Here is a 60,948-nt window from a genome sequence, read left to right on the forward strand (position 1 = left end):
GCCCACCACCTCTCCTCCAGGTCATTTTGTGCTTTCCTGCACTCTGACATTGTATGCCTCCACGCATTCGTCTGTGCTTTGTCAGTGTGGGAGGACAGCATGAGCTCAGAGAACATTTTATCACGAGTGCGTTTTTTTTGCCTTCTAATCTTCACTAGCCTCTGGGAAGGAGAAGATCTTGTGATCCTTGAAACACATACAGCTGGTGGAGAAAAAAAAAAGAGACAGTGGTATTTAAAAAGACACATTTTATAGAACAATGGGTACTCTCTTTCAGGGTAAACCTTGCTGTTAACATTACATACACAGCACATGTGCTTTCGTTCCAAAGTCGCATTTTGCCTCCCCCCACCACGTGGCTAGCCCTTCACCCCTCCCCATGGCTAACAGTGGGGAACATTTCTGTTCAGCCATAGGCAAACATCCCAGCAGGAACGGGCACCTCTGAATGTCTCCTTAAGAAAAGTACCCTATTTCAACCAGGTGACCATGAATAATATCACTCTCCTGAGGATAACACAGAGAGATAAAGAACGGATGTTGTTTGAATGCCAGCAAACATACACTGCAATGCTTTGTTCTACAATGATTCCCGAGTATGTGATACTGGTCTGGTGTGGTAAAGTGTCCTACCATGGTGGACGGAATAAGGCTGCCCTCCCCAGAAACCTTTTGCAAAGGCTTTGGGAGTACATCCAGGAGAGCCGCAAATGCCAGGGCAAATTAATCATTGAACATGCTTGCTTTTAAACCATGTATAGTATTTTAAAAGGTACACTCACCAGAGGTCCCTTCTCCGCCTGGCGGGTCTGGGAGGCAGCCTTGGGTGGGTTCGTGGGGTACTGGCTCCAGGTCCAGGGTGAGAAACAGTTCCTGGCTATTGGGAAAAACGGTTTCTCCGCTTGCTTGCTGTGAGCCATCTACAACTTCATCATCATCATCTTCCGTGTCCCCAAAATCTGATTCCGTGTTGCCTCCAACTCCATTGAAGGAGTCAAACAACACGGCTGGGGTAGTGGTGGCTGAACCCCATAAAATGGCATGCAGCTCATCATAGAAGCAGCATGTTTTGGGCTCTGACCTGGAGTGGTCGTTCGCCTGTCTGGTTTTATAGTAGGCTTGCCTCAGCTCCTTAAGTTTCACGCAGCACTGCTTCAGGTCCCTGTTATGGCCTCTGTCCTTCATGCCCTGGGAGATTTTAACAAAGGTTTTGGCATTTTGAAAACTGGAACGGAGTTCTGATAGCACGGATTCCTCTCCCCATACAGCGATCAGATCCCGTACCTCCCAGTTCGGTCCATGCTGGAGCTCTTCTGCGATTCTGGGATTCCATCATGGTCACCTCTGCTGATGAGCTCTGCATGGTCACCTGCAGCTTGCCACGCTGGCCAAACAGGAAATTTAAATTCAAAAGTTGGCGGGCCTTTTCCTATCTACCTGGCCAGTGCATCTGAGTTGAGAGTGCTGTCCAGAGCGGTCACAATGGAGTACTCTGGGATAGCTCCCGGAGGCCAATACCGTCTAATTGTGTCCACAATAACCCAAATCTGACCCAGCAAGGCCAATTTCAGCGCTAATCCCCTTGTCGGGGGTGGAGTAAGGAAATTGATTTTAAGAGCCCTTTAAGTCGAAAAAAAGGGCTTCGTCGTGTGGACAGGTGCAGGGTTAAATCGATTTAACGCTGCTAAATTCGACCTCAACTCCTAGTGTAGACCAGGGCTAAGAATGTAACTCATTTGTGTATCTATGATTACCTGCTTTTACCTTGTAAATAACTCTCATTTCATTTTCCTACTTAATAAATCTGTACATACTTTATTATAGGATTGGCTACAAGAATTGTCTTTGGTGTAAGATCTAAGGTACAATTGACCTGGGATAAGTGACCGGTTTTTTGGGACTCAGAGTAACCTGAATGTTGCTGTGATTCTTGGTGTAAGGGACCATCCATAACAAAGGCAGGGTGGCAAGACAGATCGGAGAACGCAAGGGGACCGTCTGTGATTCCATGTTAAGGCTGTTACAACACCTGAGGAATTTACACTTGACACTTGGTTAGTGAAATCTAAGTATAGAGCTCATAGCCAGTTTGGTGTTTGTGCCCTGCTTCTTGGCAGTCTGCCCTGAGACTGGTACTCACGCTCGAGTCACTGCCAGCAGCTTTACAATATGCTTAGAAGAAAACATAAAGCACCTACTGAAATGCCCAATGCTTTACCACATGGGAGTGAGTGAATTTCTTCCTGACCTCATCTGCTAATCCCCTTATGCTCTGCAGCATGAGGGCTGAGATTTCTTGTCATTTTGGTCTCTGTAACTCCAGAGGCTAATGTCAGTCACATAACTGTCTCATCCATCTCTGAATCCTGACAAGCATTTTGCTTCAGTTGGATGGTCCGTATTGTTTTAACACCGAGGCTAAAGAGTCCAGAATGCAAGCGTGCAATTACAAAGGTGAGATCACGAAGCAGGCAGTTTTGCTAAGCTCTGTGGTGTTAGGAAGGTCACAGAACCTCTCTCAAGGACTCAGATGACTTCCTGAGTTCAGCTCAGCAACTGGACGAGTTGTGTTACAGCTACGATGGGGCAGGAAATGAATGATGGTGATTTATAATTCCCGCTTCTCCCCCCTGTTTCCCTTGGACTCACCTGTGGAAATCTGGCATATGACTTGTTGTCCCAAAGACATGTGTAATCTGCTCCGAAGCGATGGCGTACTTGAAAAGGGAACCGAGATCAGGAAAGAAATACCACAGATAAAACAAAAGAATCTGGAAAAATGTCACAAGCTCATCTGCAACAGACCAAAAAAGCCATGAAACTCAGGGCTAACTGCAGCCCCTTCCTTTGCCCCCATGTACTGTACCTCACCTGACAGTGACAGAATCCAGACCATGAGCACTGGGTTATTTACCCTCAGACGCAGAGTAGTTTAGCTATTTTCCTTAATTCTTCATCGGCAGCAAATATTAGGAAGCTTCCTGTTATCATATTCCCCCTGTATTTGGCGCTGGTGTGACTGCTCTGGAATACACTGTCCAGTTCTGGTGTTCACATTTCAGGAAGGATGTTGATACAGTGAAGAGGTTCAGAGAAGGTTAAGGAGTGACTAGATCACAGTCTATAAGTACCTACAAGGGTAACACAAGTTTGATAAAAGAAAAGGAGGACTTGTGGCACCTTAGAGACTAACCAATTTATTTGAGCATAAGCTTTCGTGGGCTACAGCTCACTTCATCAGATGCATAGAATGGAACATAGAGTAAGAAGATATATATACATACAGATAAGTTGGAAGTTGCCATACAAACTGTAAAGGAGTACTTGTGGCACCTTAGAGACTAACCAATTTATTTGAGCATGAGCTTTCGTAAGCTACAGCTCACTTCATCGGATGCATACCGTGGAAACTGCAGCAGACTTTATTTATACACAGAGAATATGAAAAAATACCTCCTCCCACCCCACTGTCCTGCTGGTAATAGCTTATCTAAAGTGATCATCAGGTGGGCCATTTCCAGCACAAATCCAGGTTTTCTCACCCTCCACCCCCCCACACAAATTCACTCTCCTGCTGGTGATAGCCCATCCAAAGTGACAACTCTTTACACAATGTGCATGATAATAAAGTTGGGCCATTTCCTGCACAAATCCAGGTTCTCTCACCCCCTCACCACCCTCCCAAAAACCACACACACAAACTCACTCTCCTGCTGGTAATAGCTCATCCAAAGTGACCATTCTCCCTACAATGTGCATAATTAAGGTGGGCCATTTCCAGCACAAATCCAGGTTTTCTCACATCCCCCCCACCCCCATACACACACAAACTCACTCTCCTGCTGGTAATAGCTCATCCAAACTGACCAGTTTGATAATAGAGGGCTCTTTAATCTAGCAGACAGAGGTCTAACAAGGCTGGAAATTGAAGCTAGACAAATTCAGACTAGAAATAAGGCACCAATGGTAATTAACGACTGGAACAATTTACCAAGGGTCATGGTGGATTCTCCATCACTGGCAATTTTTAAGCCAAGATGGCTATTGTTCAAATGAGAATGAATTCAGGGAAGTCCTATGGCCTGTGTGACCCAGGAGGTCAGAGCAGATGACCAAAACACTCCCTTCCGGCCGGAGAAGCTATGCAAGTGAATTACCGATGGGTAGTGCTGTCTCAGCTCCTATCAAGCTGGTGAAATCTTCTCACCATCACTAGTAAAACATCCTTCTCTAGGGCCTCTGCGCAGCCTGGTGCCAGCTGGGGCAGAATGCTCTTTGCTGCCCTTCTTCTCTCAAAGACAAAGAAGCAGGACCTCGGACCTTTATTTCCTGGCTGGGTAATTCAGGGCCTGGGGAATGAGATTTTGCCCCATGGTCAGGGGTTCAGATCCAGCCGAGGTCAGCAGGGCTATTCAGTGGCACCTACAGGCCCATCACAAACCTACTGCCACAACGGGCACTAGTTAGCTCTCTTGCTGGCAGGCTCAGTGGGGAGACTGAGGCTTAAAGTGAATGGACCCTGAGCTAGTCTCTCAGCCTTAGACGGAGCTCCGATGGCAGGCTGGCGTGGGACAGCTGGCTTAGCCACTGCTCACACCGTGTGGTATCTAAGTTTCGCTCCCTGCACTTCACCAGCAATGAGGAAAGCTGTTGATGGTCTTTGCTTTTCTTCTGCTCTGCTGGAGATCATTAAATCATCTGATGTAACAGCTCAGAAAGGCACCCAGATACACCGAAAGCAAATGAACATGAAATAAGCCTCGGCATGTCAGCACACCCAGCCCACGCTCCATAAACTAGGATTATTCATCCTGCATTTGCCCCTGAAACACAATAATCACGAGCATTTCACAGCTGCAAACTCTTCTCACTCCTCCTGAACCCGCTAACACTGTGCAACATTGCAGGAATGCATTTCTCTGCCTTGCTTTTCAGCCTTAAGTGGATTTGGGTTTTAGCCTCCTGTGCAGACTCTGTGTGTGGACACAACTTGCACTTGTGCATGGGGGTTTGCACTGGGGCAACTCATCGTGGCTTGGAATCATGCTGAGCTGATGTAAATTGTATCTACACTGGAGGGTTGCTGCAGTGCAGCTATCCTAGAAGCTAAAATCCCACTGAAGACACAGCTGCTATCCCGTGGGAGCTCTCTCCGGTTGCATGCAGCTGAGGTTCTCTTCTATTCAGGGCCTTGTTCTGTGGCCATGGCTGTGGTGGCTGGAGCTTCCCGGACTTTAGAAAAAGAACCTCAGCCATTGCACAGTCCGCTCGCCTCTATTTCGTTTAGAGCACATCCTGTTCCAGCAAAAGACGAGACTGTTGCAGAGGGTAATTCAGGTGCTTGGCTCTATGAATGAAGCAATTTCCCCCAAAGCAGGGGACATTGAGCATGTGCAGCCTCTGGGCAGAAATGACTGTGTTCTAACCGTCTGCGCGGTTTGTCTTGATCTGATAAGGAGCTGCTTGTATTGCCTAATGCAAGGTATAGTTTAGCATAATATTTAGCTATGCAGGCTCGACAAGTGTTCTGCCTAAATTATATAACCATTAAAGACATGGGGCTGGCATATTAGTAAACAAGCTTCTCTCATGCATGTAGTAAGTATTATTTGTATTACAGCAGTGCAGTGAGCTCCCGATCAAGGAGCGAGATCCGGTTGTGCTAGGAGCTGTACCAACAAATTGAGACTGTTCCTGCACCAGGGAGCTTGCAATCCAGGAAACAAAGACTTCCCAGAGTTCTCCCAGGGCCTGGCTGCCTTTCTCCTCCAGATGACTAAAATTAATGCACATGACATGAAATGCTCATGACATGACAACACATGCCCCCCTTGTGACTGGTTCGGTCACAGAGATCCCCTTGGGAATGTCACATGATGTGCTGAAATTACCTCTGAGCCCGTTTGCCCTGCAGCTTGGGACTTCCAGTACCCTGCCTTGTTGAGCCAGACATGCTAGCCTGCTGCAACACAGACCCAGGGTCTGATCCACACCCCCAAAGCTGCAGACTTAACTGAAAACAGCTCAGCAGGTTACCTGTCTCCAGCATCCAATGGGATCCAAACCCCAAATAAATCCATTTTACTCTGTATAAAGCTTATACAGGGTAAATTTGTAAATTGTCTGCCCGCTATAACATTGATAGAGAGATATGCACAGCTGTTTTCTCCCCCAGGTATTAATCACTTACTCTGGGTTTATTAATAAACAAAAGTGATTTTATTAAGTATAAAAGGTAGGATTTAAGTGGTTTCAAGTAAGAACAGACAGAACAAAGTAAGTCACAAAGCAAAATAAAACAAAACATGCAAGTCTAAGCCTAATACATTAAGAAACTGATTACAGGTAAATCTCACCATCAGAGATGTTGCAATAAGCTTCTTTCACAGACTAGACTCCTTCTAGTCTGGGCCCAATCCTTTCCCCGGTACAGTCCTTGTTAGTTCAGCAGACATCTCAGGTGGTAAGCAGGGGTTTTCTCATGACTGGGACCCTCTTTATCCTGCTAAACCCCGTTGTATAGCTTTGGTACAAGGTGGGAATCTTTTGTCTGTGCTTGTCCCCACCCCCACTTCATCATGGAAAAGTACAAGGATTAAGATGGATTCCAGTATCATGCGACATGGTCACATGTCAATGTAAGACCCCAGCCTCCATTCTTTCTGGGTTGGCCCATACATACACAGGAAGGCATGCAGGTAAATAAACTATTTACAACCAATTGTCCTACTCAGTGGGAGCCATCAAGATTCTAAACCACCGTTAATGGCCCACACTTTGCATATGTACAATAGGACCTCAGAGTTATACTTCATATTTCTAGCTTCAGAGACAAGATACATGAATGATACATGCATACAAATAGGAGGAATATATTCAGTAGGTTATAACTTTTGTTATGATACCTTACAAGAGACCTTTTGCATAAAGCATATTCCAGTTACATCATATTCACACTCGTCAGCATATTTCCATAAAACATATGGAGTGCAACGTCACATGCCTGCTTCTTTATTATTTCTGAGAAATGAATAATATGCAATACCCGCTGCTCTTTGGGAAGCTATAGAAATACCGGGAGCATGCACAAATCAGTGCAAACGAAGACACTAGATGAAGGATAGTCAAAATAAGGACGCAACTGCTGCCCATAAAACATAAGCTCTCGGAGAAATGGTTAAGGTGCCGATTTGGGAGACCTGCACTCCAGCTGTGCTGCGTGCACACAGGGATACAACAGGGAGTCTGTGACACTTGATCTAGGCCACAAATGAAGTGAGTTTGGAGGGCTCTGTCTAGTCCAAGGTGGGCATCTGACCTCATCACTCCTTCACTTGGCAGTTCAGCACAATTGGCAGGAGCAAGGCATGGCTGGGATAGAGGGACTGTTGCCGGGCAGAATAACTGGAAGAGCAGCACTGTGAAATCAACTTGGCCGTGACCAATGCCATTTATCTCTCATTTCCAGGAAAGTTCAGAGCCCTCCTCCCCTGGCTCTCACACCCCTCCACTAGCGCAAAAGACTTGCCCTTGAGATGCCACTCTATAGGCATTGCACAGCACATAAGAGGATACTTTACATGTGACTCGCTGCAGAGCTACTTGGAACATGACTGAATTATCTGTGCTACTCCTCCAAAAGGAAGGCATTGCTTACTCCACTCCTGTGCTGGTAAGCCTGAGTCTGCAGTGTTGTGCAAAAGTTTGCCGGGAAACTCAGCCCTCAGACTTGCCAACTGTCCTGCTCTGACTGCCCCCCAGTTTAAAATGCTCCTAAATTATTACAGTTCTTCAAGTTCCTGCTAAAGTCTTCCCTACCCCAGGGGGTGGGGAGGTGCCCTGGTTTCAACCATCAGTGGAACTGCACTGGGGCAAACCCCATAGGGCAGACAGGCTAAGCTGTGATTTGCACTGATGCAGGTTACCCTGCTTTCTAGTTCACTCTAGGCGTTTGCACTGACGCTGCATCAGTGGCTGGCCACCAATGGCTAACATGGGGGCAACATTCACCCCCGTGGAGCAGACAAAGCTGAAGGACAGTAATGTTACATGGCCATGAGTTTGCATCCTGCAAACATTTACCTCTGTGAGTAACTTTATTATTGGGAGCAGCCACACTGAAGTCAATGGAAGTGAGCAGTCAGGAGATCTATCTGGGTGCATAAAGCTACTCTCATGAGTAAGGATTTGCTGGGTCGGGGTCTTCGGTAGATTTTCCTTTCATCTTCCCTCCTAGTATCCTAATGACACAAACAGAACTGTACATTAATCCTCCGTGTTAAGAACTTATGTTAACTAGAAAGGGGGAGTATGTGACATCCTTATTGTGGGCCTCACCCTGAGATATAAATTGATCTGGCCTAGAAGTGAGCACCTCAACTCCCATGTGTGTCCCTGGGAAATCGAGAGCACTCAGCATTAGGAAGGAGCCGGCCATAAAGGTATATTAGCTTGCACAAGGGATATGTCGACACTGCAATTAGACACCCACGGCGGGCGGGGATGAGGCGAAGGGGCAGTTTATTTGTGGTGTTGGACAGCAGCCTGAGCTCTGGGCCCCTACCACCTTGCAGAGTCCTAAAGCCGGGGCTCCAGCCCGAACATCTGCAATTAAACAGCCCCTTAGCCTGAGCCCCGCAAGCCCAAGTCAGCTGGCACGGGCCGGCCGCAGGTTTTTAGTTGCAACACAGACTTCCCCAACATTTTCATTCTAGTGGCTGCTGCTAAAGGGTTCTGACACCAGAGCCCATAACAGAAAGGATCAATATGGTGCCAGCTGGGAGCGGGCTTGAGAGCGACTGGTGGCATAAATAAGGGACACGTGCCAGGCCACCGTGAGCCTCCTGCTTTTCCGAGTGCTTGCTCAGCCTGCCTGTGCTAATCCCAGCATAATTAAAGTCCCTTTTTCTCTTTCAGATGTAGCAGCAAGCGATTAATCCCACCGAGGGAAATCTCCAGGCTACAAAAGGCTCTCAGGCAGCTGCCCTGAATTACCCCAGCTGTGATTTCAAAGGAGGAACGCCACCAAGGAGAAGACATCTGTGCAATCAAACACCATGAAACCAGGGATTGCCTTAACCTAGTAACACTCAGGCAGATTAATGCTGACATTTGAGGCTGGTGTCTGCAAGTGACAGCAATCTCTCAGGTGCAGCAACCACCAACTGTCTCTCGAAGGACCTCCTGGCAGCTGGCAATGCCACACACATAGCGCTGAGACATTTGTTGTTAATCTCCAAAGCCAACATGCTCCCTTATCACACAGGGTGGCCCCCTCCAAGTTTACTCTGCAAGCCACGTTAACTATTGATGTAGCTGGAGATATATGTGCACGGGTTACATTGATGCAGGAATGGAAAACGTGGGCCAGAGTGTGGCTCCTTGGGGTTGCACACATGTACCCTCAAACCCAATATAGTGCACACTGGGCCAGACTGTCCCTTCATCTCCTCCCAGCCTTTATTCTTTCCCGTGGACACAAACTGTCCCGAAAATGGCAGGGAAGAGATAGGGCCAGTATCCCATCCCCCTGCCCTTGGCACTGGCTCTTTGAGCTAACTGGCAGGGAAGAGGATGCTCACTGCACCATTGCAGGGGTGGCAGGACATGGCATACACTCTATCCTGTGTTCCTTGGTGCTTAGGGAAGGATTGTGTCTCCGCACTACCCCTTCTGCACTATTCAGAGCTGTAGCTCATCAAGCCCTATGTGAGCGGCTGAGCACACACAGTCCCTGTTGATGCCAGGGGAGCCGGGCATGCCCATGAGCTCTCCATCCACGCCTTTAGAGGTACTGTACTAAAGAAGAGCATTGCATACAACATAGATAACCCCCGAAAATCAAATACAACAGAACTCAGACTGCCCCACTGGGTTTCCCATCTGAACTACTCGAATCAGATCAGCTTCACAGGATTGCAGTCGACAACCAGAAACCAGCCTGGCTTTGGTCAGACCCGTCCCAGAGATTCATGGGAAATGCTGCAAACCTCAGCAAGATGTTCTGGGAATTTGGCCTGTGGCTTGAAAAACAATGAAAAACAAAAGCAGGGGAATTTCATGTGATCTAGGCTTTCACAAGAACAAAGAACATAAGAACGGCTACACTGGGTCAGACCAAAGGTCCATCGAGCTCAGTATCCTGTCCTCTGACAGTGGCCAATGCCAGGTGCCCCAGAGGGAATGAACAGGACAGGTAATCACCAAGTGATCCGTCCCCTGTCACCCATTCCCAGCTTCTGGCAAACAGAGGCTAGGGACACAATCCCTGCCCATCCTGGCTATTAGCCATTGATGGATCTATCTGCCATGAATTATCTAGTTCAGGGGTGGCCAACCTGTGGTTCCGGAGCCCCATGTGGCTCTTCAGAAGTTAACATGCGGCTCCTTGTCTAGGCACCGACTCTGGGGCTGGAGCTACAGGCGCCAACTTTCCAATGGGCCGGGGGTGCTCATTGCTCAACCCCTGGCTCTGCCACATGCCCTGCCCCCACTCCACCCCTTCCCACCCCCTCCCCTGAGCCTGCCATGCCCTCGCTCCTCCCCGCACCCGCCCAGAGCCTCCTGCACGCCATGGAACAGCTGATCAGGAGGTGCGGGGAGGGAGCGGGAGGCTCTGGTCGGTGGGGCTGCCAGTGGGCGGGAGCGGGGTGGGAGGAGCTACGGGGGGGCGGGGGCTGCTGACGTATTACTGTGTCTCTTTGGCAATGTACATTGGTAAATTCTGGCTCCTTCTCAGGCTTAGGTTGGCCACCCCAATCTAGTTCTTTTTTGAACCCTGCTTTAATCTTGGCCTTCACAACATCCTCTGGCAAGGAGTTCCACAGGTTGACTGGGCATTGTGTGAAGAAATGCTTCCTTTTGTTTATTTTAAACCTGCTGCCTATTAATTTAATTTGGTGAACCCTACTTCTTGTATTATGAGAAGGAGTAAATAACACTTCCTTATTTACTTTCTCCTCACCAGTCATGATTTTATAGATCTCTATCATATCCCTCCACCTTAGTCATCTTTTTTCCAAGCTGAAAAGTCCCAGTCTTATTAATCCCTCCTCACATGGAAGCTGTTCCATACCCCTAATCATTTTTGTTGCCCTTTTCCAAACCTTTTCCAATTCCAATATACCTTCTTTGAGGTGGGGTGACCACATCTGCACACAGTATTCAAGATGTGGGCATACCATGGATTTATATAGATCCAATATGATATCCTCTGTCTTATTATCTATCCCTTTCTTAATGATTCCCAGCATTCTGTTTGCTTTTATGACGGCTGCTGCACACTGAGGGGATGTTTTCAGAGAACTATCCACAATGACGCCAAGATCTCTTTCTTGAGTGGTAACAGCTAATTCAGACCCCATCATTTTATATGTACAGTTAGGATTATGTTTTCCAATGTGCATTACTTTGCACAAAGACAGTTCCTCACACCTATGCATATAACAGTGATAAGTCCAAACTGGAAACTTGTAATCAAATTAAAAGCTTGAGATCTGGGTCCAAACTTTGTAGTTTGGGCCTGACCTAGAAATCCAGCTTTGAACTGCACAGCTCCAGTCTTTCCGTGCTCTTTCTGCTGCCAGCTTGGCAGGCCTTTTCTCCTTTTCATTCCACAAGCCTATGTTCACTCCTCAGCGACTCCTCCACCCAAGAGCTTGGTATGGCTTCAGTAGTGCTTCAAATCAACCAGAAAAGGCACTAAATACTGTGTTCACACAGTGAACTAGTCAAGCTTTTACTTGCTCCAGGTAGGAAGAAAAATTCCTACCAGAGTAATAAATAAATTGCTAATTACAGAACTGTTCAGACAGGCACCTTCTCTTTTGGGATGGTCTGACTGCAATTACCAGAGCAGAATTCCCAGCTGAACGTGCGTCTCACTGCAACTGCAAGGAACTTGTTAGCCATAACTTTCCCATGAGAGATTGTTTTCCTATAGCTTAATTTCCTTTTAAGTGAATGTACATGCCCTGTGAGCTTTTCAAGAGCTAAACACTTGCAGAGGCTTTAACAGAATTGGCTGCTTCAACCGAAGACGATTTTTCAGTGCTGATGAAAATTGTGGCACTTAGAGCCCCGGAAACTGAAGTTCTTTGATTAACCACAGCCTGGGATGCAAATATGCATGCTTCCTCATCCTGTCCCCTTCTGATATCTTTCATTACTGACCCAGAGGGACCATCTCTAGGGGAGAGAGCAGACTCTAGCCTATATGGCTCCTCTTAGTCCTTAGCTGAGACTGTCAATTGGTGGCAGGGATGTGAATGCCTGCAATAGGGACTGGATTGAGACCACACATTCATTTCATACAAGGTATTAAACTGTCACCATAGTATGGTCAACTTTCAGCCCCTGCAAACCCTAGCCAGATTTGATCCGGAGAACCAGAGACAAAAAACTTGCTTGTCTCTAAGTATCAATACCCCAAGTCGTCTAGGCCCCATCCTTGCTGGAGAAGTGTGTCCAAGACTGAAACCCTTTTGTTAAGCAATGACACTAGCTCTTCATCCCCGTAGGTAGGTCTTTCACGTAGGGCCTGCCAAATGTGTTTTGTCCCAGTTGCAGACCCACTCCGACATCCTCGGTTGGGAAGCTGGGCATGAGCTTCGATCCCAGCATGTTGAACTCACTTTGCTGACTTCACAAAATAGTCTGAGAGGTTTGTAAAGTCCTTCAAGGTTTACCCAACCCCCCTCACCCCCCCACTCCTCCAGGAGTTAGACAGGACACTGTGACCTGTGAGATAAAAGCAGGAAGGCATTGCTGTGCTCTGTTTTTATCAGAACAAATACAAGCACAGCACATAACTGCCGTGCACACAATCAGATAATGGGAGGGTCCTGCTAGTCTGCCCTGGAGCCAGCAAGACAAAGGCAAGAGGCTAACAAGTGTGTGCGTGGCAATCTAATCTCCTTCTCCTGCAGGCCCACGCACTGCAAGGCCACTAGTTAATTAGTTCCATTAGCAGAATGGAAGAAGATCAATGCACACAAATGAGTTGGTCTAATGGTGCCAATTTGCCTCTTGAGTGTATACACACAGGGCTCTATCACACTAAAGTGAAGTGAGGGTGGTAGCAGTATATCCGGGAGATCAAGAACGTCCGTCTGTGGGGGAGGAAGAATGGCCTTGCAGTTCAGTCACTGGACTGGGAGTAAGGAAACCTGAGCTCAGTATCCAGCTCCATCATAGACTTCTATTGTAACCTTGGAAAAGTCACTTAATCACTGTGTGCCTGGGGTCCTGCTATGTCAAATCGGGATAACCATACAGCTTTACTGTGCATCTATTCCACACCCGGCCTAGCACAGTGAGACCCTGATCCTGGTTGGGGCCTGTAGGCAGAGTTAAGGTTAAACACACAAGACACCCAGACCTTTTCAACTATGGAAGTCATAGAATCATAGAATCATAGAATATCAGGGTTGGAAGGGACCTCAGGAGGTCATCTAGTCCAACCCCCTGCTCAAAAGCAGGACCCATCCCCAATTAAATCATCCCAGCCAGGGCTTTGTCAAGCCTGACCTTAAAAACCTCTAAGGAAGGAGATTCCACCACCTCCCTAGGCAACGCATTCCAGTGTTTCACCACCCTCCTAGTGAAAAAGTTCTTCCTAATATCCAACCTAAACCTCCCCCACTGCAATTTGAGACCATTACTCCTTGTCCTGTCCTCTTCCACCACTGAGAATAGTCTAGAACCATCCTCTCTGGAACCACCTCTCAGGTAGTTGAAAGCAGCTATCAAATCCCCCCTCAGTCTTCTCTTCCGCAGACTAAACAATCCCAGTTCCCTCAGCCTCTCCTCATAAGTCATGTGTTCCAGACCCCTAATCATTTTTGTTGCCCTTCGCTGGACTCTCTCCAATTTATCCACATCCTTCTTGTAGTGTGGGGCCCAAAACTGGACACAGTACTCCAGATGAGGCCTCACCAATGTCGAATAGAGGGGGACGATCACGTCCCTCGATCTGCTCGCTATGCTCCTACTTATACATCCCAAAATGCCATTGGCCTTCTTGGCAACAAGGGCACACTGATGACTCATATCCAGCTTCTCGTCCACTGTCACCCCTAGGTCCTTTTCCGCAGAACTGCTGCCTAGCCATTCGGTCCCTAGTCTGTAGCTGTGCATTGGGTTCCTCCGTCCTAAGTGCAGGACCCTGCACTTATCCTTATTGAACCTCATCAGATTTCTTTTGGCCCAATCCTCCAATTTGTCTAGGTCCCTCTGTATCCTATCCCTGCCCTCCAGCGTATCTACCACTCCTCCCAGTTTAGTATCATCCGCAAATTTGCTGAGAGTGCAATCCACACCATCCTCCAGATCATTTATGAAGATATTGAACAAAAACGGCCCCAGGACTGACCCCTGGGGCACTCCACTTGACACCGGCTGCCAACTAGACATGGAGCCATTGATCACTACCCATTGAGCCCGACAATCTAGCCAACTTTCTACCCACCTTATAGTGCATTCATCCAGCCCGTACTTCTTTAACTTGCTGACAAGAATACTGTGGGAGACAGTGTCAAAAGTCCAGTTAAAGTAGCCAACCTACCTCAACTCTACCGCAGTAGACCTCTGCTCTTGCGTGACTGTGCTGAGAATGCGCACCACAGAACCTGGGCTCTGTATTGTGTTTCCTACACGTACATAGAAACATAGAATTGTAGAACTGGAAGGGACCTCGAGAGGTCATCTAGTCCAGTCCCCTGCACTCATGGCAGGACTAAATATTATCTAGACCATCCCTGATGGGTGTTTGTCTAACCTGCTCTTAAAAATCCCCAATGATGGAGATTCCACAACCTCCCCGGGCAACTTATTCCAGTGCTTAACCACCCTGACAGTTAGGAAGTGTTTCCTAATGTCCAACCTAAACCTCCCTTGCTGCAATTTAAGCCCATTGCTTCTTGTCCTATCCTCAGAGGTTAAGAAGAACAATTTTTCTCCCTCCTCCTTGTAACAACCTTTTATGTACTTGAAAACTGTTCTCATGTCCCCTCTCAGTCTTCTCTTCTCCAGACTAAACAAAGCCAATTTTTTCAATCTTCCCTCAGAGGTCATGTTTTCTAGACCTTTAATCATTTTTGTTGCTCTTCTCTGGACTTTCTCCAATTTGTCCACATCTTTTCTGAAATGTGGTGCCCAGAACTGGACACAATACTCCAGCTGAGCCTAATCAGCGCGTAGGAGAGTGGAAGAATTACTTCTTGTGTCTTTCTTACAACACTCCTGCTAATACATCCCTGAATGATGTTTGCTTTTTTGCAGCAGTGTTACGCTGTTGACTCATATTTAGCTTGTGATCCACTATGACCCCCAGATCCCTTTCCACAGTACTCCTTCCTAGGCAGTCATTTCCCATTTTGTATATGTGCAACTGATTGTTCCTTCCTAAGTGGAGTACTTTGCATTTGTCCTTATTAAATTTCATCCTATTTAATTCAGTCCATTTCTCCAGTTTGTCCAGATCATTTTGAATGTTATTCCTGTCCTCCAGAGCACCTCCAATCCCTCCCAGCTTGGTATTGTCTGCAAACTTTATAAGTGTAGTCTCTATGCCGTTATCTAAATCATTGATGAAGATATTGAACAGAACTGGACCCAGAACCAATCCCTGCAGGACGCCACTTGTTATGCCTTTCCAGCCTGACTGTGAACCACTGATAACGACTCTCTGGGAACATAGCTTGTCTCTGACACCAAGCATCAACTTTTCCTTTAAAACACTCGAATTTCATGAGCGCAGCATGTGAGGTTTGCATATGGAGACGTGGCAACTTTGGAAAATTGGTAGCCGCACAGAACTGCAGGTCCCAGTCCTGTGAGGTGCTGAACTCCTCCTGTGAGACGCTGCAGGGGGCTCAGTTCCCCGTGCCCTGAGAGGAGTAACAATCTCTCACAACTAGTTCAACAAGAAATTCTTTACTTTCTGCTGCATGTTCTTATCATTTCATTTTTCTAGGCTAACACCCAATACATGCCATATAATTCGGGATCTTCCCAGCCAAGGACAATTTCTGAGCAGAAGGTCAATCCATCTAACACAAACAGGCCTTGACAAGGTCCCTGATAGGGGCTGATACAGGACAGAGAAATGCAAAGCTCAACGGTGTTTTAAAAAGACTGTTACTAGCTGTGGCCAGTTCTTCAGAATGTGTAAGCATTCACTCCCCTTCCTGCTTCCACGCCTCTAGGCTCTTCAGAGCTCCAAGGAGCTCCCCGGTTTGACTTGCTACGCTTCCATTGCCCTTAAATCACCATTTTGTGCCAGCCAAAGGGGGCTCAACACAGCTTACGGTACCCCATTAATTTATTTATTCTGTGACCCACTTGGTGAGACAAAAGCTCCTCCCATAGACTAGCTTCTCCTCCAATATCGCCCAAGGCTCATTCTGCAGCTCACAAGGGAAGAGTCCATAGACCATGATCTGAGAACCACAGCTCTAGAGTGCGTCAGCATCCTCATTGGATTATCCAGGGGGTTCACCACAGGCTAGGAGATTTGTCCAGGGATGACTCATTTCTCAAATGTGGTTGCTGTGACTACCCAGGGTTGTGAGGAACCTCGCTACCACCTGCCCTTAATGTGGGGCAGCCTTTCTGGGCCTGCTGAGGGTCAGATCCACCAGCAGCCTCTGGCAACACAAGCGCTGCCTTCCAGGCTGCAGGCCTCACTGTCTTGGTACAGGCGATAGCCATACACCAACCCTGAGTCCTCCGAACTTCCCTCTGGAGTGGCCAGCCTCCGATCCACTGGACACTCAGAGAATTCCCAGCCCCTCTGTTCCCAAAGGAACAGGACAGCCCAGCTTACCAGTTACACCTTAGAAGACGGCTCCGCTTAACTCACAGCACGGAGATTTGTTGATAGAGAAAGCAAGTGTACGTTTATTTAACAAAGAACCGAGTTTCAAATGCTGGCAAGCAGAAATATTGGAAACAAAGAGTTCCAAATAAAATAAAAATGTCACATGCATACTAGAGCCTAAACTTAACTAATAAGGCACAGCTGTATCATCAAGAGCAAAAGCTCACCCAAGACCTTCTAGCATAGAGCAGCAAGCTTGGCTGGGATCTTCTGTTCCTGAAACAAGCATGCTGCCGTCTTGCTTTCTCAGTGGAAAGATGCTGAGTATTTCTGTTTCTACAGTTATAGCTCAAAAATCCATCATCTCCACTTGCACACAGAACCCTGCTTCCACCCAACTCCCCCACTGCTTGTGTTTTTCTGTCTAGGATCTCCCGTGAAGACACTGATCATAAGAATATAAGAATGGCCTTGAGGGGTCAGACGAATGGTCCATCTAGCCCATATCCTGTCATCCGACAGTGTCTGGGGCCAGATGCTTCAGAGGGAGTGAACAGAAAAGGGAAATTATCGAGTGATCCATCCAGTCCCAGCTTCTGGCAGTCAGAGATTTAGGAACATCCAGAGCATGGGGCTTGTCCCTGATCATCTTAACTAACAGCCATCAATGGACCTATCCTCTGTGAACTTATCTAACTCTTTTTTTAACCCAGTTATATTTCTGGCCTTCACAACGTCCTCTGGCAATGAGTTCCACAGGTTGACTGTGTGTTATGTAAAGTACTTCCTTATGTTTGTTTTAAACCCGAGGCCTATTAATTTCATTGGGTGACCCCTGGCTCTTGCATTACATGAAGGGGTAAATAACACTTTTCTATTCACTTTCTCCACACCATTCATTGCACTCACTTGATTAGCATTTTGCTCAGACTGTAAGTGGGTGCCCATTGTGAACCATACAACACTCAATTTACATGTGAACAGACAGACAGACAAACATGTCTTGCCTGAAAGAAACCTGTTTCTCACCTTTGCTGGTCACCAGCCCCAAGTCACAGACCTTAAGAGCATAATGATCAGTATCTCTATATGACTCCTTACATATTATCCATATATATGTGTCGCAATGATTACAGGGGTCAGTTTGATGCAGGCTTTCATTGGAGAACTTTCATGACACTCTTTGAGTGAACTAGTATATAGATACCAGTGCCAGGGGACCCCTGTAACCCTTATGAATGCCTGTGCCCTCTGCCTGTTGGCATCACGAGGTCCCTGCATCACAGCTGCCCAACAAGAAAACATGGTTTTCCCAATGTATTTGCAGCTCCAGTGAGTTATTTTTTAAAATTCAGGTTGTGTTGTGTATGTTGGGTCTTCAGGACAAACCTCAGACCTCGAAAGCTCTGTTATAAATCCAAACCTCATAATTTTGGCCTGGGTTCTAAGTTTGACAAATGAGTTATTAATTATTATTATTATTTGTATTTCATTAGGGCTTAGAGGCACCAGTCAAGATCAAGGTCTCGGGTTAGGTTTCATACAAACATATAAAGAGGCCCTGCCCTGAATCAAAATAGACAAGACGGACAAAGGAATGGTTATTATCCCCTTTAACAGATGAGGAACTTGGGCACTAAGCAATCAGAAGATTTGTCTGAAGTCACACACAAAGCCTGTGCAGGAACCGAACCCTGATTTCCCCAGTCCCAGTCCAGTGTCTAAACAACAAGTCCAGCTTTCTTCAGGATCCTTCTACACTTTTAACAGCACAATTGCATCTCATTATTATTATTATTATTATTATTTATTTGTATTACTGTGGACACCTAGGAGCCCCAGTGCTAAGCGCTGCAAAAACACAGAATGAAGGGCTGGTCTATACTGAAAAATCCGCCCCTCTAAGAGACATAGCTATGCCAACCTAGCCCCCATGTAGACAGCGCTAGGTTGACGGAGGAATTCTTCTGTTGACGTAACTCCCAGCTCTCCAGGAGGCAGATTAAGGACAGTGACGGGAGAACCCCTCCTACCACTGTAGTGAGTGTGTCTATTGAAGCACTCTAAGTGTAGACATACCCCAAAAGACAGTCCCTGCTCAGAAGAGCTGACTTCTAATCCACATCTGTTTGTTCTGTAAACTAATTATCATTGCTAATGCAACACGGGCCTAAATCTCAAAATGGAGCCTGTTCAAGCCCTGAATGTGTGAGTGTAAATGTGTAATTGCATGCAAAAGTCACCATTTTCTCATATAACGACCCATTTTGCATATGCATATCTACGTTTGTGCATGCTAATTTGGGATTAATAAATGCGGTTGTCCTGACTTTTACACATTGCCTTATTTTTGTCATTGACAAATAATTCCAACAAAACTGGAGGCTGAGTTAAGCCTTCTTTAACAGGCACATGTGTACGTTTTATGGGTGTGCTTTTGATGGCCAGCTTAGAAAAATTAGCTCAAGACTGCCATGTCAAGCTTCAGATCTGTTTAATTCCTTCTTTATCAATGCAGGAATGAATTCCTTTCTATAAAACTTAATCCTCTTTACAATCACGTGTTACAACACCAGACTTTCAAGTTCCCCTTTGATAAGCCCTGTTTTGCACTGGAGAGAATTTAAAAAATGAATTGAGGTCTTAGTACCGCCAGTTTGTTTTCTTAATGAGGGGGGAAAAAACTTAGAAATGTAAAAAATAAAATGTTGAGATATTAACAAACGTTCTGGTGCTGTGCGAGACCATTTAGTATTAAGTCCTGATTTAGGTGACTAATACTGGATAGAGTAAACACACTTTTTTCACACGAGATTGTAAAACCAAACCAGGAAATTAAGCAAATTATTTTAACTCGGATAGACTGGTTCTTACAACCAGGCTTCCAAAATGTTGCAGAACTTGTGTTTGATTCCTACTGCAAGAAATAAAACAAAGGACGCCAGCTGCAAACTCTCTGGACATACAGAAACTGGCAACAGTAGGTGGAATACTGCAATGCTTATACAAAACCGTCTAGCTCACCTATGAATTTCATATAACAGGTAACGTTTCCACTGAAGCAGAAAAAAAAAAATCCTTTCTAGTGAACTAAAGTATGTTTTTATGAGTGGGGCGCTGGGAATATTTCCACTCAGTGCCAAGAGTTAAGAATTCCAAACAAAATGCTGATTACAAAGTTATATTTGAATGTCGGGAAATTTCAACCAAATGTGCAAAGATGCTGATTGAAACTCTTGTGACCATGTTCAAAATACATTGCTTCAGTGGCTCTGAGGAATTAAAGGGTTCAACTGCCAATCGGTTGCAGCTCTGTAATTCCTAAATCAATAAATTAGACACATTACAATTTAGTCAATGTCTTTTCCTTTCCTTTTTTCCTCATTGTTTCGAGCAGTAAAGTGCTGCTGGCTCAGAAAATTACTCAAGCAAGAAAAGAAAGGCATCTCGGCTGCAAACTGTGGAACTAGCATGCTAACAAATATCATGCTCTAAATAGAACTGACTCTGTGAAGGACAAAAGGTTTGATATTTAACACTGAGTCCTGTATTTACATACTTGTCAACGGACGGGAAAAAATGGGTACATGGCTTTGTATGCTCACATTTGTACTGATGTATAATACAGCGTAATCCCCTCAACTCTTCCAAACCCAGCAGTTGGGCTTGATCAGTACTTAGATGGCTGATTTCCAAGGAAGCCCCAGTTACTGATCCTGTATGTGATGCAGCTCCCTGTGAATCAATTCTGAACCAAAACTCCATTGTGGCGCTCTGGGTATTGTGTCTCTCTTCAAGTGAGATGTACAGCAACACTCTGACTGTGAAAGGTTGCAAGGAATGTTATAGAGGGTGTTTGCCCCAGTGCCCTGATTAAACTCCAACTCAGGTAATTACAGTCCACCTCTCTAAATTATCCTTGAAATTTCAACTGGAAATGATGTTCATTACTCCCTGACTCTACTGTGGGGTAATCTGACTGTGTGCGTTTATGAAGCTAGACTTCAGTGGTAGATCAAGCAACCCATGTAGATCAGCTTGCTATGTAAGTAAATCATTTTGAAACAAAAAGTGCTATACTCATATAAAATACTAGGTGTTTTAGTATTCCCTCTTCCAAAACTGCATCGCATTGGCAGGAAAAAACCTCCTTTACCAATGTCAACAGCAGAATGATTACCTGGAGGGAGAGCATGCAGAAAGAAACAGGAAAGCCACTGTCAGTGAAGTGAGAGAGTGAGTGTGTGTGTGAAGGGAAGGGAGAGGACAGAAGTGGAAAGCTTCAGCTTTGATAAGTGCAATGAAATGCAGTGTCACTGCATTAGGGATGATATGCTCCAGCTCTCCTATTTTTTTTCCCTTTTCCATCTTTTCCTGTTCTTTGCAATCACCGCACTGGAAATACTGGCATACACCCATCTATCCCAGGCTAATTCAAGTACTGACTACAGCAAGGCAGGTCAAATGGTTAAAGCACAGGCCTGCGAATTTTGGCTGTGCCACAGACTTGGTGCAAGTCACTTAGACCACTCTGTGCCTCAGTTTCTCCATTTGTAAAATGGGGCTAGTACTACTTCCCTACCCCACACATGATGAGGAGTTGCGTGATTTACTACTGATGTTTGTCAAGTGCACTGGAATGGGAGATACTAAACTGATGGACAAAGTGTTACAACAAAGCTATTATCCTGTATCTAAGTGCAACTGAGTGCACTATAAAAGACCTCATTTGGGTTCTGAAAAGGGACTGCAAAAAGAGCAGCTTTTGTCACTGTAGATACTGTATCTGCTCCTTCTGTGCTTTCCAAATCTCATCTGCTTAGTGTGCTTTTAAATGTCATTATTATGGCCAGCCCCGCAGGGCTAGTATAGTTGAGAAGTGGGACCTGGATTCTAGTCTGCCTCAGGCACCAGGAAAATCAAGTGCAGCTATATTTTGATTCCAGGATCCTTCTTGTAGAGGATGATGTGCAAGCCAGAGAGAATGCAGCTTGCTTTTCAGAGCCTGGCACGCAGCATAATCGTGTTTTGACTTGCAGACCTGAACAAGCTTTTGTTTCATTTATTTAAATCATTTATAAAGTGCCCAAAGTCAAAACAGCCCCTTGGTAAATAAAATTAGACACTAGTGAAAAGAATGGAAATTGAGCTGGACAACCTAGTCATAGACACCCCAGCTTCCACCCTCGACCTCCCACCTACTCAGAAAAATACATGGAAGAGGAGACATTAGCCAGTCATTAATAAATGTACCCAAGCAAGAAGGGTTTACCATGGATGCTGATTGCCACACAAGAACCTGTATGGGTGTCTTCCGTGGAAAATTCTACAGGCACGGCTCTGTCTTCTCCCTCTATGATTCTAAGAGGGCCCCACTCCCTGCCTGATCCAAACCTTGGAGTGGTGAGCAAAGTCAACACAGCCTATCTCAGCCCTGTGAGCACCACAGTCCTCGGTTATAAGGCAGCGAGTAACCACAAAGCCTGACAAGACATAGTCACTTCTCTGGTTCTAATTCAACCCGGGTTGTAGGAGCCAAGAACTTGGGGGTCCATGGAGCCTCTTACTACTGGGAAGTGAGGGGGAAGAAATGGAAAAGTGACTGTGTCGCTTCACCCAGTTAAGCCTAGCTCAGAGGTTGGCAGTGGCAAGAGGCAGTGAACAAAGGAGGGAGCGGAATCAGTTTAGCAAATCTCAACGGGATAGTTTGTCATCCAGCTTCTTGAAAATGCAGCCAATGTAAATGATGATCAGAAGTAATCTGCCTTTCCTGGCTTCCTGGTTAATCCCATTTGGGACTCTGCAACCATTCTCTTCCCTGTTCTCTGTACAGCCCATTTAAGGCTGTACAATGGACATGCCCAACAAGTAAACACACCTAAGGCCAAGGTCACTTGTAGCCACAGTGTATTCAGGTTATTACAAGTCTTTAACCAGTGCAGCTTTATCACCCTCTTCTTTTAGAGAATAAAAGGAAATGATCGGCGATGGGAAAGAACAGGGGATTTTCTTGTTTCTATGCTGTTTGTTATTCAAAGGGACAATTTAAAATCTACAACACTGCTTGGAGACGGCAGTGTTCTAGACACACACAGACATTAATGCCGGAAGCACAACACCCATCATGAGTGACTCTTCCAATGTTATGCATCCCAAGCATATTAAACCAGTACAACCCTACAGTGCCAAACCGGTAATTGTGAGCCGGCATAAAGGTAAAACGATAGCCTTGAGCCTCATTATGTATTACTGTTGTTGTTAAAGTAGCCCCCAAAGGTGCCAATCAGAAGCAGGGCCCCCTTAGTTAGTGTTAGGTGCTGTACAAACACACAGGAAGATACAGTCCCTGCCTCAAAGAGCTTACAGTCACAGGCCCCAATCCTTAACCCACACTTGCTTAAACTGAAGCACATGAGCACTCCCCTAATAATAACCTATCAGGGGAAGTATTCACATGAATCCCAGTGGCATTGCACTGCCACGCAGACAGAGCCAGTGCACAGGCAGACGGTCCATTGAGTTCCAGCTGGATCATGAGGATTTAGTGGGGTGCAGGGCTGATGGGGGCAGGCGTTTTCTTACCTAGCTAGGAGCGCTCATCAGCATGTGTTCTGAGCCCTTATCTCTTGGTCTCAATCTCCTTCCGTTCCTTTAGGGGGCCATGTAGGAACTACAACAGTATGGAGAGCACTTGCGTGACCAGTGCACACCTCTGTCACACTTCTGAATGCCCCAAGCGTCCCAGATGGAGCCCTGAAGACCTGGATCGACAGCCACGGGTTGGATATCAGGGTTACAGCATAATTCCCCATAACAAATATCTGATTATGGAATTCACTATTAGTATATTACTGCTTCCTTATAGGAGATGGGGTCTCAGCTTGGGGGGCACCACCACCCTGCCCTTCCTGCCATGCACCTAGAGGAGAGGAAAGTGATCAGGAAGAGTCAGCATGGATTCACCAAGGGCAAGTCATGCCTGACTAATCTAATTGCCTTCTATGACGAAATAACTGGCTCTGTGGATGAGGGAAAAGCAGTGGACATGTTATTCCTTGACTTTAGCAAAGCTTTTGACACGGTCTTCCCACAGTATTCTTCCCAGCAAGTTAAAGACGTATGGGACGGATGAATGGACTATAAGGTGGATAGAAAAGCTGGCTAGATCATTGGGCTCAACGGGTAGTGATCAATGGCTCCATGTCTAGCTGGCAGGAGTATCAAGCAGAGTGCCCCAGGGGTCGGTCCTGGGGCCAGTTTTGGTCAACATCTTTATTAATGATCTGGATGATGGGATGGATTGCACCCTCAGCAAGTTTGCAGATGACACTAAGCTGGGGGAGAGGTAGATACGCTGGAGGGTAGGATAGGATACAGAGAGACCTAGACAAATGAGGATTGGGTCAAAAGAAATCTGATGAGGTTCAATAAGGACAAGTGCAGAGTCCTGCACTTGGGACGGAAGAATCCCATGCACCGCTACAGACTAGGGTTCAAATGGCTAGGCAGCAGTTCTGCAGAAAAGGACCTAGGGGTTACAGTGGACGAGAAGCTGGGTATGAGTCAACAGTGTTCCCTTGTTGCCAAGAAGGCCAATGGCATTTTGGGCTGTATAAGTAGGGACATTGCCAGCAGATCACGGGACGTGATCGTTCCCCTCTATTTGGCATTGGTGAGACCACACCTGGTGTACTGTATCCAGTTTTGGTCCCCCCACTACAGAAGGGATGTGGAAAAATTGGAGAGTCCAGCGGAAGGCAACAAAAATGATTAGGGAACTGGAACACATGACTTATGAGGAGAGGCTGAGGGAACTGGGATTGTTTAGTCTGCGGAAGAGAAGAATGAGGGGGGATTTGATAGCTGCTTTCAACTACCTGAAAGCGGGTTCCAAAGAGGATGGATCTAGACTGTTCTCACTGGTAGCAGATGACAGAACAAGGAATAATGGTCTCAAATTGCAGTGGGGGAGGTTTAGGTTGGATATTAGGAAAAACTTTTTCACTGGGAGGATGGTGAAGCACTGGAATGGGTTACCTAGGGAGGTGGTAGAAACTCCTTCCTTTGAGGTTTTTAAGGTCAGGCTTGACAAAGCCCTGGCTGGGATAATTCAGTTGGGGATTGGTCCTGCTTTGAGCAGGGGGTTGGACTAGATGATCTCCTGAGGTCCCTTCCAACCCTGATATTCTAGGATTCTATGATTCCCACATTGCTAAATGGGAAAGAGGTCCTGGCTAGATGAGGAGTTCCAAGAGGGTCTCAAAAAAGGGGGTGTTGGTATGGAAGAGGTTGAGAATCACAGTTACAGGATAAGTTTCAGAGTGGTAGCCATGTTAGTCTGTATCCTCGTTGTTTTTGCAGTTACAGGATAAGTATCTGTGGATTGCTATGAAGCTGCACATGACTAGCTGAGTAATTAACAACAATTTTGAGAACAGAATGATAACTGATGGCAAAGATATCCCCACAGCAATGCCAACACACCCCTGCAAACTGCATTAGCACACGGTAGTAGAAAGACTATAATTAGGAGTATTTCTGGGTGTAAGAATTCCCTCACAGCTTAAAACTGGCAGATAACACTTACATGCACACTGAGCTACACAAGCCAACAAAACAATGCAAAACTACACTGTACAATCTGTACGTTTTTAAAAGCAGTCGAGAATTATAGTGTCATTTACACTGCATGCATCATTGATGTCAGGCCTCCCTGTTCTTCGATGCATTTCTCCTGTGTCTTGCATTTGCCTCTGTGAGTATCTTTAACTACTACATTTTACGATTTAAATCTTGCCTTTGAGCTGCATTTTGAAGCAGAACTGCCTACTGAGAAAGATAACTAACAACAAAAATTCACTCACATTCCTCCTTTTCTGCCCACGCGTCCCCCCACTGAAGCCCTTAGGCCCTCACCCAACTCCCACTCAAGTCAATGACTCCCATGGGAGCTGCACCAGGTCCTCAGTGAACAAAAAGGGCTTAAGAAGTACAGTGCACAGGTGTTGTTCTGCTCCTTCGCACCAGTGTAAATTCTGCACCCAAAGAACTTCATCAAGCATTTGAATGCAGCTTAGCTGATCAGATATTAAATTGTAGCTCTCCACACATAGTAATCCTACCTGTATGCAAACTGAAGCAACTTCAAACTAGATTTTCACACTGCATTTGGATAGTAAAGCATTGGGATGTGACTGAATGGGCAAACTGAACCCAATGTATTTTCTTCACTTCCATTTCATCTCCCTTTGCTAGTTCAAATGTGTCTTTTATCATTGGACATCTGCATACGCCAGTATTATTTCTTTAACAGCCCATCTATCCTCAGCATGAAGTAAGCATTTACTATTAAAAACACACATGGTGAGGAAGGTGAGGGCTTGGGGGATTTCTGAAGTCCTACACAAAAATAATCTTAATTTGTTCACCCTTTAGACACCAATGTCTCTCTTTTTCACTTCTGATTCATTGACCTTTTGCTTGTCTGAGTCATACAGAAGATAATCAGCATAAAATATATGACCTGAAGCTGCCGTTTCAAAGCAGTTTCCTACAGTTTGTCAAATACTGCAGTAACATCCAGTTCTCCTCTGGGTTTCTTAGAAATGAAACAGAAAAGCCATTCAACTACATGGCTGGCTGCCTTTCAGAGACAAGCCCCACTGCCTTGCTTGTGGTTTCAAGTACTTTTTTCTCCAGTTTGTGGGTACTGTATTCCTGACAAGCCCAGAAGCACCACTCGTAGAAAACAGAAGGAACTATGGCTCAGATTTTTAGAACTGCTTGCACAAAAATACATGCACAATTGCACACCTAATTTGCATACACACACTGTAATTGTGCATGCAAATCCGGTATGTGCATGCACAAAGAGCAATTAGATCCATAACTAGATATATGCGTTCACAAATACCCAGTTTGCAGAGACCAAGGATGGTTCTTGAGGTTAAGGCGTTGTACTGGGACTGAAGAACTCGGGATTCAGTTCTTGCCTCTGCCACAGACTTCCTTTGTGCTCACAGGTAAATAACATAATGTCTCTTTACCTCAGCTCCTCATCTGTAAAACTGAGATAATACTTTCTTTTCCCCACCCCTTTGCCTGTTTAGACTGTAAGCTCTTTAGAGAGGGGCTATCTCTTCTGATGTATATGTAAAGCACCTAGCACATTGGGGTCCTGATCTCAATTGGAGTCTCCCAGCACCATTGTAATGCACCTAAAATAATAACTACAAGTGTCATCGTGGTAATTTTGAATGTAAATAAGGCTCATCAATTGCCAACATATTTTTGCTCATTCTGTTCTGAAAATCTAGCCCTTCATATGTGTTACCCATAAAATACTTTTGAAAATCACTTGCTAATATCAGAAGTGAAAGAGTTCTGTATTTGTTTCACACTACACAACTAAAGGTGTTTCTTACCCTCTTCTTACCCTCTGTTTCTCAAAATGATGAGAACGGGTGGAGTTTCTTGGGTTTGAAAACGAAATGGACATTTTGTCATCAGTGCAGAATGATGTACCCAAAGGTTAAACCTATGCTCACAAATGCCTGATCTTAGATCATTTGGCTTAGTCAGTTTAGTGATAGTTTTCACAGTCACTGCTGCAAGTCTGTGACCAACACCTCCCCACCACCACCCTGTTTGTAAAAAAAATTAGAGTCGCCTTTTACTAAGTGCTAACTTCAAGTACACAAGGAGCAAAATTCTATCCATTTCAGAATTCCCCCCGACTCCACACCTCTGCAAGCAGCTTGAAATCACATTTTCCCAGTGAAATACAAGAAAAATGACTTACATCATCCGACCTTTGGTTGGTCAGTGATCCTGAGAGCAGGATGCTAATACCTAGCAATTTTGCAGAATTAATTAACCCTTTGGAGCTTTCATGTGTATCTTCCCCATAGCCACAAATACACCGCAGATTGTTTACAATGCACCATGATATGTAGAGCAAAGACTACTCGGTGGGAAAGCAATGATATAAACTTTTATGAACCGTCAGAGTGGCCCATGGAAGCAGAGAGCAGATCCTCACCCTGTGCGCCATCTCACAACGCCACTAGCTCAGCTTTGGCCCAGACCCTACAGGACTCATACCACCTCTTTGCCATCCAGCTCTGCTCATGGGCCAAGGGGGAGCAATGACTCTTCCCCTCCTCCGCCCATCTCCAGCACCTGTGTACTCACCCATGCTATAGCCCCTATAGTACACTGCTCCGGTGACACTTGGGGACATTAAACCTGCCCTAAAAGGACACCTTAAAGTCTTAAGGGTCCCTTAGCATCAGAACGCAAGAAGTCCCCAGATATCCAATTCAGCCCACGTAATGTAGAGACCAGTCTTCTGCCTTTGTCTGAGCTTTTTTCCCTGTACTCAAGACCACACAATTGTGCACATAGTGCATGCTATATACCAGGGGTAGGCAACCTATGGCACGCGTGCCAAAGATGGCATGCGAGCTGATTTTCAGTGGCACTCGCACTGCCCGGGTCTTGGCCACCAGTCCCGAGGGCTCTGCTGCTGGCCTGGGGTACTATCTGCCAGCCCCCTTCCAGCTGGGGTTCCATCTGCCGGCCCCGCTCAGCCCGCTGCCAGCCCCGGGTCATGGCCACCGGTCCCGGGGGCTCCACTGCTGGCCTGGGGTACCGGCCGCCGGCTCCCTGCCAGCCGGGGTTCCATCTGCCGGCCCCGCTCAGCCCGCTGCCAGCCCCGGGTCATGGCCACCGGTCCCGGGGGCTCCACTGCTGGCCTGGGGTACCGGCCGCCGGCTCCCTGCCAGCCGGGGTTCCATCTGCTGGCCCCGCTCAGCCCGCTGGTGGCCCCAACTCCCAGCCACCGGTCCGGGGGGCTCCGTGGCTGGCCTAGGGTACTATCTGCCAGCCCTCTGCCAGCCGGGGTTCTGTCTGCCAGCCCCGCTCAACCCACATGCCAGCCCTGGGTCCCGGCCACTGGTCCCAGGGGCTCCACTGCTGGCCTGGGGTACCGGCTGCCAGCCCCGGGTCATGGCCACTGGTCCCGGGGGCTCTGCGGATGGCCAGGGGTACCGGCCGCCGGCTCCCTGACAGCCGGGGTTCTGGCCGCCGGCCCCGCTCAGCCCACTGCTCGCCCCAAGTCATGTCCACCGATCCCAGGGGCTCTGCTGCTGGCTGGGGTACTGGCCGCCGGCCCATTGCTAGCCAAGGTTCCATCCACCGGCTCTGCTCAGCCCGCTGCCAGACCCAGGTCATGGCCACCAGTCCCAGGGGCTCTGCTGCTGTCGTGGGGTACCGGCTGCCGGCCCCCTGCTAGCCAGGGTTCCGTCCACCAGCCCTGCTCAACCCGCTGCCAGCCCCGAGTCATGGCCACCGGTCCTGGGGGTTCCATCTGCCAGCCCCGCTCAGCCCGCTGCTGGCCCCAGGTCCCGGCCACCAGTCCCAGAGGCTCCGCTACTGGCCTGGGTTACTGGCCGCCAGCTCACTGTCAGCTGGGGTTCTGTCCACCGGCCCCCTCAGCCCGGCCACCAGCCCTGGGTCCTGGCCACCAGTCCGGGGGACTCTGCTGCTGGCCTGGGGTACCAGCCGCTGGCTCCCTGCCAGCCGAGGTTCCGGCCACTTGTCCCGCTCAGCCCGCTGCCGGCCCCGGGTCCTTGGCCACCAGTCTGGGGGGCTCTCCTGCTGGCCTGGGGTCCCGGCTGCCGGCCCAGGGCTCTGCAGCCGCCCCAGTTGTGGCCCTCTGGCCCCAGCCTAGGGCAGTGAGGGGTGCAGACAGGGCCAAGAGGGGGTGCAGCTCAGCATGGATCACATGGATTCTTATTACTGGCACACAAAACCTTTGATTAGAATGAATAAATGAAGACTCAGCACACCATTTCTGAAAGGTTGCCAACCCCTGCTATATAAACTGCTCTCTAGCCCCATAGATGGGATAAAAAAATAAGAAGAAAAGTTGGAAAACTATCATTTGTAAAGACCACTAGGTCCACTGCTTCCTTATGCACTTAACACCAGCCCATTCTTCTGCTCCCAAGAACCTAATCCTTTAAATTCTGTCTGTGTAAGCACCATCTCTTCCCACAAACAGGCAATCCAAGGCACCACACATTTTTCTCATAGCCTTGACAGTTTGGCCAATATGGTATTTATGTCCACATGTAAAAAGGCCAAGGAACCCATTATTTCCCCCTACTAAAGAGTATTTCTTTTGAATCATGTAACCGCTGTGCCCAAAACCGGGTTTCACACTTTTCTATACAGTGTTTTCATTGATCGTTTGCTCATATTTTTCCAATTAAATTAGCAGTTATGCTTGTGTTTCACATTGCTCTGTTCTATTTCTGTTCTTTTTGGACCACACTTTGGTGACTCAGAAGTTCGAGAGATAAAGCACACTGACCAGATGGTATATGCAGGCCCACAGGTTTCCATAAATGTCAGAAAAAGGGGGAAAGATGAAAACTAGGAAAGCAACAGGTCCAGACTGTGGAAAAAGGAGGATGACATGGGTAGATTTTGCAGTCATGGTTCAAAGAACACTGACCTCTACCTTGGCAGTTGTCTGCATTGTAGATTTTAATGTCTTCAGTCTAAACTGTATTCTCTTGATGTTGTTTTAACTAATCCAGGTTGTATCACTATAATCTAATAATGAATCTTACTGTGAGATGGAGATTTTCAGTATCCAGCAGCCAAACCACCGTGGCTATGAAGCAAGTTCAAATCTGGTCACTCTTTGAGGCAGTAGTAACAAATCCATGCTGCAGCATGGTGCTAAGGAGGTCGGTGCTGCTGGAGATGGCATCATTTAGACGAGATGTAGAAACCGATGCGCAGATCACACCTGGTCACAAAATGGCTCCTTTGGGAAAGAATAGAGATGCTAATTCTGGTGCCCTGCTCAAAATTGCCAAGTCAGGCATCTAAATTCTTCCTCCCTAAATTTCCCTTTTGAGTGGAAGGGATGTCTGCTCAGAAACCGTTTCTGGCCTTCTTGCATCCTTCCACAGGGTGGGAGATCAAAGAGCCATAGCCTGGTGGGGGCAAGGCATGGGGTCATTTGCTTGCAACGCCCCCTTCACCTGAACCCTTCCATGGGGCTAGGGGGAACAGCAACAGGCTGTAAATCAGCAGAATCTTCCATTCCATCCCTAGAGTCCTCCATGGAGTTGGGGAGAGAGCAGTCCCAGCCATGAACAGGGGCTTTAGTCCAGGGCAGAGAGAAGAGGTAGGAGAGACACTTGCCCTTTGGACTGCTTCCCAGTGGCATCTGTGCAGTGCAGAGGGCTGGCTGCTCTTGTGCATACCCACTGAAATGCCTTGTCTGGCCACTGGTGCTTGTGTGGGTCTCTGACAGGAGTGGGGGACGAAAAACAACCCACCCAAAACAAAGCAAACATGGTAACAACAAAAAAGAGCAGGCGTTCAGAATTTAACAAAAATACTCAGATGTGATTTTTGCTGCAATGAGCAAAATGTGATGCTGGCAGCATCCCTTCACATGGTTATTATCCTTGTAAAAAACCTGCTGCACTTTGTTGAGCTTTGAGGGGTATGTTTCATTCCTTACTGATATTCACCTCCATCCCACGCAGACCTCCCATTATTTCCCTTTTTTTATGATTGCAAAATCATTTAATCAGCAATGCCGAGCTGGGAAACAGAGTTCAGGGAAAGTGCTGTGCCCAGCAAGTCTAAAACCTGCACCCAGATCAGGAAAATGTGCCAAGCGGGCCCCAGTGACCCGGGGAGAGGCAAGCACAACCCAAATTGTTGCCAACTCTCACCATTTTATCATGAATCCGACAATGTATTTCCCTTAAAGCCCCACTCCTGGAAGCAAAGGGTTACGGGGAAATTGCAGCTTTCATTAAAAAAAAAAGTACGTTTCAAACCCTCACAGTGGCGGTAAAATGCTGAAAATGTGACCTGAGGGTGTCTTAAAGGCTCAAAAACCAGCAGGCAAAAAATAATAATATCTAGCTCCAATACAGGGCTCTTCACTCCGAAATCTCAAAGCAAACCCAAACAGGAGCCTCATTTCTTTTTTTTAATCTCATAATTTTTTTTTTTTTTAAATCTCATAAATTTAAAGCAAATCACATGATTTTGCAGGGGCTGACACATAATTGCAGTACACTGAGGCTGGCAGTGCGGGATTTCATATAGGTTGATTGATGCCGGGATTGATGGCATGGGTGTGTCAAGGGATTCAGTGCGCTGGGCAGTGAGGCTGGCACCGGCATGTCAGGAGATTTGGTTCATCAGGCGGTGATGTTGGCACAGGTGTGTCGGAGGCATTCGATGCGTCATATTGATATTGGCACAGGCGAGCAAGAAGCAGCGTTGCCACCTGGCTGGGTTTTTGACTGGCCCAGCCAGTTTTTGTGCTGCCGTGTTGGTTTAATGTGCCATTTAGTTTCATTTTCCACTTGCCACACGTGAGGTAGCTCTGCCGTTCACACTCCCGTGGGCTGAGTATGGAAAGAAAAATGATAAAATAACAGAAAAACGTACCGGGGGGGGGGCAGGGGTCGAGTGTTTTTAAATGACTCTGTAAAATCTTCATATTAATTAGCGTGGGGTGGCACATGGACCCTTTGCTGGTGGGGAAGGGAGAGACCAGTAAGCTGAGGGCACGTTGGTGTGGGCACACACACAGCGACACACCGCGCCACGGCGCTGTTACACGGGGGGCAAGGCGCTGGGCCACGGTACTGGCAGATGCAGTGGGGTGCCGTGCCGGGGCATTGGCAGATGCAGCGAGGCGCCAACCCATTGTATTGGCACATGAGAGGCAAACTGCCGGGCCTGGCGTTGGCACACGCGGTGAGGTGCAGGGCCGTGACATTAGCACCCGGGAGGCGAAGCGCCTGGCCATACCACTGGCACATGGGAGACACGGGGCCAGGGCGTTGGCACACAGGGGGTACTGGCCTGTGACGTTGGCACACACATGGGAGGTTCTGGGCGATGGCTCAAGCACAGCAAGGTGCCATGCTGTGGCATTGGCACACAGGAGATGAAGTGCCTGGCGCACAGGAGGCACCGGGCCATGGCCATGGCACACGGGAGTCACTGGGACATGGCGATGGCAGAGGGGAGATGCCGGGCCCTGGGGGTGGCACACACAGGAAGCCCTGGGCCCTGGGGGTGGCACACACAGGAGGCCATGGGCCCTGGGGGTGGCACACACAGGAGGCCACGGGCCCTGGGGGTGGCACACACAGGAGGCCCCGGGCCCTGGGGGTGGCACACACAGGAGGCCCCGGGCCCTGGGGGTGGCACACACAGGAGGCCCCGGGCCCTGGGGGTGGCAGAGGGGAGGCCCCGTGCCCTGGGGGTGGCAGAGGGGAGGCCCCGGGCCCTGGGGGTGGCAGAGGGGAGGCCCCGGGCCCTGGGGGTGGCACACACAGGAGGCCCCGGGCCCTGGGGGTGGCACACACAGGAGGCCCCGGGCCCTGGGGGTGGCACACACAGGAGGCCCCGGGCCCTGGGGGTGGCAGAGGGGAGGCCCCGGGCCCCGGGGGTGGCAGAGGGGAGGCCCCGGGCCCTGGGGGTGGCACACACAGGAAGCCCCGGGCCCTGGGGGTGGCAGAGGGGAGGCCCCGGGCCCCGGGGGTGGCAGAGGGGAGGCCCCGGGCCCCGGGGGTGGCAGAAGGGAGGCCCCGGGCCGTGGCACACCCAGTGTCTCACTCCGTGTCTCCCCCGCCAGCGCCCCCCGCCCCCCATCTCGGAGAGGGGCAAAGCCCCCCCGCTCCGGGCGCGACAGGCGGGGGCGGCGGGTTGCAGGGGGGTGGGGAAGAGGCGTGTCCACGTCACTCATCCCCCCCCCCCCCACACGCCGCGTTCCTCCGCCCCTCTCCGCGCGGCTGATTGGCCGGCGGCCGGTTAAAACGGGGCACCGCTTCCCTCCCTTCCTTGCGGGTGGCTGGAGACGGCGGCTGCAGCGGTAGCTGGTGAGTGGCCGACCGGGCCGTTGGCGCGGGCGGGAGAGCCGAGGCCGGCCCCTCCGGGCGCGCCTAGTCACAAGCGGCCCCTCCCCTTCCCCCTGCCTACGTGCGGCGCGAGCCCGGCTGCCGCTGAGCTGTGGCGGGTGAGCGCGGGGCGGCCGGGGCTGGGCGCGCGGGAGAGCGGGGCTCGGCAGTGGGCGCGCGCGGGGCTGCCCGGCCGTTGGTGGCGGGGCGGGGGAGGCAGTTCCTGACGCGGCGCGTGGGCTCCGCGGGCTGGGGCGGGGCGCCTGCCCGCCTGCCTGCCGCGCCGCGCACATGGCCCGCGGGGCCGCGGTGACCTTGAGCGCAGCCGGGGCCGCCGTTTGCGGGCGCGGCGCCCGGCGTCCCTGCCGCGCTCCTGGCCGGGCAGTTCCCCCTCCCCCCCCACCTCACGAGGCGGCCTAGGCCGCGAGCTCCCCGCAGGGCGGGGGGGGGGGGGTCACCCTGGGCCTGCCGCAGCCCGTCACCAGGTGTCTGGCCCCGGCCCCTCCTTGAAACGGGGCGCGTCCCGCGGCCTGGCCCCGGCGCCTGCGAGGCTGCCGCCCGCGGCTCCGTGGGCCGGAGGCGGCCCGAGCCCCGTGTCTAGTGTCCACGCGGCCTGGCGCTGCGCCGGCTGGAAGACGGGCCGGGCGTGGTCTCGTGGAGCGTGGCAAAATGGCTCCTGTCACAGCCGGCATCTCTCTCTCGCGTCCTGAGGTCGACAAGAGAGAGGCGTTTTGCCATCTCGTGGCAGGGTGGTGGTGACGGGTAGGGTGGTGGTATTATTATTTCACCCCCTCCTTTTGTACGTCTGCAGCTCTCCTTTTGGACTGTCAAGGGAAGTCAGGGCTGGTGAGGAGCCTCCTTAGCCTGTGGCCTCTAGGCTGTACTAGTGGCACCTTGGAGACTAACCAATTTATTGGAGCATGAGCTTTCCTGAGCTACAGCTCATGCTCAGATTGGTTAGTCTCTCAGGTGCCACTAGTCCTCCTTTTTCTTTTTGCAAATACAGACTAACAGGGCTGCTCCTCTGAAACCTGTAGGCTATACTAGCATTTCTGTATATTGCAGTAAGGACAGCTGGAGGCAGTACTAGTCCAGGCAGGCTATAGCTGTCTAACCTTGTCAGAGCAGGTCTAGGTCACCCTGGCATTTGACTGACCAAAGTACTTCCACTGTTGCTGCACTAATGTGGTGGCGGCATTGTGTCACGGCACAAGATATTTGCTGTGCTTCTTCCCTAGAAGTTGTGGAGTCATTCACTTGAAAGGTGGGGTACCTTCAACAGTTATCTAGGCGGCGGCAGCAGCAGAGCACTGCCTATAGGGTGGGATATCATGTTTGTAGGAAAACTTCACTACTGACTTGGCTCAGTTATCTTAACTTGGCTTCATAGTTCATGTAGCACTTATAGGCCAGTACATAGGGACCTATGTTTGCCATGGGTTTTTCCACTTGACGGAGGGAAGTGGCTAAGGGTAATGTCCAGTTCTGGACTTGAAGCCAACTGTGGTTTCTTGGGTGTCTAGCAAAAACCTGGATGTACACCCCCTGGATTATCTGTTCATATTTCAGTGGCTTTTAGGAGCTCCATTTATAGACCAGTGCCTATTGTGCTAAATGCAACAGTTTGTATGCTCTTGGGGTAGAGACCATCAGTATAAAGCATTACAGCAGGTAATATAGACCAAAAAGAGTACAAGGAGATGGTGAATGACAGATGGTCCTATTGGGAAATCCAGGACCAGATGCTTGTAGCATCATAGCTAAGGAGGGATTTAAAGGATAGTGAGGTAGCTTTCTTGTGGGGAGCTTCTCCCAAGAGGGAGGGGGCAGCATGGGAGAAAGCATGAAGGTGTTTGAAAATATAAGCAAGTGAAGAAGGCTGGCATCGCTGGCCAATCAGAGGCAGGAATGAATCACTTAATAGTGAATCATAGAACTGGAAGGCACCTCAAGAGGTCATCTAGACCAGTCCCCTGCACTCAAGACAGGACTAAGTATTATCTAGACCATCCCTGACAGGTGTTTGTCCAACCTGCTCTTAAAAATCCCCAATGATGGAGATTCCACAACCTCACTAGGAAATCTATTCCAGTGCTTAACCACCCTGACAGTTAGGAACTTTTTTCCTAATGTCCAACCTAAACTGCCCTTGCTGAATTTTAAGCCCTTCTTGTCTCTATCCTCAGAGGTTAAGAAGAATTTTCTCCCTACTCCTTGTAACAAGTTTTCAAACACATAAAAGGTTATGTCCCCTCTCTTTTCTCCAGACAAAACAAACCCAGTTTTTTTCAATCTTTCCTCAAAGGTCATGTTTTCTAGACCTTTAATCACTTTTGTTGCTCTTCTCTGGACTTTCTCCAATTGTCCATATCTTTCCTGAAATGTGGTATCCAGAACTGTACACAACTCCTCCACACTGATTAGGCCTCTACTGGAGTGGAGCGGAAGAATTACTTTGGTCTTGCTAGCAATACTCCTGCTAATAACATCCCAAATGTGTAGTGGTTTTGTTTTGCAACAGGGTTACACTGACTCATATTTAGGTTGTGATCCACTATGACCCCCAGATCCCTTTCTGCAGTACTCCTTCCTAAACAGTCCTTTCACATTTTGTATATGTGCAACTGATTGTTCCTTCCTAAGTGGAGTACTTTGCCCTTGTCCTTATTGGATTTAATCCTATTTACTTCAGACCATTTCTCCAGAGACTGAGTACAGTAAGAATAGGATGTGAAGGATTTGAGAACAAAACTAAGCAGTTATGTTTGTGATGGAGAAGGAGGAGCCAGTAGAGGGTTACAGAAGGGGGTGAGATGCTCAGAATGATTGAGGAAATCCTTGCAGCTGGTGTCTTGAATGGGGTAAGACTGCAGGTGTCAAAGCCAGAGAAGTGGATGTTGTAGTAATCCAGACTCTCATCGTACCATCTCTTGATAAGAGATCTAGCTGTGAATGGATAGGCAATCTGCAGAAAGAATTCACAAGATTTAGATGTTCTGGATGTGGGATTGGTATAGGCTAATCAGATTTTTGGCCAGCGTGCCTCATCTCAAAATGGAGTTAAGATGCTTCAGTTCCACAGAAGGGTATTAGTGCTGATTGAGTGTACCCTTAATGCACAGCTCATGTTACATTGATGCACAGTCTACATGAATTTACAACCCATTCTGATGGAAGAGCTGCTCCTGTCAGTGTAGTTCAGCTCCACAACAGGCAGTAGATGTGTCCATGGTAGCAGCTCTCCTGTTGACATAGCACTGTCTAAACCAGGAGTTAAGTTGGTGCAACTATGATGTTCAGGGGTGTGAAAAGTTCCCATGAAGTTACATCAACTTATGTCTGTAGTGTAGACCTGGCCTGAAGCATGAACAGTCTTTTGTGGATTATTGTTGTGCACTGGCATTGCTGGAGTTAACTTGTGATTCTTGAACAGGATGCAAATATATCTGGCTAAAGGGAACAGGTTCTATAGGCCACCACATGGTCACTTAGTGAGTTGTCACTTATGCATCCTAGGGTTCTTTAAGATCTAAGATGAGACATCTGGGGAAGAAACATCAAGTAATACTTCCTATTTTCTATAACTTATTAACTAAGCTAAATTATTCTCATTCAAATTAAACGAATGAATTTGAGTCAACTTATCAAATAAAACTCCTTGTCAGCTTGGGAAGGCAGTATGTTTCTGTCAGCCCCCAATAATGAGGGTATTAAAACTTGTACTAAATGATAGCAAAACTCTTACTAAAAACTGTGCTTGCTCAGTCAAGCACTCAGGAAAGGCCAAAATTTGCCCATGCAGCCTTAATTTGGCTCCTTGTATAAATGCACTATAATCACATGCTGTTTTTTACAGCACACCTGCCTCATTCTGTGAATGAGTAGTTTAGAAGTATTCTCACTTAACTTATGGCCTAAAGTGACATTTAATCTGCTATCCAAACCTGGCAGCAGATACTAGATTAACCTCCTCATGGTTGTAGGTATGGTGCTCTCACTATAGTATCTGAGTGATTCACAAAACAAACTCAGAATATCCCTTTGAGTTTAGGTGCTGGTGTTCCCAATTCAGTTGGGGAGCTGAAGTGCAGAGTTTATGGCCAAATTATCAGAAGGTTTGACTAACTTTAGATGCCCAATTTGAGACACCTAGGTCCTGAACTTGCACTATATTTAGGGCTATAAAAACAGCATGTGACTTCAGGTGCTTTTGCAGATGTGCTGAATTAATGGTCACCTGTGAAGTCTGGTTTTAAATGACTTGCCCAGCATCGCATAGAAACACTGGCATATGCAGAGATGAATGCCATCCTGGAGAACTGGATTCTAACTAGCTTACCCATAAGACCATACTTCTGCTCTCCTACTTTCAACAAATGAAGTAGGGTACTATAGACAACCACCTCATTCACTTCACAGCCTTGATTCCCAGGGCACTATCTATCATACACTGAGTGATACAGGGGTCATCTAGAAAATTAGAATTGATACAGTCTTTAATTACATGATGTGTGCACAAGGGGAGTCAAATTAAGGTTACAGAGGCAACCTTAATTCTCTCACTTCCTAACTCAAGTGCTGACTCCTCATCCTTAATGTTCTTTCAGTTTAGCATTTAACCCCTAATCTCTAACAATAAAATCCAAAAATTGCATCATGTGGAACCACTGACACTCCACCCCAGTTGTAACATCAGCAGGGTCAGCGCAGTCCTTTTATGCTAGCTGAGTGACTGCTATGGTGGCAGGCTACTATCCTCTAGGGACAAGTCACTGGAGGGATCATGCTTTGCCAGTGTGCTTCATGTTATCTTCTGACAGCAGAAGAATGACTCTTGGATTTAATTCCAGTTTCTGTAGAGACGTTCTAATGGTTATGGGGGACACACCCACCTCCCTTCCCGTTCTTCTCCACTGTTAAAACAGCCTGTGCCTGATGCTGTCTGGCCTGGAGATTTCAGGCCAAATGTTTAGTTTGGCAAAGTTACAAGCAACTGAAAATGGGGTCTTATAATAGAAAATGCTTAGGAACATCTGCACCTGCAATTCCCATTGAGAGGCTGATAGAGGAAGAGTCAAATAACTTCCATGCCTAAAATTTATTTAGGCTACAGCTCTATCAGGTAAATGATTAAGGATAAAATTTCTGTCAGTCACAGGTTCCATGACTTTCAGAGGCCTCTGACATTTTCTGCTTGAACTGTTAGCTCCATGCCTTAGGGTGGCAGAGGGTCCCCCTTTATTTTCATATTCAGACAAGTAACAGGCTTCTGCAAACTTTTTTGTTGTCCATGACCTGTCTGAATTTACCAAAAATAACTAGGACACAACTTAACCTTAGTGATAAGTCTTACCTTGCACTCCCTTCCAGAGGGCATCATGAGATGTTCAGTACAATGCAGGACAACACAATTTGCTTATTACATTCAATTAGCAAAAAATGCCAGGGTTGTGAAACACTTCCAGCGCATAAGATGTGCATGTGTAATCTTTGGAACAGGTTTATTTAACCTTAAGTTTAGTTAGTTGGTTCTAGATCAATGATTCTCCACTTGGGGTACACATAACCCTAGCAGAGGTCTTCTGGGGGGTTGGTGGGTACATCATTCACCTAGATATTTGCCTAGTTTACAACAGGCTACATAAAAAGTGCTAGCTAAGTCAACAAACTCTAAAATATTAGACAAAACAAGTTTTGGGGGTTTTTGTCCCCCCAGTAATAGTGTACTGAGACATGTATTTTTGTCTGACTTTTTTTGTAAGCAAGTGGTTTTCAAGTGAGGTGAAACTTGGGGTATGCAAGATGAATCAGACTCCTGAAAGGGGTACAATCTGGAGTGGCTGAGAACTATTCTAGGTGTTGGAAAAACTATTTTTTGGTGCCATTCTGGGAGCCCACATGCTCACTGCCAGGCACTGGACTTCAAAAGAAGTGTAGGGATGCTTCCTTAGTATGCTTCCACCAATAAAATGTAGTGGGGATGGACTTGATATCTAGATCAGATGGTGGCTATGACTATTGTCAATCACTAGGAATCCAATACAAAAACATTGGTATTTCCCCTGCCATGGTAATCCCTTCACTAAAGTGTTTAAATATTGGATTTGCTTTTCTAACAGTTCCAAAACAAAAGGTGATTTAAGACTAACTACTCGTCCTGGCCTTGGCTATAAGGATTACTTGTTGGATGGGAGCTTGTGAATATATTCTAGTTTTTGTTTAGCAATTACAAAGGTTACACTTAAAACACATAGCTTCTTAGCTATAAGGTCTAGTTAATAAAATAGATGACTGAAACTTTAGCTTGTTTCTTGAACTTGAGGTCTGGGGACTTTAAGAGACTGAACTTGGGAGTTTCCCATTAGAGCTAGCTGAGGTAATCACTGTTTCCTCCCTTCTTCCCCCACACCAAGTCTTCAAATGGGGAGGGGATGTAGTTTGGTTAGGGCACGGCATCACTGTTAATACTGACCTTAGCACCACTCCAGCACACAAACCAGAACAAATATTGCACATTTAGCTTCACCTGGATTATCTTGCAACTCATGGTATTTGGCAAAACTGAATAACTACATTGGTGGTAGTTAAGATGAAGGCCCAGAAATACTTCATATAGAAAGAAGCTACTTCTACATAATCACTTACAAACTTTTTGCCATAGCTCTAAAGTGGTATAACACAGTATTGCATCTGGCAGATTTAAGTAATGCTGGTGAGTCTGATGTGCATGATGTGTACATGCCTTTTGAAATTTTAGGTTTCAGTCAAGGAGTTGGAGGGAGCTAGTTCAAGAAACTATGGATCATGCTCGATCAGCAATCTCCAACTTGGTAAGATTTCCTGTCTAGTAATGTTGTTGTAGTCTGAACACTGCTTATGGTGGAAGTTAAGATAGGAGCAAGTAAACACTTGCAGGAATAAAATATTACATGTCAATCTTTAGATACTGAGTTTCTTCCTATCTTAGCTGATCTTAGGCCATGGCTTTTTTCAAGAGTGAAGTTTCAGGTTGAGCACCCAAAAGCCCGTAGTCAAAGTGACCTAAATCTGAAATCAGAAGGTAATTGTTCTTCCTTCTTCCCCCCACCCCATGGTGTCGAGTTGGGCATATGAAGTCACTGGTCACTCTAACTAGAATATATTGGTGGTGGGAATGGAGGAACCACCATCAGCTAGAAATTGCCAAAATGATATGATTTTTTTTAAACCTAGTTTCACCAGGAAAGCTAAAAATGGCCAAGATGTAAGACAGAGGGAAACTGACTTCTGTGTAGAATTCATACAGACTAAGGGCTTGTCTATACTGCCAAGTTGTTGACCCAACTTTTCTTTCGTGGGTTAAAGCCCCACCCCTGAAAGATAAGCTTTGCCACTGCAAGTGGCAGTGGGAATGCAGCTTTGTTGGCAGGAGCACTCTCCTGAAGTCTAATGATTTTTTTTAAGCAAAAGGACTCTAGATAATTGCCTTTGCATTCACCTAGAGGGAGCAGTAAGTTGAATTTTGTGGGTCTTATTTTTTCCTGCTGTTAGTAGAGACTGGTAGGGGGCAGTGTGGTGTGAAACAGAGCTCTGATAAGGGGGGTGATGGTGGGAGAGGAGTTACTTAAGCACCAGTGTGGACACAAGAACAAATGGATATAAACTAGCCATCTGATTTAGGTTTGAAATTGGGCAACTGTCTCATCTTCAGAGGAGTGAAGTTCTGGAACAGCCTTCCCAGGGGAGCAGTGGGGGCAAAAAACCTAACTGGCTTCAAGACAACTTGATAAGCTTATGGAGGGGATGCTATGAAGAGACAGGCCACATGCCATTGTAGGCAATCCATGACTGCCAGTAGCAAAAATCCCCAACAGCTAGAGACTGGACACTAGATGAAATGGGCTCTGAGTTACTGTAGAGAATCCTTTCCCAGGTGTCTGCCTGGTGGGCCTTGCCCACTAGCTCAGGGTTTAACTGATCACCCTATGGGGCTAGGAAGGAATTTCCCCAGGTCAGATTGGCAGAGACCCTGGGGGGGTTTGGCCTCCTTCTGCAGCCTGAGGCATGGTTCACTTGCAGGTTTAAACTAGTGTGAATGTTGGAGTCTCTAACTTTAAGTCTTTAAACCATGATTTGAGGACTTCAGCAACTCAGCCAGAAGTTAGGAGTCTATTACAGGGGTGGGTGAGGTTCATTGGCCTTGCAACATCCAGGAGATCAGACTACAGTCAGAAGGGACCATCATGATCTAAAGTCTAAGTCAAAACATGAGTTCTTAGTCCTGTGCTTGCTCTAGAGCAGGTGTGGGTGTCAACACCTAAAACAGAGCTGCCTTAGAGGTTTTACTTATCAGCACTTTATCAAAGTCCTGAACTCCCTTTTTCATTAAAAACTTTAAAAGATGGCTGACATTCTTGAACACTACCTTTAACTAGTAGGTTTAGGTTGACTGCAGAGTTAAATGTGAAGATCCCAATTTTGTGGGTTTACAGCAAACATCCAATCTGGTGACTCTAGACAGATCTAATCACTAACTAGTTAAACCATTGGCTTTTAGAGTGGGTCCTACATAAATAAGATCTTCTACATGTATTCTGGAATGAACACAAATCCCAGATTGTAACAAGCAATATAGTAGGCTTTTTGTGTAGTATCAAGTCATATTTCTCACTCATCTGTCGTCTTTCCAATTTAGTTTGGAGGTGGGCCGCTGTCATACACCCGTTTCAGTCTGGCTCGTCAAATGGATGGAGACAGTAGTCATGTGGAAATGAAACTGGCTGAAGAGGAGGAAGTTGGAGAAAATGGAATGACTGACCATGTTCATAGCCGTGTAGCAAAACCCAGGAATAGTAGGAGAAACCTCTGGTGCAAGGTTGCTGCAGGAGGCCTCCTCTTCTTAATTGGTAAGATGAAAGGAATTCTACAAAGTAGAAGTACCAAGACACACTATGCTGTTATAGTGATTCTTCAGTGTGCATCTTACAATAGACCATCTAGACTACAGTACAGTAGAATCTGTTAAACTCCTCAGGCATGGAGGTTGTTCATAACTGAACAAAACCGTATGGTTCTTTCAGAAATTTATAACTGAACATTGACTTAATACAGCTTTGAAACTTTGCTGTGCAGAAGAAAAATGCTGCTTTTAACTGTATTTTAAATTAAACAAGCACAGATGGCTTCCTTACCGTGTCAAATATTTTTTAAACTTACAGTTAACACAGTTCTGTACTATATTTGCTTTCTGATGCCTGATTACGTACTTCCAGTTCCAAATGAGGTGTGGTTGACCCAGAGTTAAGAACTGACTGGAGGTTCTATTGTACCTCATTCCTGGGGCTGACGGTGTGAATACCTGTTTATTTTACTACAAATCTGGAGTTTAATGTTTATCAAAGCAAAGAAGGGCAAGCAGTATTATGAGGAAACTAAGTGTTTCCTCAGCTAACAGAGGAACAAAGCTACAATAGGTGCATTAATGTTGGAAGAAGATCAAGTAGGTCTTAAGGAAGATGTGGACTTCCTGCTTTAGTACCCAATAACTAGTTTTGTTACAGTAATACAAACTCAAAGCAAATGCAGCTAAATAAAACCTGAATGGTATTGGAGACCCATTGTATAAATTTAATCAGTAGGGTACAGGATACTCTATCCACATTGTATCTTAAAATATAGAATCAGTTAAGGTGAAACTTAGGAAAGCTGGTACAGTTTATAAACTTCCAAAGCTTGCATAGGAACAGGTTAGTCTCCCAATAAAACTCAACTACTTGGAATACAGTCAGGGGCTTGAGTTAACACTGCATTGGCTCGGGTTTTTTAATGGCTTTGTAGTGTATAAACATCTTTTTCCCTAGGGTTTCTGATTGGCTACTTGAGTTACCGTGGGAGAATGCAGGCAACTAGCACTTGTTCAGATGGAAGTAATGCATGTGGAAACCCTGCCATTACACCTTCCCCAGAAGATAATGATGAGTACATGGAAGAGCCTAAAACTGAACGTGTCCTTTACTGGAAGGATCTCAAAATGATGCTGTCAAACAAGCTGGGAGCTGTAAACTTTAACAATGCCAGGTAACATCCTTCAAAGTCCTAGTCAGAGCTGTTTGTTTCACATCCTGAGTCTCTCGCTAATCTGAAACCACCTACCTGTTCCTGTAGAACAAGTGTTAAATAACTGAAGACTCTTGCCACCTCAGTTACAATCGTGAGTGTGATCTAGGCTAAAAAGTTAAGTGGCTTGTTCACAACCTGGCATTGTACTAGGTAGCTGGTTTTCAAACTGTGCCTTTACATTTTCCTTCCATTCCAGGAAGCTGACATCTTGTGAAGCTGGCTCTGAAACAGATGAAAGTCTTGCTAGCTATCTTCATGGTCAGTTAACTGATTTCAAACTGGATAAAGTTTGGAATGATGAGCACTACGTTACACTGCAGGTCCAGGGCAGGTATGTTAATATGCCAAAGACAGTAAGCTGCTTTTATTCTTTCAGGCATGGATCTTACTAGTTCAACCATAAAAATCTTCAGCTAGAGCAAATGTTTGAGGTCTCTAACTCTCAGGCCAGCTAACCTTGTTTGAGGGGAAATCCAAGCCAAAGTCTCTCTTGGCTTCACTACTGCCTGTGGTAGTGGCTACTGGGGTGCCTCAGAGTCAGAAAACTTTTTTAAAAGCCTGCCTTACAGAAGTAGACAGAGTTAGTAAAAATCTGTCACAATGCTAAACTGTAGAACTAAGCTTGTCATAGAATAATGACTTGCTTTTACCAAAGTAGTGCAGGAGTCTTTAGCCTCTTGAGTTGTCAGTTAATACAGCCCTGTTTCTGTTGGGACATCCTATAGATCCTGTAGCTATAGTCATAAACTTGTCTTGGCCTGCAAGACCCTATCAGCTCAAATCCTTAGTGTTATGGGAAGGCATACTTGGAGAGTGGGAAAGCAGTAATCCTTAATTTCTACACTGCTCACATATGTGAACTTAGGCACTTAGTGGTCCCCTAAGTATCCTAATTCTTTCTCCACTCAACACTTGCATACAAGCACCTGTCATCCCTTTTCAGGGTTAATGACTCCAAACATCACCACCTAGAAGGTCATTACTATAATCTAAATGTAGGCTTTGTGCAGCTTGGCTTAAACTAGCTTTATGGGCCATATATACAACTAATGCTTATTGTATACATTGGGGAGTAGCATAAGGTCTCACCATTTCACTTAAACATAAATGTCAGATTTATACTTCCAAACCATATTTCTATGGTAAAACTATTTTTAAGCTGAATAATCAAATAGTAAATGGCTAGTGCTAGCAACTTGCTAATCTGCCATTTTTAGAATTGGTACTTTAGCTCTGCTTAATGCTGTTTCTTGCTGTCTAATAGCTCACCAAATAAAGTGACTATTGAGTCTTCAACTGAAACGGCAACAGATGAAATTACTGATGGGTATGTGGCGTACAGTGCAAGGGCAACAGCAACAGTAAGTTACCTAGCTTTGAATAGCAAACTACTTTTTAAAAGAACAAGTCTGAATGTGCTGAGGATAACTGACAAGTCAGTTAATCTCACTTGTGGACAAGTCACTCTCTAGGACTGAGACTTGAACTGTTAGTGGCTCCTTAATACTTCATTCTTAATTATTCTAAAGTGTCTGGCTTCCACCCCGAGACACAAGACTACTGCTTCACTTACAGCCAAGCAGACCAGGATATGGTGGTTTGGAGTAAAACCACCGGTTATTAGGCAGAACAGCTCTGCAGAATAGTCCCTCCTGAGGCTTACCATTGAGGACATGGCCCAAGTATTTCCAAGCTCCAGCCCATGAAGCAAGAGTTCTCAAAGTTAGAACTTGAACTTACCATCACACCCACACCTAGTAAACTAAACTCTGGTCCTGGATTTTATATTTACTAATAGGTGTAAATAACACTTGGCTTATCACCAAGATGAGCATGTCTGTCTAAACTCTCTCTCATACCACTTATGGTAAGTGCCCTGCAACTCCCCTTGTGAGTAGAGGGATCTCCATAAACCCATTTCAACCCCCCCATCACCAAGGCCTGCAGTAGCTGGTGGCTGCTTCCCTCCTCAAGGGTTCCTGGCTAGGGGCCCATCCAGGAACTCTTCAAGAACAATCATAAAGTAAGACTGGAAGGGCCCTCGAGGTCATCTGGTAAAGTCTCCTCCTGTGCTAGGGCCAGGACCAAATACCTAGACCATCCCTGACAGGCTTGTCCAACCTCTTCTTGACTCCCAATGATGGGATACCCCAACCTCCCTTGGAAGCCTATTCCAGCACTTAACTAACTGTAGGTTAGATATTGGGGAGGAGGAAGAAGTAGCCTAGTCTAACTAAATCTCCCGCTGCCTATTACTATTGTCCTACCTTCACTGAAGATGGAGAACAATTGATCACCCTCTAACAGGGGGAACCTCTGCCCAGAAAGCTGGTGGTCTAACAGCTGGGAGTTGCTATAACTTGAACCCAGATAATTTGCTGCTGAATGCATGAGACTTGGTTGAAGCTAGGACATTCAAGTTGCTGCATGAGTTCAGATGTCTTATTATCTTCCTGTAAATAAGACAAGTGGTCCAGGCCCCATGGCTTTAGAGAGATTTAGGTGAGTTATCAATGACTGCTGCAACTACATCTTATTTGTTCCAGGGTAAACTAGTCTATGCTAACTATGGCCGGGCAGAGGACTTTCAGGAACTAAATAAGATGGATACCCCTGTAAATGGATCTGTGGTCCTTGTTAGAGCTGGGAAAACTTCTTTTGCTGAGAAGGTAAGTAACAGCTCTTGGCTCCTATTCTGAATAGTGTGTTCATAGATCATCTAGCTAACTTAGGACACTTTTTAGTATTTAGAACTGTCATCTTCTGGTTAGTCAGATCAGCCTTTAGCTTAGTCCAGATGTATTTGAATGCTGCAGGGGTTGGGGAGAGGAGGAGTGTACCTCCTTGACATGTGAATGGGCCTGGCAAAAATTGTTCATGCTGCCACTACTTCTGGCCCACAGTTGCAGGAAGGAGTAGCCTGCTTCAGTTAACTCAGTTACAGTGCAAGAGAATAGTGAGTACTCTGGGCCCCCCCCCCAGTAGGCAATGTAAACCTCATCACTTGCCTAGTGACTAAACACTCTGGAGTTCTTCTCAGTGGGGCTGGTAGCATTGCCTATAAAGACTGAGTGACGCTTCCATCAGAACAGCCATACTGGGTCAGATCAATGGTCCATCTAGCCCAGTAATCTGTCTTCTGCTGGTGGCCAATACTAGCTCCTTCAGAGGGCATGAGCAGAACAGGGCAATATCAAATGATCCATCCCTTGTCTATTCCCAGCATCTAATGGGAAGAGGATTTCCAGGGTCTCGTAATGCCAGAAGACCCTGTTTTAATGGCTTACAGCTTAGCCCAAACAGTTGAAGTTCAGCAGAAACTTTCCATGCCACCTTGTCTCAAGTGACCAACTTCAGCCACTCATGAGACCAATGAAACACTTTACCCCCTAGGAAAGAAACTGACCTTTTTTGAGATACTCTAGTGGCTCCATATTTGGGAGCAGGAACTTAAAATTTGACAGGAAGGTGGCCTTGGTCAGTGTGCCTTTTGCCATCTCCTGCAGAAGCTGACCAGACTTGGTCCATTAAGGTATTGAAACTCTTGCCCATGCTCTCTAGAATCTCACTAGACCTTCACAGTTAAATTGGCCAAAGATTCTGTCCATGTTGGGCATGCTCCAGTCTTGGGATGAGTAGAGCTCATTGTAATAGCAGATTTGAGCTGCTCCAGGCACCAGAATGGAGTAGAGGAGCCTGTCTGTTAAGCTCCAGGCAGCATAGAAGAAGCTGCTCCTGAAGTGGAGAGGAAAAGCACTGGGATGGGCTGAGCTGAGTGCCCAGAGAAGGAACCTGGGACTGAGTGGTCACTGGCCCAAGCTAGATAAGGGAGTGGGGAAGGAAGTAATGGATCAGGAGCCAGAGATGGGGAAGATACAGGACAAGGAAGGGCAGGCCCATAGGCTAGGGGAGAAATGGGTAGTCTGCCCACTCAAGCACACCAAGGTTGTTCTTGTAACCTTAATTTTGCCCCATGTGGGCATGTAATTAGACTACCATAATGAGCCTGTTTTTTCCATAGAACACTGCTCCAGGGTGGATAGTACTCAGTTAATGAGCAGCTAGTAACTCCTTAACTTAGTTATCCTATACTCTTCAAACCTTACTCTGAAGGTGGAAGTTCAGCGTGGGCTTTTCTACAGCACTCATCTGTATAGTGCTTCTGCAAATTCCCCACCAGGCTCTCAATGCAAGCACCCAAAAAATAAAACCAACAGTGACCACACAAGACTGGGTTAAATGATATGCCCAGCATCACACAGGAGCTATGGCAGAAGCATGGATAGAATCCAATTTTCCAAGCCACTTAGCAATAACTTGCATAAGAACAGCCATGCTGGGTCAGAATAAAGGTCCATCTAGTCCACTGTCCCTTCCTTTCCTGTAATCCCTTACACACATTTGAACTTTTTCAAAAAATGAAAACAGGAGTCCTATATTAGACAAGTCTCCTTCAGTACATAACCCTGCTTCATCTCCAGAGGAGGTCTGTGCTGGACACTGAGGCAGCAAAGTCCCTGTGTAACAGTCTTGACTTATGCTAGTATGTGAACATGTATGGACAAGAGGTCGCATTGTAAAGTTGCACTAAGCAACCTTGATTCTCTCCTTTAGAGTCCATCATGTAACACTAACATAGCACAGACTCTTCAGCTTAATCCATTTCACCTTCACTTCCAGGTTGCTAATGCTGAAGGCTTGAATGCAGTAGGTGTCTTGATATACCCTGATCCTGCTGATTACAAACTCCCTAATGATGAGGTTCTCTTTGGACATGTAAGTACTACTGGTGAACACTGGTTGGCTTCCCTCTAGAAGATGCAAAGGGAGACTGCATAGCATGCTTGCCTAGAGAACACAAACATGCTGTCTCTTGCATAATGCCTCTAGAAATGATTCTCCACTTACGTAAACTTAACCATAATGGTTCCTTGATGCCAGGCCATATTGATAAAGGACAGCTGTAGTTTTGCAAATACAAGAGTGGCTGTATTCAACAATACTGCTAGGTAGACCTCTAGCACCTCACTCTTACAGACCTTAAACTATTATGTGTATCTTGCATATAACACACAATCCTTCATTTACAGGCTCATCTAGGAACAGGTGACCCTTTCACCCCTGGCTTCCCTTCATTCAACCACACTCAGTTCCCACCAGCTAAATCTTCTGGACTCCCAGGCATTCCTGTCCAAACAATCTCTAGTGCTACTGCAGGAAATTTGTTCAGGTAATATTGCCTACAGGTGTTCTACCAAGGGTCAGTAACTCAATTGGATCCCTATGAGTAATCAATGAAATTGCTAGGAGGCCTTCTAAGCAGAGCTCTCCTCCTGTCATCTAACAATGTGTATATTGAGCTACAGCTTGTACAGTTTCATCAATATAGGACTCCCAAATTCTTGACTGTTTCAGCAAATGGAGTCTTGTATCCACTGTTCCTGATATCTTTTATATAAACCTTGGCCTATAGCATTGCTTAAATGCAGGCTTTAAACAAATGTCTCGATGTGAAAATTGTGGTATGCTTCTCAGTCTGAGGTTTGGAGTTTCCCCAGTATTACACCAATGGAGTGCACTCTTAATCCAGCATGCAGTTAGCTAAAATCTGGAACTAGTCTTGCCAGTGTCACTAACTAACTTCCACCATAGTAAGGCTCTGAGGTGCTTAAAAGTGACAATGAAGTAAAAGTACCTGATTTTTTTTTTCCCTCCCCTCCCAGGAAAATGAATGGAGAAGTACCCTCTGAAGAGTGGAGAGGTAGCCTCTCAGTTTACAAAATGAGGTCACAGAACACCAAAGTGACACTTGAAGTAAACAATCAAATGGTACAGAGAAAAATTCATAACATCTTTGGCGTTATCCAGGGTTTTGATGAACCAGGTAAAGCTTTGTTACTAAAATCTCATTGAATAGGCTGGCCTCATTTAGAAGCCAGTTTAGCCTGTAACTGGCATAACTTACATGGGAGAATGGGCTGGGGGAGTCCTGAACTTCAACTTCTTTGGCTTACTGTTGAATAAGTAAAGTGTGTAACAAGTCCTTATTACATGGAAATCTTTAAGCAAATAGCTACTTTCTCTTACTTGGCCACTGGATAACAGGCAAAATGAAAACCTTTCCCCATAACATAGTATCATTGAAAATCAAAGGATAAATGTGGGAGAACTGATTTGTATACCACTCATGGGGAGTAAGCATGCTACTTCCTGAATTGGCCTGCCTCTTAATGATACTTTCCCAAGTTCTCTAGCTAAGTGGTCTTGCACCTAGTAATAGTTTGGTTAAACTTGCCCATTGTCTACACACATTTGAACCAATCCAACTAAAAGGATTTTAAACCAATTTATGCAAACCAGTGCATGTTCCAGTTTATGGTTTAGGCCCTGTTCATAAGTCTACAGGTCTGGTAGACTAGTTTGTAATGCCAAAAGACCCCATCAGGATCTGAGCCTCACTCTTCCAAGCGCTGTAAATACACATGACTACTTGCTCCAAAGCACTTGTGAGACTGATCACACAACCATGAGAGTCTGCAAGAAATGCTCAACATTGCCAGACTGCCAACTGGATGGGACTCCACTTTGATGCTAGGAAATGCACATCCCTGCATATCAATGGGAGAAGGGACTTGGTCTGGGCAACACCACTTCAGGTCCCAAGTGAACCCATGATCTTCCTTGGACAAGCAAGCCTACCAACATCTGGCACACCCACAGGTTTCTGCATTTAGCAGACTCCTGAGGATATCAGAGATCCTACAAAATGTGGCCAGGATCAGTTCCTCCCTACTGGCACCATGGCAGAAGATAAACACCTTCCTGATCTCCCCTGCCATATCACTTTGTCATGAGGGGATCTGTAATAGCAAAAGTACCTCTGAACAAGGCAAACGCCATCAGGTAGTGAAGTGGATGTTTCTTCCCCAGAGAACCAGCAATGAACTGGTGTACATCTCTGTCAGGCAGGGCAGCTCCAACATCCCTCATTGCAGTGATCAGTCATGCCTTCTCATGTGCCTGGACACCATGGTGGGGAACATCCTGTATAACACTTCCTGCTGTCATCAAGAAGCAAATCACCAGGACTCCCACCAACCAGATGTTGCCACCTACCTGAGCAGCTCACTGGAAGGCAAATTTGGAAGAGATGGGGGGGGAACTTTGCTGTGGACACATGCCCACAAGTGGAGAAGCATATTTGGCTGCTGTTAGACATGGTGCAGGGAATGCCAGGAGCTGGGAGTCCTGGTGCCACAGGTGAAGCATGCAGAGCACAAGCATCATTCCAAAGCTAGAACGTTGTTGGAGAGGACCTGAAGGATGCTATCTGCTGCCAATACATAGAAAACCTAAAATGGAAGCTGAACCAGGGCAAGACAGTCAAAGTGACAGGCAAGTGGGATGCCAGCAGCCACTTCCTCCCTGGGGGCAGCTTCACCTAATTTTTGCTAACTAGGTTCATCCACAGAGCCCAGCCCAACTGGATTCCACTGAACAGCCATCTCCCATGGGAATGGGACAAGCCATGCAGGAAGCACAGCTATGCAATGAGACTACCCCACATCCTGTGTAGCTACAAGCCCCATTCCAGGTCCTAGCAGCTACAGCATAACACCATTCAGGATCACCTAGTCAGAACCATCCCACCACCTGTAGGGAAGGTGGACATGAACACCATCCCTGGAACCAACTGCAGCCAGTCCTCAGTGAGGACCAGAAGATGATGGTGGCCTTGAACAGGACCCTGGCCTTCTGCTCCATCTGAGCTCAAAAGGTGGAGAAATAAACAGGATTCAAGGTTTTGGCCAGAGCAAAGGGTTACCAGGTTCAGGCACATGCACTGATCCCCAAAGCCCTGGGCATATGGCACCCCAGTAACAAGCGAGTGAGAATGCAGAATCAGTCAGTGCATTCAGCTGAATGCACTAACTCATGGTGTCGGACACCATCAGGTGATCAAGGAACATCTACATAATGTCCCATCACCAAACATCCTCAATAGCAGGAAGGTTGAGCTGGAGTGCTGATAAGCACATTGGGGAAAGTAATTGATATAATCCATGAGGGAAATTTTCTAAATGGACAACCACAAGTACTCATTTCTCTTTGAGGGACAATTTTCACTCACTACTAGATTTGCTTTCCACAACCAACTCTCTAACTTTTTTCTTGAGTGATGTACCTAAATACTTGGATGCTACTACTGAACTGTGTTTAAATTTATTCACCTAAATTTGGCATATTGCTGATTATGTACTATATATATTTTATGACTTTGCATTTGTGGATAATCTAAGCACTATACCAGATCTAAAGACCTTTTTCCTTAGCCTGGCTAATTTTTTTAAGCTAATCAGAACTAGCATGCATAACAAAAGAATTTAGCTGCCTTAAATCCTGCTACAAGGAACCTCCAACAATCTTCCTCTATTGTACACTTGGCTCTGAGCTGAATGTCATTTCAGACATGACCAGACTCTGTTCATGAATGGCCCTAATGCTGAGCTAGTGAAGAGCCTTCTTAAAATTCAGTCTTTTTTCCCTAAAGGTTGCATGCAGCTTGCCAAAATGTTTACTCTTCCATATATCACATGTAGGAAAGTGTTTTGCCAAAACATTTTGGTTCTAACTGATTTCTGAAATAGTACAGCTGCATCTCATCACTCCTGCCCTCTTTGCAGATCAGTATGTTGTGATTGGAGCCCAACGAGATTCCTGGGGTCCTGGAGCAGCAAAGGCTGGTGTGGGAACAACCATGCTGCTGGAGCTTGCCCGTGCAATTTCTTCTATGGTAAAAACAGGTAAACCATGAGACAATTAAGCCCAAGTACACTTTCTGCTTGGGTGGGGGGGACAAAAAAACCTTACATAAGGTAATGGAGCCCAGATCTCAATTCTTTTTCTTATTTAAAGGTGACTATAAGCCCAGAAGAAGCATTGTCTTTGCCAGCTGGAGTGCAGGAGAATTTGGAGCTGTTGGTGCCACTGAGTGGTTGGAGGTAACTAAGTAAAAGGCATCTGATCAAACCAAGATTAATCAGAGCATACCTCTGTCTGGAACTGCTTTTACTACAGTTCAAAAGTTACTGCCTATTAACAGGCATCGTGTTTTCTCCCATTTTAGGGTTATTCTGCCACACTGCACACCAAAGCCTTTGCATACATCAACCTGGATGGTGCAGTTTTAGGTAACTATTGCTCTCTGGTCAGCAAATCTACAAAACTCTAAAATTAGAACCGGTCAAAAACCATTCCAATGTGAAGCTCTAAAATGACAAGGCTAAGTGTTTGTGTGTTTTTTCCAAAGAAGCTACCAGTGCCCAGTAATTGGAATAGCAGGTACATTGGGTGCTTTGGGTTAATGCTGCTCATGTACTATATTGTGTCTTAAAGCACTGAAAGTCATTACTGCTGCTAAAGAGAAACCACGATACAACTTTATTCCTATAATCTCATACTTGCATTGGCTAACATGTTCCAAATCTCTAACTTCTACCATCACAGGTTCAAGAAACTTCAGGGTTTCTGCCAGCCCAATGCTGTACAAAATAGTGGAGCAGACTATGATGGAGGTGAGTCCTAGTCTCTCTGGGCTAATCTGAACCATGATCCAGGTATACAGGGAAGTACTTGAACAGTAACTTTACTCTGCACCTTATTGCAGGTGAAGTATCCAGAAAATAGAAGTCTGTATGACCACATTGGTTCTGACTGGACCAAAAAAGTGTAAGTCTCCTGCTCATCTTTGAACAGTAACTTCAAAAAGCTCATCTGGAGCAACAAAGCTAATCTAACCTCTCTGAACCCCCCAAATGAATCTCCTAATAAACCCCCATATAGGAATACTGACTAGGCAGTCGCTCTAGCTTTAGCTCTAAATTTGATACTCTGTTCAAATCCTTGAACCACAGCAAGCCGTTGGGACAGCCTCCTAATCATTATGACTTCATTCCCATGTCAGTGGTGCAATAGTTTAGTACACTACTTGGTTTGGAATGTCATGTTCAAACTAGATCACATCCAATCTAGCTTTCCAGCTGTTCCAAGAACAACCTTCTAGGAGATGCTGGTGTTTATGGGACTGCAGAAACTGGCTTGCTAGTGCTCCACTTCTTTAACAGGAATCCCCTGTGCCACCTGGCCATGTGTGGCCATCTGTTTTTAGCTCAAAGCTTCAGTTATTGTAAACATTGGATTGGGTAACCTACAGTTCTGAGTAACAATGCCAATATTTCTCATTGCAGTGTTCCCTTTCGTATGGATAATGCAGCTTTCCCTTTTCTAGCATATGCAGGAATCCCAGCCGTTTCATTCAGTTTCTATGATGTAAGTCACTTTGTACTTGTAAACCTCTGCCAAATGAAGTAAGAATGTAAATACAACTTAGCAAGGAAGCTTAACAGTAAACTTGTGATAGGTTTGACTCTCCTGATCTAGCTAGTTGGAAGAACTAAAGCTGCTCTGATAAGATGAAACTAGATCAAGTACATGTGCTAATGACATCTTTCATCTAGTAGTTTTATCATAACTGATGTCAGTGGATTAGAATCTGCCAAAGAGCACAAGGCGCAACTCCTGGCAGATTCCACTGCTCCCAGGGCTTCAGGCTTCTTACCACCTCCTGGACTAATGTGGAAGCTGAACTCAACAGTGGGGTCAACTTTAACCTCAGGGCAGCACAGCTGTAGGGTTATACTATCTTATTTCTGTACTCAGCTTCTAGCCAGTGAATGCAATCTCGTATGAGCAGCTTCCTAGTTCCTTAATGGAAGGCAAGATCAGACTGTTAAAAGTACATGGGTGGCCAAGAGGTAGAGCAGTTACTTCTAGACTAGATATCTGTTTCTGGCTCTCATCCAAACACTTCCTCAACTACTCAAGACTTAAATTCTACTCTTCCTTCAGCCATTTAGTCACACATTAAGTAGACTAAATTATGATAAACTAAACAATTCTCCATGGCTTCACTGTGTTCCAGACACTGCTTGATCTACTTTCCTGTATGTAGATATGAGGCCTGTATATTAATGATGTGAGTTTCTAAACAAACCTACACAAGCCTCTTTTGAATGGAACTAGAATTCCTGTCTACCCAGATGTCCCATGTTTCATTACTATCTATAGAATTAATAGCACTGGAACACAATAACCTGCTTGTTCTACATACTATAGGAATAACTCAAAGTTTAGCTGAGCAGAGAAGTCAGTTATCAAAGTTCAAATTTTAGCTCTACATAGCCAAACTTTATCAACTTTTGATACCTGTATTAATGCTTCTGCAAATATTTGATCATGCAGTTTGCTGGAACTCTCATGATATTCTTTGGGTGGTTACTTAAACAAGAAGTTACATCTGCAGGTATTCTTGCCAGTGGAACTTGGGTATTCCTTACTTTGCAGAGAGCCCTTACATCCCTTGGTGGCTGACATCTGAGTTTGTTGGTAAAGCTGCAGTGCTGTGGAGTAGTAGCAGGTCACAGTAGACTGGAAACCTTGACAGAGCTGCTTGCTGCCCACTTCAACCCAAAGTGGTGGGGCTGGCATGCATACAAGTAACACCTCCTTATCCCTCAGCTTGGCCTTCTGTAGGGCAGAATGAGTGTTTGGCAGAGGTGCCAAATAAGTTCAGCATGGGAGGGAAGAGAAGTGACTGCAGATAACAGGTCAGTCTAGTACTGCTTACAGTACAGCCAAGGAGAGTAAAACTCACAGCTAGAGAAACATGCTCTAAAAACAGGGTTAGAAGTAAGAATTCAGAGTGCAAATGCTTTCTGCCTTGCAGGATGAGGAAGGATATCCTTACATGGGCACCAAGCAGGACAGTTGGAGCAAACTTGCCTCATCTGTAACTCAGCTGGACAAGTTGCTTCAGACAGCTACAGAAGTGGCTGGCCAGATGGCTATTAAGATGACACATGATCACCAACTTTACCTGGACTATGAGCAATACAACCAGGAATTGCTCAACTTCATAGTGAAGATTAGCCCATATAAACAAGAGATAAAAGTAAGTTAACTAATTTTAAGGTAAGTTGTTTCTTGTTTCCCCCACTAACCCTAAACACTGAAATCTGCCAGTGTCTTATCCCCACCTGATAAGCTAGGGTTGAGAGGGTAGCATTGCCAATTCAATTCCTGGGGCTGCCAACAAAAGCCCCACTGCAGTGACTGGCAAAATGAGCCAACTACCATTAGCAGTGGTGCAGTCACATGCCCAGACTGAATACATCCTCATCTGGAAGGGCTCTTCTAAAAGGGCCTCTGAAGGGTATAGCTGTTAAGTTAAAAACTTCTTGAGCAATGTTCAGCCTAAAAAAGCTACCAATAACTCAGGCTATGCCTACAGTTCAGTTTTTCAGTAGAATTTATGTCTAAAGGTGAGATTTAGTCACACCCCTATGTGACAAGTTACACCACCATAAGTGCTGGTGTGGACAGCACTAGGTCTGCAGGAGAGCTTCTCACTGCTTTGGAACAGTAAAGCTGATGGGAGAGTGCACTCCTGTCCACTTAGTGTCTCTACACTGGAGAGCTTGCACAGCTGCATCAGTGCAGCTACACCACTGTGAACTCTAGTGTGGCCATGCCCTCAGTCTTTCAAAGTGGTCTCTGGTTAAGATTTGTACCAACTCAGATTCCCAACTCTAATTCTTCTCCCTACCAGGGAATGAATCTGACCCTTCAGTGGCTGTATTCTGCCCGTGGTGACTTCAGTCGAGCTACAGCTGCGCTGACAAGAGACTTCAGAAACACTGACCTTAACAACAAGCTCCTCTGCCGCTTGGTGAATGACCGCATCATGAAAGTAAGTATTCTGAGCTTGGTTACAAGAGTTGATTTCACTCACTCCACAAAGGAGTCCAGTATCCAGTGGAGTGAGCACTTCATGAAGGTTCAGTTGTATATCTGGACTCAATGAAAGTCCACTGGATTTATACCCAGTGACTGGTCTAGCTGTTGTGGCTGCGGGTACAGAGTACATCTCCTTAAGAGGCAGAGCTGCCCTCCTGGGTGAGGGCCTGCACTTATGAAGTGGCCATCACTTCATGCTTATACTGTTGGATTAGGAAATGCCTATCTGGCCCCATGCAACTGCCCTGGTAAATCCTTAATTCACTTCCCCTAGAAACATGTCTAGATGCTGCTAGCTGACAAACACTAAGAAGCTGTTGAACCCACTTCTGAATTTTTCCAGCTCCTAGATAATCCCTGGCTTTTGGCCCCTTCACCACTTATGTCAGTGCAAGAACTGACACCTGCAGGAATTCAGTCCAATATCCAGTTCTAAATTTTACATTTCCTCTTAAGGTGGAGTACCACTTCCTTTCTCCATACGTGTCTCCAAAGGATACTCCTCTACGTCATATCTTCTTTGGCTCTGGTTCCCACACTCTGTCAGCTTTGCTGGATCACTTGAGCCTCCGGAAGACCAACCCAAGTGCCTTTAACCCAGACCTGTTCAAGAACCAACTGGCTCTGGCAACCTGGACTATTCAGGGTGCTGCTAATGCCTTATCTGGTGACATTTGGAACATAGACAATGAGTTTTAAATGCATAATGCATCAACCTTAATGCTGGGGTACAGAAACAGGGAACCCCACTCATTCTTAGTGACCTAGTGAACACTTACACTAAATCTATTTACAGGGTATTTGGAAACTTACGTTTTGATCAAGTAAAACTCCAAATTTGATTTTTGATGGGGAAACTTCACCAGCAGCTGTTCAAGCAGGGATCTCAATCTATGCTCACTAAACACTACTGCTTGTGGTGCTGCCTTTCTGTCCTGCTTGAGAATAAACAGGTCAGACTGATTAAAGCAAGACAGTCTAATGAAATATAAATTCTGATCTAAAACTAAATTGGTACCTTTTTGAGTGGGAAGGTACCTTTAAAAACTCTCAGGTAGACAATGTTGGCTTTCCCTTTTGAGGTCAGTCTTAAAGTTAGTGAAGGCAGAAGATGGGCCTTTGTAACAGTTTATGGGGAAATTCAGAAGTGTTTCCAGCCTCCCTTCTGGGGCTGTGAAGACACCTTGACCTCAAGTAAAACTGATTTTTTTTTTCCACACAGTAGCCCTTAGCTGCTGAAATAGGATGGCTAAACACTTCAGAACTTCCTGACTAATACATGAGTTACCATGTGAATAACCATCTTGGCTTTCCAGGAAGAGGTGACAAAGACTAACCCCTTAAAGAAACTTACATCACAAAGGGGAGGTGAAATCCAAATTTATGCCCCCTTCAGTGTCCTCACTCAGTCCCTCAGATAAAAGGGACCACATGGTAACAAATAGTTCTGGATGGCTACAGCTGACACTTCAGACCCTGTTGCTGTGAGGACTTTCATGAAATCAAGTCCTTGCTTGCCAAATTTTTGTTTGGCCAAGTAAGTTGGCAAAACTCACAGGAAGGCTCTCATTTGGTACTGAGTTATTTATTTTTTTTATTTATTTATCAGTGACAGAGTTCACTATAAATGGTGTGGTTTTTTATAGAAGATAATTATCGGAAGCAGTGCCTTCCATAATTATGACAGTTATACTGTCGTTTTTGAATAAAAGCAGCATCTGCTATTACAATCGAACATGATACTGGAATTTTGCATTCAAATATTAAAATGAAGCAATGGTCCATGAAGCTTAAATCTATTAGAAAATTACCAGTTCAGCTTTCCATGGTTTTCAGATATGGAGATCTTGCATAAGCATTTAATCTGGTACTAAAAGCGCTCATTTCTAAAGTGACTCCTGAAAAACCCTAAATTTTTGATACAAACAAATTAAAAATAACTGCAATTAAGCCTCCCTTGGACTTGCTGCCTAGCCCAGAGGTCAGGCTTCTCTCTTACCCTGCTTCAGTTGACAACCTCTGTAGTTGTACAGTGAGTGCAGCTCCATAACCTGCTTTAGGCTTTGATAGTGCAAGAAAAGCACCTCTGAGCTTGGCAGATAAGACCTTTAAGGATGCATTAATAGGGTTTAACCATAGCCCTGGCTCAACCCTTGTTAAGCCTAGGGTGTTGTACACAAATGCAGACTTGTACCTCTAAGATCAGGCAGCAATTTAATCACATGGCAGCTTTGCTGCAAAATTTCCAGTACCTTATGTATCATGAAAACCTAACTCACATTATCGGGAGCAGTGTCTTCCATAATGTATAAAGAACAAGGTAGTTTTTGCCTACCACAGTGTTATATCGGAGGCAGTGTTCTCCATATGTTGCACTAAGGGTGTATGTAATTATCGGGAACAGTGTTTCCCATAATTTTCTTATGCTTATCATGCAATGACATCTACAGAGCTTGATGGTTAGTATCTAACATGTATCCTCAAATTCCTGCAATCCTAGTTCCACTTTCCTGTGTTGCAGATGTAAATGCTAGTGTGTATTCTGTACCTGAATGTTTTTAAACCCACTTTGTATGTTAAATTGTTTCAAGTTGTGCTATAATCTATCTAGTTATGTGACAGCTGGGTCTGACTATTTAGCAAATATTAGAATAGTAAGGCTGTTTGACCTATCTGAGAAAGGTGAAGAATTGACTATGAAGGCTTGAGGAATTGATACAGTGAACATACAGTGCTGGATTTTTGATAACTCCACTATTTAGTAAGCTACATTCAGTCTCACTGTGGCATATCTAAGCACTTTGATTTTGTACTTCAATCTACCTAGCATCACTAGAGACTAGTCAGTTCAGCAGACAGCAAGGCTTTAGGGGGGTCCCCATCTGCTCACTAATCAAAGACCAAGTAGACTTCCTTGTTCCTTCCAATATGTTAGTACTTCACTGGTAAGTTCTTCAAGCCTATTTAGGTTCTATTAAATGCTGCTGTTTCTGGCTGCAGCAAAAAAGCAGATCTCCCTGCCCCATTACAATAGGGTGCTGGTCTGAGCCCTCCATGTGGGCCACTTAAATACAACTGGTCTAGACTCCTGGTCCCTGTGCTGGAGCTGAATCTGCAGAGAACTTAGACAGGACCTGTTCAGTGGCAGCTCAGGGATGGGGAAGAGTAGCTATTGCAATTTGAGGCTTAAACAAGCCCTGAGACTCCATTAATGAGCTTTGTAAGTTGGTCCTGGCCATCATAAAAGACAGTTAAATTCAAGTGCATACCCTAAAATTTTCTGCTCTGATGGCATCCACAGCAACCTTGATACTACTTACAAGGTGACCTTGTGGCACTCAGTCTCAATCCTGTTTCACTGGTAAAAGTCATGTTGTGGTTGGAAGTAGTTGCCATAGCACTTGCATGCACCTTGAATTCTTAGATTCTGTAAACTTTGCCTGCTACTAAGCACATGAATAAAACTCTGTCCTGTAGCTAGATGAGTAGTAACTCATTACTACAGGTTCCATTCATACTTTCTTGCTCTTGTACTAAAATTTGACTTTGGGATGAGATTAATTTGCTTTGTTCCTGCATTACCTGCTTCTCCTTAAATAAAACATAAAACTTGAAAGCTTCCATACTGTCTCTGAATCTCAATCTCATCAGTGACTGTAAAATACTGACCACCTCTCCTCAGGCCAGTTTAGACTCCTAATAATCCACCTAAAGCACTATGCTGTTTATAGCAGTTCACTGTCCTTTGCTTAGCACAGTGACTTATAAACAATGCCATGTGCCTAGTGCTATAAAGGCTCCAAATTCCCCAGCTACAGTCATGAAATACCTCCCCTCACTATCCAAATGCCTATGGCTATTGGATGATCTGAGTAACAAATTGTTCTCAGTGGTGATTTGATTGTTTCACATGTGGGGCTTAGTGGCTGACAGTCTGGGAGGTTCTGCCAAGAACTGACTTCCTTGCAGGTGTGCCCAGCTACTTAGCTCTAGCTACTCACAACCTCCTGGCTCCTACACAGCTGGCTCTTCCATCCATGGGCTGCCTGACTCCATGGAACAATGCAGGAAACATGCAATGTAACTGCAAAACTGCCTGGTCGGAGAAGTTGCTGAGGAATTGTGGTGCCTACCTGCAGCAAAATAGAAAATTTCATATAACTGTATTGTAGCAACTTTGGCCAAGGGGGAGAAACTAGATCAACAGCTGTTGAGTTGGGT

General features: G+C 46.0%; 1 protein-coding gene across 3 annotated transcripts; it reads left to right on the forward strand.

The window, feature by feature from the left end:
• The first annotated feature begins 33,652 nt into the window (after positions 1–33,652).
• TFRC (transferrin receptor) lies at positions 33,653–60,348 on the forward strand. Of its 3 annotated transcripts, none has more exons than XM_073359077.1 (19): positions 33,653–33,756; positions 40,532–40,604; positions 42,449–42,659; positions 43,614–43,830; positions 44,069–44,203; positions 45,137–45,233; positions 46,419–46,541; positions 48,553–48,648; positions 48,963–49,102; positions 49,596–49,756; positions 52,557–52,676; positions 52,789–52,874; positions 53,000–53,063; positions 53,380–53,447; positions 53,540–53,601; positions 54,120–54,201; positions 55,658–55,882; positions 56,540–56,680; positions 57,184–60,348. In XM_073359077.1, exons 2-19 carry the CDS (start codon positions 40,572–40,574, stop codon positions 57,424–57,426), a joined length of 2,304 nt encoding a protein of 767 aa, XP_073215178.1. In that variant the 5' UTR covers positions 33,653–33,756; positions 40,532–40,571; the 3' UTR covers positions 57,427–60,348. The 3 variants fall into 3 exon arrangements, with proteins under 3 accessions (XP_073215178.1, XP_073215180.1, XP_073215179.1); XM_073359078.1 differs by lacking the exon at positions 33,653–33,756 and adding an exon at positions 33,772–33,893; XM_073359079.1 differs by lacking the exon at positions 40,532–40,604 and having other exon boundaries at positions 33,670–33,756.
• The last annotated feature ends 600 nt before the right edge of the window (positions 60,349–60,948 follow it).

The sequence above is a fragment of the Lepidochelys kempii genome, chromosome 9 (genome assembly GCF_965140265.1).
Source record: "Lepidochelys kempii isolate rLepKem1 chromosome 9, rLepKem1.hap2, whole genome shotgun sequence".
NCBI classification, from domain to species: domain Eukaryota; kingdom Metazoa; phylum Chordata; order Testudines; family Cheloniidae; genus Lepidochelys; species Lepidochelys kempii.

Coding starts and splice junctions, on each gene's coding strand:
- TFRC (XM_073359077.1), top strand. CDS start 40,572: ATGGATCATGCTCGATCAGCAATCTCCAACTTG. Junction 52,875..52,999: donor GTGCCACTGAGTGGTTGGAG/GTAACTAAGTAA, acceptor CTCCCATTTTAG/GGTTATTCTGCCACACTGCA. Junction 53,448..53,539: donor TGGAGCAGACTATGATGGAG/GTGAGTCCTAGT, acceptor ACCTTATTGCAG/GTGAAGTATCCAGAAAATAG.